The 72,089-nt window shown below is 41.4% G+C and overlaps 1 protein-coding gene and 1 pseudogene across 2 annotated transcripts; one reads left to right on the top strand and one right to left on the bottom strand.

Moving 5' to 3' along the window:
* Nucleotides 1-28,296: 28,296 nt before the first annotated feature.
* PPM1A (protein phosphatase, Mg2+/Mn2+ dependent 1A) lies at nucleotides 28,297-65,895 on the bottom strand. Its single transcript, XM_080926607.1, has 6 exons — nucleotides 65,518-65,895; nucleotides 38,667-39,520; nucleotides 36,484-36,601; nucleotides 32,482-32,590; nucleotides 30,220-30,277; nucleotides 28,297-29,369 (listed from the first exon to the last, which is right to left on the bottom strand). Exons 2-6 carry the CDS (start codon nucleotides 39,498-39,500, stop codon nucleotides 29,340-29,342), a joined length of 1,149 nt encoding a protein of 382 aa, XP_080782733.1. The 5' UTR covers nucleotides 39,501-39,520; nucleotides 65,518-65,895; the 3' UTR covers nucleotides 28,297-29,339.
* Nucleotides 48,961-50,238, top strand: LOC308415294 (pyruvate dehydrogenase E1 component subunit beta, mitochondrial-like; annotated as a pseudogene). Its single transcript has one exon. The product of its transcript is annotated as a pyruvate dehydrogenase E1 component subunit beta, mitochondrial-like (transcript).
* Nucleotides 65,896-72,089: the final 6,194 nt, after the last annotated feature.

Genomic DNA, 72,089 nt, shown 5'->3' with positions numbered 1-72,089 from the left:
TGGGTTGGGTCCCTGAGAAACACTGCAGGAGAAATACTCAGTGAAGTCTGAGCCTGCGGAGAACCTGACTGCTGTTCCCACAGCACCTAGGACCCTCCTCCAGCCTTCCTCTCATTGGCTGGGAGGACAATGCACCCAGTAGGGCCAACCCGGACCCTTTCCGGGAAATTTTAAAACTGGAAGAAAAAATGTGTGTGCCGGAGGCCCTGTGAAGGGGACAGAAGCTAGGATTGTCACCAGTCTTTTTAGTTCCATGTAGGGATGTAGGAAACAATTTGACTAACAGAGGGACCAGACCTGGGAAAGCCATGGGGGGGGGGGGGGCACTCCAGGGCCATCACGGTCGCTACTAAAGTCTAGTGGTTTCTTTCTGATTAGCTCAAAACTCGTCTACCTTTGAGTATTAAACGTCTGTCCCTTGTAACCAAGAATAAATACCCTTCTCGCGCAGAGGCGATGGATGGATTTGAGGTAGCCCTTCTCTCGTTTATTTTTCTCTCCTCTCCTCTAAGTGGATAGGCTGGGACAATCTTCTTCCGCTTTAAAGCCGGCAGAATGATGCCAGGCAGTGCAGTTGCATGCCTTGAATCCCAGCACTTGGGAGGCAGAGACAGGTGGCTCTCTGAGTTCGAGGCCAGCCAGAGTGAGTTCCAGGACTGCCAGGGCTAGAGGGAGAGATGGAAAAAGATGGGTTTGTACTGAACATTAAGCACAAGACTGACGATCAGTGAAGTGCTTTTTATTTATGGTCTCCGTCATTAATCCTGACTCGGATTAATAAAGCTGTTCGGGAAGAACCGTCAGTCCATTTTGTCAATGCAGTTCAGATATGTGGTCTTAATGATTTTCTAATCTTTCTGTCCCATCTTACCTTTCTCTCGCTCTTTAACATCTGGGGAAATTTCTATGTGCCCTCTCTAAAGCTATAGCAGTCTGTAACTCCATTTCTGGGGATTGATGCTCTCTCTTCTACCTTCCACAAACACTCAGCATGAAAGTGGTGCATGTGTAGACATGCGGGCAAACACTCATATACGTAAAACAAAATAAATAAATCTTAAAAAAAAATAAAGAGCAAAAGAAAAGGAGAACCTTAGAGGACAAGCTGTTACAAGTCAGGGACCAACAAACTACAACCAGCAGGGTTAAAGTTTTGTAAAATAAAGTTTTATTGAAGTGCAGTCATGCCCAAGTGGTTCCGTGTCTGTGACTGCTTTGCACTTAGAGCAAGCAGAGTTGAGTTGGAAGAAACTGATCTGCAAAGCCTAAGACATTTGCTGTTGGCCTCTTTCAGTAGGTTTCTTAATTCTTGCCTAACAAAGTTCTGTAGAGGAAGAGGAGAATAAGGAAGAGGGGAAGGGAGGAAAAAAGGGAGGGAGAAATGCATAGATAGATGATAGATAAATAGATGATAGATAGATAATACATAGATAATATATAGATAATAGATACATAGATACAAAGATACACCAATATATAGATACACAGATGTTTTTTCTCAGCAAAAGTAGGTTGGCTTGATCTGCAGAGAAGAAAGGAGTGGTATTGGAATTTAAGGACTAGACCTCAGAGCTTCTTGGGTCCCGGAGAACAGGCAGAACCCATCCTGAGCTAAGACCAAGGAAGAAGTTGAAAAGAATCAGAGATTTCAAGGCATCCTCTGGCAGATCATTATCTTATTTCTGGTTCCTCAATCGAATGTGAAGATGTCCTTACTACTTGAGTGTGTGTGTGTGTGTGTGTGTGTGTGTGTGTGTGTGTGTGTGTGTTGATGTACTGCAGCTGGTCCTGGAGAGGAGGGGATGGGAAGAGAGGAAGGGATGGGGGGGAGCTTGGACAGTCATGTGTATATGAGTAGGGGTGTCCGTGTGAGTTGACATCTGGTGTTTTCCTTGATCAGGATGGCTCTCGACCTTATCTTTTCAAAGCTAGTGTTCACCGGTGGCTGGCCCTTCTTCAGCATGTTCTCCGCCTTCCCCAACTCCTGCATCCTCCGGGTTACAGATGCCTGCATGACCACCACTCTCAGCTTTTTTTGTTCTGTCTGTCTGTCTGTCTGTCTGTCTGTCTGTCTGTCTGTGTGTTTTGTTTTAGAGGCAGGATTTCTTTGTATAACAGCTCTGGCTATCCTGGAACTCACTTTGTAGACCAAGGTGGCCTCAAACTCAAAAATCTGCCTGCCTCTGCTTCCCAAGTGCTAGGATTAAAGGCGTGTGATAGCACATCAAGCTACTCTCAGCTCATTTATGTGTGTGCCAGGCATCTGAACCCAGGTCCTCGGGCTTGTACAATGGGCCCTTTACCAGTTGAGCCATCTCCCCAGTCCAGAGTCCTTGTGGATGAAGGGGAGCATCAGCTAACTGGTCCTGTTTGGGAATGAAGTTCAGCTGTTTCTGAGATGGTTTAGAACAGTGGATGGAGGTCTGTTGCCTTTTTAGAATCTGGTCATGAACTCTGTAGAAGACGCCAAGCAAACGCCTTGGTACTCTTTGGTACTCTTCTATCTTGAAGGGGATTGAGACTGTTTAGATATTGCCAATTGTTCCTTGAGCAACTGGTTATGTCTACATGGAATTAAGCAAGAGTGTGACTTCAAATAAAAGAGATAGACATCAAGTAAAGGCAGAGATGGCCTCCCCCCATCTTAGTTACCTGCAGAGAAAAGAGTCAGTGTTTTCCAGCCAAGGCAGTTCCTAAGTGCCTGTTATGCAACTGGTGGGAATAGAAACAGTTTCTAAATGTCAGCTAAGACAAAAGATGTCACATGTCCCAGATACCCCACTCTTAATGCCAGGATAATTTTTGGAGCCCCTATTTCAGAACGTAAAGAAGCAGAAGACAGATCTTTGGCTAAGTGGTTCCCAAAATGTGTTAAGTGGGCTGTTTGGAGGATGTCAGCTATCTGACAGCCAACCCAGCCTTTGAGCTTATTCTTCGGAAATTCTGCCTAGCAGAGTCCTCAGCCTGAGGACAATGATCCCAATGCCTGAGGTTTTGCTGCTGTGATATAAACGCAGCCTCTGTACTGTCCAGCCACCAGCTACACACAGACCATAACTACTTAGCCCTTAAATTGTTTATGCAACCCGGATTTTCGTTTTCTTCTTTAATATGTGCAAAGCTTGTTCAGAGATCTTGCAAGACTGTTTGCCTTTGGCTTGCTAGAACATTGTGGTTGAAATCGAATTGAACAGAGTGTGAGTCAATGTCACCTTGGACTATTTAAGCCTTTAACTAGTCCTTTACCTTAACTTTTGCATTTTGTATCTATGGAAATGAGGCACTTAGGAGACCTCTGGGTGTCAGCAACACAAGAGCTGTTGTGACAAATTGTTACATCTGAGGCCTAAGGCAGACTCTCAGCTTTTCTGGAATCCTAAAAAGCTCTGATCGAAGTAATTGGTTAATATCTTGATCTGACTTCTTGATGCTGTTCTATGGCTATCAAAAATCATGTAATCTTTTTCACTGGGGACCATGTCATTGCACGGTAACCTGGGTCTCTGTTTCTCAGTCCACGATCACTTGTGCTAAGCTGGAAATAAACTCCTTCTTTTCTTTTTGCCTTTCAAGTAGAAGTCTCATCTCATGTTGATACATCTGATGTCTTTTAATTTATATGTTAAATAGCCCGGGATTGGGATGCAGCTCAGTGGTAAACAGCTTGTATGAAGCCCAAGGTTCTGACCCTACGCAGAGGGGGAAGAGAGGAAGGAATGCAGGGGAGAAGAGAAAGCCAGCCAGCTATAGTTTCCGTGCAAGATACAAGATTATTTTCCAGGTACAAAATGTTCTCATGTCTCTTCAAAAATGACAAAGGGGTAGCTAAAGGCTTGGCTTAGGAACAGTGAATATCAATCACATCGTGGCTTGTTTTGTTTTGTTTTGTTTGAGTCCCCTCAGCATTGTCTCTGAAGTGAATTCTTGAGTGTTCTGGAAAGTTCTCAGACATAACATCAGAGAGGGCGCCTCAAGAGCACAACACAAGCCGTTTGCCACAAAGCCGTGGGTGCCTCAAGAGCTTTGATTTCATCCTTATGTCCCGCCTGACTCTGCTGTGGGAAGTCGGACAAAGAGTTCTGAGATGAGGGAAAACAGAAAGAAAAGGAAGCAGACGTGTCCCAAGTAAGGAGACGAGGGCGCGCAGGGTTGGGGCGGAGCAATCCTTGGTTGCTGCCTTTTCCTGCCCGGCCCTGAGCTGCCCCGCCCTGTCTCTGCTCTCAGCTTTATTTGTCAGCTTCATCCCTTCTTTCCTCCGGTGAAAGCCTGTCATTACAGACACCAGGTGCGGCGGCTCTCTCGCCACTCTGGTGACTCCGCCAGTCCGAGCTGTGAATAGTAATTTGCCAACCACCACTGAAGTTTCTTTCAAAAGCAGGATATGCTGGGTGTCATGTTACAGCACTCAGAAGCCTGAGACAGTAGAAGAGGAAATAGAATTTACCCGGGGTAACAAAGGAGGCTGCAGCTCACTTTTCTTTAGCCTTGGATAGGGGAGGACTGAAGGCTGGTTTTAAGTGGACAGCCGCAGTCCAGAACCAGGAAAGGAGGGGAGGGGCCTCAAGGCAGAAGCGAGGGCACTGGGTGCTGCTGTGCCCTGAGTGCCCATGTGTGCACAACAGGTTGGAAGTGGATATCCCAGGGTGATTTAGAGGCTGGTCTTAAAGGCAGCCCTCTTAGGTTCAAGTCCTAGCTTTACCAATTGGTGGTGCTGTGCCTGCCAGTTACACACCTTCTCAACCCCCTTTTCATTACACAATAATGCTGATTCTCTCTCCCTCTCCCTCCCTCCCCCTCTCCCTCTGCTTCTTCCTCCCCCCCTCAATTGTTCCCGCTCTCTCCTCCCTCTTCCCCTCTATTTTCTTTCCACCTTCTGTCTCTCCTGGCTTTTCCTGCTGTTTCTTTGCAGTGGTGGAGATAGTCCCTAGGGCCTCAGGCATGCTAGATAAACACTCTGACACTTAGCCATATGCCCTGCCTGTTCATGACAATTCTCACCTTTGTGTCCTGGAGTTATTTTGCAGATTTAAATGTCTGGACTCTTAAGTACCTAGCTATATAGAGGGCTATATATATTAGCCTTGTGCAGGGTCTCTGGTCGGCTGCTTAACCTGGGCCTGTATGACCAGGCTGAGGCCAGGGAGCAAGGCCCCTGTGTATGGTACCCAGTACCTTGACAATAAAACCCTGAGCATTTTCTGTGACCCCGTACTTCTGGGGGTTTTAGCCTGTGTCTCTCTCTCTCTTCTCTGTCATTGTCTGGAGACCTAAGGCCTGTTTGGATGCTCAGGATAGAAAGTCTGTGCCTACAACTGAAACAGATACAGAAATAATTAGTAAATAGCTTTCATTCCAGGTGACAAGGGATGGACAAACAGCATTATGACTCAAACACTGGGGACTCTACACTGTAGGCCCTCAGTGTGTCTCCTCTGAGTTTCTCAGGAGTGGGCTAACATATGCTGAACCCCACTGGGGATGCAACAGATCCCAAGGAGTCTGGCAAAGGTGAGTCAGGTCCCCTCCAGACCAATACATTTTCTAAGGAGCCACTTCTGTTGGATTTAGCGAACTTTCCTAAAGTCTTTGAGGAATTGGTAAATGCTAGCTCCCTGGCTGGGCTCTTTTTTCTGAGAAAAAGTCAAAGATTAGGAATATAAAACAGAGCAGTGACACGTGGCACCTGGGAGGGGGAGGGCCCATAAGGGGCAGTGATAAGGATTATTGAGGAACCTTTGAGAATGTTTTACTTAAGCAGCTGGGGTTCTGTGGAGGTTTAAATAAAAATGGCTCTCATAAACCAATAGGGAGTGGCACTTCTCTGCCTTGTTGGAATGGACAAGCCTTCTTGGAGTGGGTGTGGCCTTCTTGGAGTGGGTGTGGCCTTCTTGGAGTGGGTGTGGCCTTCTTGGAGTGGGTGTGGCCTTATCAGAAAAGTTCTATCACTAGGAAGGACCTACCTAGTCAGTCCACTTCAAGATCTTATAAGCTCAAACCAGATCTAGTGGAACAGTTCACTTCCTGTTGCCTGCGGAATCAGATGTAAAATTCAGTTCCCTCTCCAGCACCAAATCTGCCTGCACCATGCTTCCTGCCATGATAAGAATGAACTAAATCTCTGAACTGTAAGCCAGCCCCAATGAAATGCTTTTCTTTATAAGAGTTGCTGTGATCATGGTGTCTCTTCACAGTACTAAAATCCTAATGAAGATATTTAGCGGCCACCACACCTGCCAGAGCCAGTGGTCTTCAGGATCACATCTTACAAATTCCAAGAATGTGATTCATGGACACAGAAGGTGATGTTTAGAGATGACAGAAGCCACCTAAGAAAGGCTGTGGGCAAGCAGGCAAGTTTCTTGGAGGTGGCCTACCCTTTTACATGGCTGCAATTGGTGCACTCCAGAGAGACATGGCCCCAGAAACTTTGTCCTAGAACTGCTTCTTGCTGCTGACAAGCCTTTCCTGCCACTATTCCACAGCCTGATGATTCCTGGGCACCAATACACCCTACTGGGCAAATTTCCTTCAAATTTACAAGTAGATGTTCTTTCATGAATTAATGCTGTTAAGATGAATTAATAACTGTATAAGATTCTTGATTGATTTGTATAATTTTAGGAAGAGAGTTTAAGGAGATGGCTTTATTTATTTTGCCAGAAAGATGTAATAAAGTTAGAATCAAGACTACAATGTGTCCCCTCCTCATAGAGTAGTAAGTAAAGCTGCACAATAAGAAACACAATGAGCTTTCATAAGTTGCACTAAGAAGAGAAATGAGCTTGGCACAAACTTGTGATCAAGGAAAAACATTCACCCTAGGTCAGGTCCAAGGATGGAGCCACAGAGCTGCACTATGATAAAGCAAGTCCGTGTGAAACTGTTGCTTTGAACTTATAATGCGCTTATAGAATGAAACTCTACTTTGAACTTATTATTAATATCCTTCTGTAACTCCTCCTTTGTGTAACATTTTATCAATGAGATAATTTTATAGAGAACATTTTATACGAAGTTATAAATAGGCTGAGAGAAAAAAATAAAGTGTGGCTGTTGGGGCTCTGCTCCATCTACCCATTGCATGTCTGTCTATATGTATGTACACTTAAGAGTTAAAAGATTTCAGGATTTCTAGCTGGGCGTCCTTGCCAGCCCCAGGTAACTGAGTGTTTCATAAGTAGTGCTAATCCCATAAATTTCCTGCTGTTGAGAGTAGAGGACATTGGCTGCTGTCAGCACAACTCTAATCACCAACACTAACACCATACCCCTTTGCTGTCTGCCTCAGTTTACCCTGTGCTGACAAAGCTGGTGTTTGACATAGATTGGGGACGCGTGAGTTTTGAGTCCATTTGGCCCAGCCAGGTATCCAGGTGCCATTCAGGTGCCACCTCTGTTTTAAGAATGCAGTCACATACAACTCAGGCAGAGGGTCTCTTTAAGAAACGAGGAAGACATGGGAACCACAGATCTCTTTTGTCTCAGGCCTCAGGCAAGGACATCTCAGAACTGTTGCTTTGGGTCCCTTCCATATTTAGCCAATTTCTATGTCCTGTTCACATCAAGACCAGATACTTTAGCTGGAATGAAGAGTGTGCCACTGAGCCACAAGACCTCCTTGTGGTCTCTGTGACAGCTGCATACCTTTTCCATTTACTGTTTAAAATGACTAATCACAACTGAGTGGTTAGGATTTAGGTCAGAGTCAATCTAAGTGATAGAATTCATATCTACATTCTGAGTAGTCAGCTGTCCCAGCCTGTAGGGAGAGGTTCTGACCCTCACCCCTCAGGGGTAGCTTAGGTATCAGTGCTGGATTCTGCACCTCTAAAGGTGGAGAACCTCCCTCCCCTGAAAGTTAGCTCACAGGTAACTAACTCTTCCAGCCTTGTGTCCATGCTCTGCTCTTTTTGGGGCTAAAAGATAACATAGTGGATTCAAGCTGAAGAATCAAATGAACCTGGGAACAGCTTCTGCTATTGCCTGAGGTATCTCTGTTTACTCTGACCCCCTTGAATCCAAACAGTTACATCAAAGAATAGGGTAACCCATGGGTCCCCATGTGAGCCTTCCACAGGTAGAGCATGATTACTGTGCAGGCTCTGTATGAGCTAGGGTCAACCAAACACCCAGCTAGATTGTCACAGATTTCAAGGGATCAGGAAGGATGAAGAGCAAGAACTCCGAGGCCACAAAAATTTTCCTAATGTGCTGGTTCCCACGGAAGTCTCTAGTGTGAATCTCACATTAGTTTAAGCAAAATGTTCCACTGGCTCAGGTGACTTTGGGGAAAGCACTATGACTCTTTGGGATGACTAGCAAAACCCTGTGGGCTTTACCCCCGCCCAGTTCTCTTGTGTTTTACAAAGACAATTGAACATAATAGTCTGCCTTAATGGGGCCCTTCTTGGTCCAGCATGCCTTGGATGGGACTGTGTCTATCGTCTCCACAGCGATGCCGAACACTGAGACTGGATCCTAAGGAAAGAACCAACCTATGTTTACCCTGGGGTGGAACTAACATTTCAACCAGGGGCCTGTCCTTTAACCAACCCATGTTCACTGGCCCATCTTCTGTGTACAACATCCATTACTCTTCCTCAACAGCAGCAGCAAGTCTTTTCTGAAACTATTCTGTACAGTTAGCTCAGGGGCCTGCAGGAACTGGTTGTTGAAACAGCCTCCTAATTAAATGCTGGCTATGAGATACTGGCTATGAGCCATACTCACAGCTTCTGTTGATGGCCTGGGTTTATCTTGCATGTCCTTTTGCTCTAAGTCAGTTGGCACGTATTTGAGTGAAAGGCAGCTGTCTCAAAGTCTGCTGTATATGAGGTGACCCAAAAAAGGAGCCCAGCCCAGCAAAGATTCTTGATAATGGCCATTGAGTGGCCAGCCAATCAGATCTCCTCTTTCTGGGAATTGGGACCAACACAGGTTTCACATTTGTTGGTGGCAGATACTGGTTTTGTTTTGACAAAACAAAACGTTTGTTTCCCCTCTCACTGGCTTTATTAGCATAAGCTTATTTTTCAAGCACACACGTTCACACACACACATTAGATATAGTTATAGATAGATACAGAGATCAGATAGATAGGAAAATATAGATATAATAAACCACCAACTGTGTCTGTGTCCATGTGTGGTTCACATGTTTTCCTAGGTTCTGGGAGCTAGGAAATGGAGTGTCTCCTCCACGGAGATGTGCCGGGTCTGTGGCCAGGAAGCAGGTACTGGTTCCTTTTCCATCTATTTGCCCATAAGTCACAGCCAGTTGTTGGCTAAGTTTCCCACTTGATATATAAGTTACTGAATGGCAGATGGGACTCTGGTGAGAGACATCACAGAAGATGACGTGGTAGCCTAATTGTGATCTCAGCACACAGCACACGGAGAGTAGGGTGTTGGCTTTGAGTCAGACTTTGGCCACCTAGTGAAACCTATTTCAAAAATAAAACATCCCACAAAACTACTACCACCATCAAACAATAAGAAAGAATCAATAGCCATAGCAGGCAGCCTGCACTTCAAAATATAGTTGACAGTAACGTATAGTCTCTGCTAAGGAGGTGCTCACCCATTTTTGACAAATACACCATGTGAGGCAGGACACGCTGGGATACACACGAATCTGGAAGTAGATTCTAGGAGACCACTGAGGTCTATGACTGCAGTAAATTGCCACAGATTGCTGCTTGGCCTATTATTAACAAGTTCTCTGTTGCTGTGATAAAGCATATAACCAGGGCTGGAGAGATGGCTCAGTGGTTAAGAGCACTGATTGCTCTTCCAGAGGTCCTGAGTTCAATTCCCAGCAACCACATGGTGGCTCACAGCCATCTGTAACAGGATATGATGCCCTCTTCTGGTGTGTCTGAAGACAGCGACAGTGTATACATAAAATAAATAAATAATTAAAAAAAAAAAAGCATATAACCAAGGCAACTTACTGGAGAGTTTATTTGGACTTATGATTCCATAGGGATAAGAAGACATCATGGCAGGAAAGCATAGCAGGAAGCTGAGAGAGCTCACATCCTCAGCTGCAAACAGAAGTAGAGAGAGCGATCTGGAAGTAGGGCAAGGTTATAGAATCTCAAATCTTACCCCGAGGTGGTGGAGCTTTTCCAGGAAGACCGCACCACCCAAACCTCCCAAACATTACAACCCACTGTTACAGGAAGCCCTCATGAAATGACTACTCAGACACAGACTACAGCCAATTGAAAGTCTATTCTAGGTTGGGATTACACTCTGGTATCTAGGGACCCAAATGTAGCTCCTCTCATATAAAGGAGGTCTGAACCCCTTCAGTTCTGAAGTAGTTCCTCTGTGAGGTCAACTTGGTGGTCTAGCCTGAAAATAAAACAAATGACCTAGCTCTGTCTATCTAGACCGAGTTCCCTAAAATTTCAGGTCCCAACCATGAAGGCTGAGGTGTCTATGGTAGTTATACTGGGTCTTTTTATCCCTACCAGGATCGAGACCAGAATCTAGACCCATTTGACCTTCGTTCACATTGAGTTGAGTCCAATACCAGCTCTCTCCCCTTCTTGATTATAGGCACATACCTGGCAGATAACAGACCAGGACACATAGAGTAGGGGTGTGACTTTTCAGTGAGTTGGGAGAGGCACATTTAGTCAAACCTTTTATACAAGCAAGCCGGGTAATTCAGGACATGATGCAGGTACAGACTGAGCATCCTCAGGCAGCTAGGAGTGTCTCCAAGCCCATCCCTAGAGTGACACACTTCCTTCAACAAGGCCACACCTTCTTTGTCCTTTCCAGAGAATGGATAAAATTTTAATTCCTGAAGACCTTTTTCTGTTCAGTCATCTCTACTGCCTAACTTACTGACCCCTGTATCTCCCCTAGATCCATATTGTTCCACTCCTGAAAAGGGAGCAAGGTCAGAGGTCACCTGAAGGAGAGGACAGTCTATTCCCAGTTTTGCTGAATTCCCATGTCCAGGTTTGAAACTGATAGGGATTGTGTTTCCAGGATTAGTAATATGATTAGACTTAGCTTTAAGGGGTCTTCGGTCCAAATGACAGTCTATCTGTCATTGTCCTCAGTGGCCTTTTTTTTCAAGGGATGAGACAAGCTACTTTGCCAGCAGCTGGGGTGGTGAATGGTGGTGGGTGGGTTGGTGGAGATCTATAAGCAGTAACCTTCTCAGCCTCCAGCATCTGCCATCCTTGTTTATCTGGCTTGACCACTTCCTGTTTTGCCCAGTCGGTCTTGCTTCAAGGTATATCCCCACGTATTAAAGAGGCCCCACTGGTTCAAGGGACATACACACCTGGTGGCCAAGCCAGCTGCTCTGTTGCCTTTGGTTTCTGGGGAATCCCCTTTTCCGTGTTCTTTGCAATGGACTTTGGCCACCATCTTGATTAACCACATAGCTTCCAATAGGGATAAGATTTGTTCTCCATTTTGATATCTTTTTCCTGCTATAGTTAGCAATCCTCTTTCCCTGTTGGAGCCTCAAGGACATGGGTCATGGCAAAAGCACATATCAGTGTATATGCTGACAGCCTTGTCTCTACCAGCAGACTACTTGAGTCAATGCTAAAAAGTTCCACGCATCCAGATGAGGTTTCTGTGCTTAAACACTGTGCCCAGAAAGTCTTATTTTGTGTCATCACCACTGCCCCTGTGTACATGATCCCATCTTGGATGAAACTGCTTCTGTCTGTGAATAATATCTCATTGGATATGGCCAATGGGACTGGAATGGGTCAGGTCAGTCAACTCAATAGAATCATGAGGGGACCCATGGTGTCCTTGTCTGGCAAGAGACTGGCAAGGTTTGAGGGCTGACATCTTATGGAATGGAGTGTGAGGTTATCCAGTAACAAGGCTTAGTATTGGGTCACCTGGGCATTAGACATCCATCTCTCCCCTCAAGAGGGCCCCAACAGAGTATGGGTACATTTTCAAATTTGTTTTGTGGTCTTCTGTGGCAGCTTAAGTAGGAATGGGCCCATAGACTCATGCTTGAATACTCAGCAGTAGGGAGTGGCACTAGTAGGAGGGGCAGTCTTGTTGGAGAAGGTGAGTCCCTAAGAGGTGAACTTTGATGTCTCAGAAGCTCAAGCCAGGCCCAGTGTGGCATTCACTTCCTGCTGCCTGTGGATAAGATGTAGAACTCTCAGCTCTTTTTCTAGCAGTGTCTGCTGTATATGAAAATGTTGCTTTTATTTCCATAGATGAAGTAATGAGAGCCATGCCTGAGCTTAAGAGCTACATGTGTTTCTATCTATCCCTAGGCCCAGGCCTGGAAGCTTCTAGCTTCCATACAATCCAATCTTCTCCAAGCCCAAACCTTGAAGCTGTCAGCTTCTGGTCTCTGCCTGCTAACCTAGGCCTACAATGTTTCAGCCTCCAGGACTTACTGCTGAATAAATTCACCCTTTCTAGCATTTTCTGAACTCTGACTGGCTGGTTCAATGTAGCTGTTCTGGGTTGAACACCTTTCCAAGCTAACTGATTCAAATTAGTTTCTCTCTGCTTCTGACTGAATTGCTGTGCTTGGAAGGACTGCTTCTGACCTCTGTGAATGGAAATGCTTCAAACCCACTTAAAACTACTCTGCTCTGAACTAAACTGCTCTCAACTAAACCACACCGAACTGAACTGCTCTGAACTGAATTCTACTCTATCCTTCACTGTTCTTCAGTAGCCTCTTTCCCGTGATTTGGGCATACCCTATCTGACTCATTCTGTCAAATCTTTCTCCAACTTATTTTGCCTGCCCCTCAATTACATTGTTTGCAATTAAAAGTGTGTACTAAAGGCATGTCTGTATTCCAGCCAGAGGGATTAAAGGTGTGTTGTGTCTGCGTTCCAGCTGGGTCATATCTTTGAATATGATCCCTGGCCAGAGCAGCCATATTGATGAATTACTACAGCATGCCATCATTGTTTCCACTATGACAATGAACTAAACCTCTGAATTGTAAACCATACCCAATTAAATGTTTTCTTTGACAAGTTGCCATGGTCATAATGTTTCTTCACAGCAATAGGAAGCCTGACACCTTCATAGATATGCATATATATATATATATATATATATATATATATATATATATATATATATATATATATATATTACACACATATGCATATATATACATATATATATGGATTTAGAAAATATATGTATGTGTGTTGTCCATGAATGCATGTACATTCATATGCTTGTGAGCTCATAATCTCCAGTTCATTGTGACAGGGTCTCTTGCTAAATACAGACCCACCAATTCTGGTTAGTCTAGATAACCAGCTTTCCCTTGGACTAGAATTACAAGTGGCCACCATGCCTACTCAGCATTTACATAGGTTCTGAGGACCCAAACTTCAAACCTGAGTCTTGTGGACAAGCAGGTGTCTTATCCACCAAGCTATATCCTCAGACCTCTAACAGACTTTTTATATCTTAAATTAACTAGTCAATAAGAAGGCCCACACTGTTGTGTCTATGTGGCAGGCACAGTGTTAGGTGTCTTATATATATTTATTTTTATAGCATCTATCACTTTCTTGGGGAAGACAAGCATAGAAAAGCAAACTGCACCCACAGACCTCATTTCCTGGGCTAATTAGAAAATTAAAATGGGAAATCAGGAGCCATTATCATCACAGGAATTGGCCATTGATCTTCACCAGTTAACTAAAAACCGGACCAAAAACCTTTTTGACTTCCCTGGCTCCATCTTTGGCCAAGGCTGATGATGCAGGAAAAGAAGCCATTCAACTGGTTGTAAATAAAGCTGGTAATCTTTGGTGTCGGGGAAATGGCTCGGTGATAAGAATACCATACATGGAGGAGAAGCTGAGTTCAAATCCCCAGCACCTGTGCAAAAGCCAGTACCTGAGGATAAGAGGTTTGGCTCTCAAAGGATGAACTGTGCTGTGGCTCCAGCACAGAACCTGCAAGGGCAGCCTGCTAGACTGAGCGATGGGGTGGAGTTGGCCACCCTGAAGACACACAGAAGATGAACATTTTCTCAGAGCTGTGGTGGGACTGAAAAGTCCCAAACTTCTGAACTGGTAAGGTATTAAGTTTGAAAACAATAAAAGAGAAAGGAAACTGGGAATTAAAAATATCATGGGAAACAATATTTAGTTTGAAAATAAGAAATTGAAGTCCTTAAGGAGAGAGTCAGAAAGAAAGAAAATTTAGAAAGAAAATTATTTTGTGTTAAAATGAAAAATGCAATGACACAATGCATCTGGACCCCACTTGGTTTTGTTTCACTTCTCAGCAAACAAATAATTACTCTTTCAGTAATCATTACAATTTTATATATCTCTTTAAGAGAGGTCAAAATAAAACAGACTGGAGGCTGGAGCGATGGGTCAGTGGTTAGAGCACCAACCGCTCTTCCAGAGGTCCTGAGTTCAAATCCCACCAACCACATCGTGGCTCACAACCATCTGTAATGAGATCTGATGCCCTCTTCTGGTGTGTGAGAAGACATCTACAGTGTACCCGTATATAATAAATAAATAAATAAATCCTAAAAAAAAAAAAAAAAAAAAAAAAAGTAGACTTAGAGAAAGAAAAGACTAAAGAGTTCTAGATTAGAGGCCAAAGAACAGAGGTTAGAGCATTCTTTAAATCAGAATAAAGAACCTTCACAAGAATCTAATATAGAACCTATAATGATAGCAAACAGGGTAGTTCCAGATGAGAAAAACTCATAAAGGATTGATGAATTAGAATGGTAACACATAGATACAGTATACTGAACAAAAAGTACAAATTATGTTTGCTTAGAACAATGTCATACAATAGGTTATATGTTCCATTTTGTACAGTTTGGAGAATTAAGATATGTTCACATGCTGATGCACCACACTCCTGGCACATTCAGAATGGGCTTCAATCCTGGGAAGGCTGATTCTGAGATTGCACATCTCAGGAAGTAATCTGCAATAGTGGCTGCCTTGGAAATACCTTTGCAGATGGAACCTGATGGTGCTTCGAAAGATGTATTCACTAGAATGCAAGTTTTTAGACATTATGGGAGAAAACATGTTACAGACATATCTTACAATCCTACAGGACAAGCAGTTGTACAGAGAGCTAATCTTACTTTAAATGATATGCCTAACATACAGAAAGGGGTAACAAAGGCTCCCAGAGATAGATTACACAGTGCTTTATTAAGTTTAAATTGTTTGAATGCTAATGAACAAAAAAAACAACAGCTACTGAGAGACACTGGATTATGGAAAAAACTACTGACCTAAATCATCCTATTTATATTAAGGATGTCCTAACCTCAGAGTGGAAGGCAGGTAATATGTTGCACTAAGAAGAGAAAATGCTCTTGTTTCAATAGAAGAAAAACCTGTGGATTCCTTCCAAATTGATTAAAAATCAGATCTGACAGAGGGTAACCAGGTGAAGATCTTGGCTGCAAACAGAAAGAAATCATGAAGACCAACAAAACAGGTAACTTGTATCAAGACTGGCTGAGACATGAAAATGTGTCTAACCAGAACTTCAGCTGTACATAGCCAATAAATCTTGTTGGCTACAAAATCCTCTGAACTTGGGCTGGAGAGATGGCTCAGAGGTTAAGAGCACTGCTCTTTCAGAGGTTCTGAGTTCAATTCCAAGCAACCACATGGTGGCTCACAACCATCTATAATGAGATCTGGTGCCCTTTTCTGGCCTGCAAGCATACATGGAGGTAGAAACCTGTACGATGTATACATAACAAATATAAAAATCCTGTAAGCCTATCATGCTGTCTGGGTTAGGGTTTTATTGCTGTGAACAGACACCATGACCAAGGCGAGTCTTATAAATAAAAACATTTAACTGAGGCTGGCTTACAGGTTCAGAGGTTCAGTCCAGTATCAAGGCATCCAGGCAGGCATGGTGCAAGAGGAACTGAGAGTTATACACTTTCATCCAAAGGAAGCCAGGAACAGACTGAGCATCCTCAGGCAGCTAGGAGGAGTGTCTTCCAAGCCCATCCCCAGAGTAACACACTTCCTTCAACAAGGCCACACCTTCTACTAGTGCCACTCTCTGGGCCAAGTGTATGCAAACCATCACATATGCCATCCTTTCAAATAGTATAGATAGAAATTTATATTACAGTTTGGCTATACAACCCAAACTAATTTAAAAAGGCATTGCCACACCTGCTTGAACTGGAAGCAAATAGTTATTATCTTTAATTGAATTGTGCATACCGCAATTCCATACATACTGCAGAAAAGCATATTACTTGTTTAAGTTTATGTTTACAGATACCAATGGAGTTAAATGCTCTGACAAGATTAACCTTCAAGGATGCTGAGACACTGTGACATATTTATTCCAGAGTCTTGCTTGATCCTATCCCAGACTGCCTCAATGATGTCTCCTTAAAAATCTGCATCCAAGACAATTTCTAAATGGTCGGCTAGATCATTCAGGACTTTAGTTAAGCCCTGAACTTTCTCAGCATCCAGAGACTGGACAGAAATTGTTAAAGATTGCTTTCTTTCTTTTTATTTTCTTTCCTTCCTTCCTTCATTCCTTTCTTTCTCTGTTTTCCTTCCTTTCTTCCTTCCTTAGATTTATTATGTATGCAGCATTCTGCCTACATGTACACCCTGCAGGCCAGAAGAGGGCATCAGATCCCATTACAGATGGTTGTGAGCCACCATGTGGTTGCTGGGAATTGAACTCAGGCCTCTGGAAGAGCCGTCAGTGCTCTTAACCTGAGACATCTTTTTAGTCCTAAAGCTAGTTTTCTTAAGACTAACCAATAACCCAATGTTTTTAAGATCACCCCTGCCCCAAAAAGGAAGAAGATGCACCCAGGCAGATGGATGATGGGTGTTGCCATCTTTTAAGAGGTATGGTTACAAGTTGTTATGGTTTGGGAAGGGAGGACACAAAATAAGGGAGGTTAGATTCAGAAATACCATTTTCATTTTTTCTTTTCTCTATCCTTATTTGTCTCTTATCTGATGTTAGGGAAAAAAGTGGGGAGAAGAGATGAAAAAAAAAAGGGGGTGGGGATATAGGAATAGGAAAAAAGAATAGGTCATAGAATCTACTTTTATACCAAAGAACATAAGATATTTTTTTACATTTACTTTGTATATTGATACAGATTTAGGATTACATTTTGCTACAATACTATGTACATGTTTGAAATCTTGTGTAAGGTATTGTGCCTATGTAATGTGAAGTTCTAGTCCTTGAAAGCTGCTACTGCAAACTCTTTAGGATTACTGAAAAAAAAAAATCTAAAAAAGAATCGGACAATCATACTTATGGTCATGTTAGATATTAGTCTAGTTAATTATACTAAGATGCTTTCAAAGTTGAACAGATAGTAAATATCTAGAAACAAGCAATGCTTGTTTATTTAGATCTCCTATAGATACATGGTCTTAAAAACCTCAGGAGCCACAGAAGATGGCATTTGAGGATGTCTGATTAACACATGGCTTTTATGACAATGAGACAGAAGTGTTCCTAGCAGCACACCCATTCTACTTCAAAGAATATGATACTCATTGGAGAACTTCCATATCAAGTTTTCTTCAAAAGCAGCAAACTAGCCAGTGGGCAAGAAACTGCTCTTGTTTCAACTGCTGACAGTATGGGGTCCAAACTGAACAAATGACACACACACAGTGAAGTCGAGCTTTGCCAAGACAGGCAGCAGTCTTCCTGCTTCACAGAAGTCTGTCATAACCCGGACCTGACCGCTGGAGATGTTCCAATGAGAGAAAATCTTTGGGGGACTCCCCAGAAAACAACCATCTCTGGCTTGGAAGCCTCAGTGCCTGCATCTGCAGGTAAACTTTACTCTTTTCCATCCTCTCATCTCTGATGGAACCGAAGACTAGACAGTTATAGTCTCACATTAAGCTTAAGTTGTTTAAGATTTAGGAAAATGTTTTAAGGTCTAGGAAGATGGTTTTAGGTTGGTAATGCAAGCTGATTTAAGTGCAGAGCTCTGAACTCACCGAGATCAGATAGATAGTAGAATATTTTCTCCAAGGTCGCCAAACACATATTGTGAATGTGATCTTACCTGGTAGTTTTGTAGTTGTTATTACCGCTAAGTTTATTATTGAAAGAAAAATATTTATTGGACTAAAAGGGGAAATACAGAATCTCTTTTGTTCTGTATGGAAGCATCACCTGTCAATAAAATGCTGAATATCCAATGAGATGAGGCAGAGAACAGGAGGTTGAGAGTCCCAATATGGAAGAGCAACTCTGGGATAGGATCAGGTTTGGGAAGAGATTTGCCCCAAACTCTGAGGAGAAAGACACAGGAAACTAAGAACAAGTAGCCATGTGGCCTCATAGAACAGAACAGACAGGCTAAGAGCTAGTCAGAGAACAAGCCCAAGCTTATGGCCGAGGCAATTATTCATATTTAAGTCTGAGTCATTATCTCAGACAATCAAACGTATGGCCATGTTAGATGCTAGTCTAGTTAAATACACTAAGACGTTTTCAAAGTTGAACAGATATCAAGTAGCTAGAAACAAGCAATTGGGTGTGGGTGGAAAACTGTGGTTACAATTTTTCCCCCCTAGATGCTAAACACTGGGCCCCTCCATCATGAGCATTTTCAGCATATGGCCATTCCACACAGTTGTAGCATCATGGTTATGGTGGTGCACACCATTAATTCTAACACTTGGGGAGGCAGAGGTAGGCAGATCTCTGTGAGTTCAAGGCTAGCCTGATTTATATAGTTCTGGGCCAGACAGGGTTATATAGTGAGAAACCTTGTCTAAAACAAACAACAAAAACACCATAAATTAAATAGCACAGTAGGGGGCAGAGAGCATCCTTGGCACACAGATCAATCTCTTGTTCTGCATACATAAAAACATAAGCCCGTTCGATCAAATGCAAACTAGATCCATCAGAAAATACCAGGATCTGTTCTTTTAGCATTCCTTGAACTCTCATGTGATCTGCTTTGACCAATGAAATGATCCAGAGAGATTAAGAGCAAATATCAGTAAGATTCTAGAGTTTGAGTAAGACAAGTACATTCTGGGAATAGATAGATTCGTGGACAAGGCAGAAGAGAAAGGAAGGTGAGTTTAGTCAGCCATAGGAACCAGACATTAGAGGTTTCATAGAGGAACAAAGGGATGACTTTGGGGCAGGGTCCCCAAAACCCTATATGTATTAAAGGACTAAGACTAGGAGTGCGCCCTCATCCAGGCCAAGAAGAGGTGAGGGAGGGCGCAGGGTTCCCTGGGTAGGGGTTTAACTTTCAATGGGAACTTCCCAACCTAACATTCATTTCAAACTGTTCTTTAACCTTCATGTCATTTCGTCTTGTTGGTCAGGTGCAATTACTGCTTTAGGGAGTGTAGTGACAAAGGGATATCTACACTCTTCTTAAAAGCTTCAACTGTGTCCATAATGGAACCAAGCAATGGACAAGTGGCTCAACCCTTCCTTCCCTCAGTCCCTGGAGGAGCCAAATCCGCAGGAGGCTGAAGAGGCTGACAGTGTGGTAGCAATCAGCAGTCACTATTCTGTAAAGCGGATGCATGATTTATGGTGCCTAATTATCTTAAACTGCAGAAAAGTAGCACTTTTTCAACCTAAAAACAAAATAAAACCCTGTCACCTTTTAAACTGTAAACTGTCCCTAGCCTTTGGCATTGTATCTTTCTAACCCTTCTAGCCTCTTTTACTCCACCCCCTCTGTCTCCCAGGAGGAAAATGTCAACTTTATTCAGTAACTTAGTAACTTCGAGTTGCAGAGCACAATCATTTCCCCCACAAACAAACAAACAAATTAACAATTCTTATGCCTGAACAAATGTTCTTAAAACTGCTTAACGTTCAGTCAGGAAGTCAGAAGATAAGCAGTTCCAAGTGAACCGACTGTGTAATCTTTAAAACCCAACACTCCATCCTCAGCTCAGTCCCTTTGTGAAACCCTGATTGTCCCAGACTGAAGCTTTTTACCAATACCATGATTCAGTTAGGTGCCAGATCCAGCTGGTGTCCAAGCAAGCGTCTCTGAAGGTCAAGGTGACCGTGAAACTGACTTTGAACAAGAATATTAGCACATGTAATGTACTTCAAACTGTCCAGCTCTAGCGCCTACATCGAACAGGTCAGGAGGGAACAGGGCAAAAGCCCCCAGGTGTGTGTAAGGATGAAGGTTTGATTTCTCTGTGGTTCTCATGGACATCCTAGAGCAGAGGAATGTAAACTGAACACAGGGTGATGGAGGGAGGGAGAGGATTCTAATTCTAGATTGCAAGTAAACATTTAAAAAGAAGGTCAAGTCCATTTCCTTTCTGTGAGGCACGGAAAAGCCGTTCTAGTGCATTCAGGAAATGCTGAGGCTTTTATCCTAAGGCTCCCTGCAAACAGGTCCCGAAGAAAGGCCGAGATGGGATGGGATTTATGCCAGTTCCATGGCTATTTACTTACTTTGCCTAATGACGAGTTTTGAAAACTCACTTCCTATAAGCCTGGAGAATACTGTATCTACTATAATCACCCCAAATGCCAAATAAAGTGTGTAGTTACTTTTTTAGAAATGTTCTTGAAACTGTTAGTTTAAAAAGGTTTCCACAGCCAGGTGGTGGTGGTACTCGGGAGGCAGAGGGAGGCAGATCTCTGTGAGTTTGAGGCCAGCCTGGTCTACAGTGCAAGTTCCAGGACAGCCAGGACTACACAAAGAAACCCTGTTTTGAAAAACCAAAATAAATAGTTTCTACAGTTCTTGGCAGTTAAGAGTTAAAAAATTAAAAAGAACTATGTCCTTAGAATAATAATCAATGAATATTTTCAAAAATCTTGTGTTACATGGAATCAAAAGTACATTCAAGACTGTTTGATACACAGAGCAGATAACCTAGAATGGTTGATGCACACACAAGGCACATGAAGAAGCTCTCTGAACGAAAGCCACAAACTGGCTTTGGTTTTTTTAAGTTCTACACACTTCTGCCAGTTATTACCAAAACAAACATACGTAAAATATAAGGTAAAAAGATTTTTAGAAGGCAATCAGATAGCCACAGTCTAAATTTAGTTTCACATCCAGAATAAAAGATGAATTTAAAGAACAATTATCCTCACAGAATTTTTCAAAGGCTTAATGGGACTCCCAACACTTGTACAATACTAAAAAGAATGTTCTCCTTGTCTGGGTTATGCATTTCAAAACAAATCCTATAAAAATATATACTGTTGTATGAATAAAAAAATAAAAATAAAAAAAAGAAAGAAAAAGACCTGGCTTTTAGTGTAGAAAGTTTCCTGAGAACACGGGAGGCCTGGACAGAAACATCTGGAAAACACAGTGGACATGACCAGGCTGAGCTGAGCCAAGGGTGGGTTCAGGGATAAGGAGAGATGGGAACCAGGTGTAGCAACTAAGATGGCAAAGGTATTAAAGGGACAGGTAACCAAAATGTCTGGCTTACACAGAGCAGGGCTTCTGTGGAAGAACAGCCCAGCCTCCAGAGTTCTGGGCAGAGGGCAGGGTATGCCAACATCTGTAAGAGGCAGGGACTGGCGGATGCTAGGAGAACTTGGAGGACAAGTCCACTTCGATGTTAAATAGGCACAGCAGGCATTTGTCCCGGGTATGAAACTCAACAGTTTGTGTGCATGATGTGTGTATGGGGGGGGGGGGGCTGGCTGTTACAAGGTGTGTGGAGGTCAGAGAAAACTCTGAAATCAGTCTTTTTCTATAGGTCAAGGATTGAACCCAGGTTACTAGACTTGCATAAGTGCCTTTACCTGATGTTTGATCCTAAAATTAGTTATCTTCCTATCTTCCGTTTACTGTCCACGTAGAACAGTGCTCTGAACATTTCAGCATGTCACCTTCTCCTTTACATCAACACTGATTGACAGCTAAGCAGTATGTTGACTTGATACTACCACACCATGTAAACTTAGTACTGCCTTTTATGAATGCTGTCCTTGCAGACTTGATCATATATGTATCTGTACATGGATATGTATTTGCATTTTTCTCTTTAAACCTTTCACCTATTCTAAAAACATACATATAAGATATGGTGAGAAATACCAACTACTGACACTCTGGTTGTTTTAAAACAACTGATCTCAAAGGGAATCAAGAATTAAAAAGATCACTGTAGATGAATGGTCAAATGTTGGAAATCCTGGTGAAAATTAACTTCTGGGAAATACTTTGTATGCGACTGCAGGGATAGCTGCAGATGGAGTACTTTGGTCTGGAAGAGGAAAGTCTGGTCCTAAAACTACAACCACAGCACTCAGGGAGTATCTAATTGTGTGTAGGCAACACCTCAACTAAGATCATGAATCTTAGAACAAAACCACGTATGAATCTCATGCTGACTCCAGGGAACCAGTGAAGCAAAATCTTGTATCTGGCCACATGGTGGGTTGTGGCAAACCCTCCATTCTGCAATGCAGCTCATGAAGGACACAATCTTGAACTAGAGGCACATTGGACAGCCAGCCCCGTCTGAGCTACAGAGAGCTAACAGCAAGAGAACAGTTTGTAATACTAGACTTCTGGTAAGCACCAAGGAAAAGTAGCTGGCAGCTTACAGAGCTTCCATTTAACCATTTGATCATTTCCAGATCTCTATTGGTGAAGAGCAGACCTGAACATCTATAGGTCATTCTGCGGCATGGGTGACACATGACAGAATGACAGATCCATTATGGCCAACTATCAGAACTAAGCAAGCACCTCCCTTCTGAATTCTTCCTTCCTACAGACACACACACACACAGACACACACACACACACACACACACACACACACACACACAGACACACACAACCACCCAACCACACTCAGCACCCAAATACACACACACCTGTCAGTCCTTCCTCAGACTACTTCGAATCCTCAGTTACCACTCTTGTCCAAGAGAAATAACTACTGGCCTTTTTATTTCTGGAGTCTTTTCATAACAATAACCATCAACCCAGACTTTGTGGCTACCAATTATCTCCCTAAAATTGTAAACAGTTCTAGTTCAAATTATGACTTGATTTATCTGATCAGCCAATTTAACAAGTTCTACTAAGGGGAAATCCCCTTAAGATTACTCAATAACTAATTCCCAGATTTCTAGGTTCCCCAGTACAACAAGCACACTCCTTGCAGCATCAAACAATCACAAGCACACACATGATGCAGTTGCCTGTTTTATTTCATGGCACTGATTTTGCAAACCAGAGACCTCTACTTTTCATCTCACATACAATCTGTAACCGTTCACAGGCTGAATGCAATTTTTCAAAGAACTAGAAAACAAAAAGTACATTTTAAAAATTAGAACTGAGTTCACATATTTTCTTTGGACCAGGAAACGGTACATAATACAAAATATACATTTATGGAATTTCTTTAAAACTGCAGGTCACATAAACTGTAAAGTGGAGAATTCTGTTACATATTATGTTTAAGAAAAATATTTCTGCAGTTCTTACATCAGTAAGAGTTTAAGAAACTGAATTTGTGTCTACTGCAACATGCTTTTAACGTGTACAGTGCTCCCCACTCAATACACTCATAAATGAAGTGAGCTGATTACACATGAAAAACTAATCAGCGCTGAGCATCTCTGCTCCACAGCATCTTCCTGAACATGTGCTACAGAGTTAGTTTCGGGCTAGCCAGGTAAAACAATGAATTCTCTTTCCACTCACATAAACATAAATCAAGCAAGAACTGAACATGAAATCTTGGCAACAAACTTAACAATTATTTTTCAATGTAATTATGGTATCTTCTGTAGCAATTGTTAACCTTCTACACTGATATGTAAAACCTTGTTTTAAACATTATTAAGCACTTAATTCCTTAGATCTGAAATTAAGTTAGTATTTAAAGAAAGTCTTAGACCTGAGCGAGACAGCTCATGTATAATATACCGGACGGACACCACGGAGGGTCGGCAGCCACATGGTCCATTCCTGTCTCACTTTCCATTGCTGAGTTTCAGGAGTGGCAAACCTCAATGCCAACCTCCAAAATGAGCCTAATCACCATGCTTCCATCTTTGTAAACAGGACCTCAGAAAAAAACCAAAATAAAAACAAGACAAAACAAAAAAACAAGTTTAATACCAGATTCCAGCCAGGTGCCCACCTGCCTCCCTTGTTTTCAAAGTAAAACAAACAATTCCTTCTGAGATTTTGTTTTTTTAATGCTCTTGGGATGTCTGAAGCTTTGCTGGAGAAGGAAGGGTTTTCTGCTTGATTAGGCCAAAGAGGAATTCTTGGAGTTTTATACACCATATGCTTTTTCCTAGGTGCAGCCCCTTAGATTCACATCTCAAAAGTTTAAGCCACTCAAGATTTTATAGCCACCTGATCTTGTACACAAACTAGCTTATGCACGACAGAACTATGCTGACACCAGTAATACTCAGGAGCCTTTCGTCAGTCAGGACTACATTATATGAACAATTTTCCTAACCATTTAGCTTAATGGGAAAGCAGCCAGTGGGAACTGGAATTTGAAACAATGTAGAGGCAAATAATTGGTTTGGAAGAATAAGTACCGAATTTCTCAGTCTCGTGCTGACTCATCACCAAAGTAGAAAACAAACCGAGATGTCTGTGGTTGACTTCTGTGATGCTCAGCTCTCAAACTCTGAAACAGCCAGGTCCAAAGATGACCATTCTACTACAGATTTTACAGCTATCAGTGACCCTCCCCATCCCCCACTACTCCGCATCCCAAGTTTTCTTGCTTTAAGCTCTGTGTAGAAAAGTATACATCGGCCTTGATGAGGTAATACATGGCCTTTCTTGTTCAAAAGAATATTCTTTCCACTTAAGAAGGGGCACCAAGAGAGGAGAGGAAATGGAGGTAGGGGGAATATATTTCATGAAGGATAGGGAAGAAAAATGGTCATATATTATTTCAACTTTAAGCTACATTTCCTCATCTCATAAAAGCAACTGTAACTGGATACTATCTGAGTTTTTCTCTTTTGGTGGGGAGGAAGATTGAGATGGTTTTTTTCTGCATAGCCCTCGCTGCCCTTGAGGTCAGAGATGGGATTGCTTCTGCCTCCCAAATGTTAGTCTTAACGGTGTGCACACCATTGCCCAGCTTAGGTGATTTCTAGGATCACTTGTTAAGAGACACAGACAATTTTAATGGTAAATTAACAAAAGCCTGCTATGCAGAACTGAAAATCTGAGTTTTTCTGACACTACACCCTACTGCTTAATTGGATAGGAAGAGAGCAGCCGTCAGTGAGAGAACACAGAGCAGACAAGAGGAAACTGCTGAGCTGACCCTAAATGGAAGATGCTCATTGGACAATATAGCAGAGCCAATGCCCATCGCAGTGCAGAGCATTCTAATAACAGTACCATTTAGCTAAGCTACTCATCAACACAACAAAGAAGTACTATGCATTCAGAAAACAGGTTAATTATTTCAAGCATATTCTGAAATACAAATCATTTAAAAGAACTGCAAACCAAAACACGCAGTACATTATTGTAGGATATAAAGTAAAACCAGGTTTCTAAAATTAAAGACTTTCAAATGTCTGAAAAAACTAGTTAGAAGACTAGTAGATGTAAAATGGTCGTCTCATTGTCTCATTACCAGAATATGTGAGAATATATAACATTCTTGAAGGTCCCTCCAAAGAAAAACCTCAATGACAAACATTTATACACTAAAATATTTACAACTCTTCAAACACCAAATTCTATACTGTAAAATCAGTGAAGTGTGAATTAGAAATATACCATGAAATTAAAAGTTAAAGCAAAAGTCTGTTTTGGAATCTACTTGCTCAATCCCCCAGTTAATCTGTTCAGTAAAGGCGGCACAGCATGACCACTGTAGACAGGACACACCGGCGCTGCACGGTGAAGACCAGTTTACTTAAGTAAGGAAGGCAGAAGGCCCTGCACTAGATCCCACTGGGTGCTGAAGGTGGGAGAACCTTAGCACATCCATTACTTATGACACCGAGCTGTCAGGAGGAATAGCCACGGTCATTTATTATTTATTATCCTCTGAATAGATGCTAAGACACACCTAAGCAGCCGAGTGTAATTTTCTACTGGAAGGAATTCAACTTTTGGGGAGAAGAAATGAAACAATTCTGGGAAATAAAGAAAATAGCAGCTAACTCTTCTGGGTAATGACCTACTTCACTGAAGAAAGTACTGAGGATGGCAGTGGAGGTGGGCAACATGTTTTTCTTCATTTATACAAAGGATCCACTTACAATACATACAGTAGATTCTAAATTCTGCTCAAAGGTGAACTCCCTGAGAACAAGGACCTACTTTATCTCTTTACAGTCCCAAAGGACTTAACCTAGAACAGTGTTTTGGTAACACTTCACACTGGAAGCTGAGCCTGGCTGGTTCAACACGCTCAAACATAGTCATCGGAAGCAGGCCTGTAATTCAAACACGATTCTATCACATAACTCAGTGTTCCTTAATTTCTTAAATTTTCTTTCTCAAACAGGGTGTCACTTTGTAGCCCAGTTTAGTCTCAAACCCATGATCCTCCTGCTTTACCCTCTCAGATGCTAGGACCACAGGCACGGCACAGCCCCGACGCCGGGCATTCCCACCCCGATTTCTAGTACTACATAGCATAGAAAGTTAAGCAGCCAGGACAGCTACTTAACTGCCTAGAGTCAGATAAATGCAGTGACTAATGACGTCCGCGGTCTGAAGACAAGTGAAGATGAGATGAGACAGGGTCTCTGGAGCCCTGGCTGTCCTGGAGTCCACTACATAGACTATAAGACCACACTGGCCTCAAACTCAAGAGCTCCACCGGCCTCTGCCTTGGATGCCAGGATTAAAGGCCCATGCTCCCATTGCCCAGCTTATTTTAGGACTCCTTGTTCAAACAGTAAAAGACACAAAACTTTTAAGCAGTAAGTTAGCAAAAGCCTGTTATGCCGAATTGAATTTCTCACTGACATAAAAGTATACTCTGCATATTACATTACCATAATACAAGAACTTTTCTCCCCTCCACATTAAAAAAAAAAAAAAAAAAAAGGAAAAAAAAGAAGAAAAAAAGCAAAGCCCCCAAACCACTTCCAAAATATTTGAGGCATGTGTCCTGAGATGTTGGTTAACAGGAAAGAGGATGGGGTCAAGAATGAAGTGTACCAGGCAGCACAAGTGTCCCCTTCTCAAGTGTTACTTCCACCACGCCATCTCCCCAGGCAGTAGGCATACCCACTTCTGCGATGCACACCTCCTTCCTGTAGTTCTCTCTGCAAACTGTAGAGTGGAAAGATCTAGTCTTCTCCGGTCACAGCGGTTCTTCCTCCAACCTTCAGTGTCTACAGTGCCAGGACTATTCTAACTTCCTTTGTTCAAAGACTATGGTATCAGGGCTCTCTAACCAAGCTGCTCTAGTGTGACAGGCAGCTTTCCATCCTGTAAGCTTCAATTTCAAAAACTGAAAGTTTTCCAGTAGGGCCCAGGTTGCCTGTCAGGATCTCAGCCTAGCAGCCAGTCTGTGCTAGAAGCACGAATTTTCATAAAATGTACATTTACATCTCTGCAACGCCACAGCTTAGAACACTGCCTTACTCCCAGCTCTACCACAGGTTCAGACATTAAGCATTTATTGTAAGTTAAGTTTGGGATTGGTTCTATATTCTGGCTGTTATGAATTTCTAAATATAGAGTACTTCAGACTTTCTTCATTGATGCTGGACTAACATATCAATTAAATACATTTAAGTTACATTTATTCACCTCACAAGTAAGAGGGATACTGAACAGCCAGCTGGGATTGCAGCTACTGAAGTCTGCAACACTTCACAGTGCTTTCCTGTGTCCTCAAGGGTACATTGTCTTTAAAGCTGTATATTACAAACAAATAGAACAAAATGTATACTTTTATACACAAAGTTGCAGCTTTGTATTTGACGTTGTATTTTGATGTTTCCTATTGGGGACCTGACTATGACCGAATCAATGGCATGGTGATAATGTAACACACCACCTAAAGAGAGGAAGATACAGAACAGTAGTCTCTATAACGTGACAGACAGTAAAACTTACTCTTACATGCTTAATCAGAGGGGGTTAAGCCTAAATTAAATTAGGTTTTATATCTACAATTCCTTAAGCTTTGAAATTTATTTTTAAAGGCCAACAGCTAAATATTATCAACATGCTATACTTCAAATCACAAATATATCTTAACCTCTTAGATTCTAAAGACATGAATCAATTAAAAGTTACAGGCAAACACACATTCAACACACACACATCTACCACAGTGTTAGGATTGTCAAACTTTGACAATTATTTTAATTAATAGCAGGTAAATTCAAGCTGATGCACATCTTAATGGTAAGTAAGTAACCTGAAAGAAACCCATTTAAAACAGATTAGGAAACAGCAGACCAACCTTCCAATCCACCTGCACCTGGTTGGTAACACCTTTCCCTAGAGAAACATCCCATTTACCCCACATGGGGTTTGAAAGCCGGGATAAAAGAGGAATTACACATACATGATTAAATTTCTTGTTTGTTAAACCAAGCTTTATTGATAAAATGGAATTGGGAATATCTTACTAGGAACAGCAGCAGGCCCAGCCAATCATGACAGGAAAAAAATGTGGCAGTCCCTACTGTGGAGGAAGCTGCTGCTTACCAATCAGTAATTAAATTTAAAAACTCATAAAGAGGTGCAGAGAATCAAGGCATGTTAGCCCAAAATTGATAGATACTCTCATGAATAGACAGGATCAGCTGCAGTCCTCTTGGCTAGGAGGAGAGGACACCCTAGAGACAGGTGAGAAGGGGTGGCTGTGTCACAAGACAGTTTTCCATATACCCTGGATGCTTGGCTTTGGAAGCTTTCGGAACTCTCCGTAATCATGTGCACACGAGCATCTAGCTATGTGGCTGCTGCTGTCCCCGTCCCAGCCACGTCCGAATACAGCATGAGCATGTCTGTTGTGTCACACAAGCCACATTTCCTTTATCAGTGACAGTGATTTTAAAGCAGTTCATAATTAAATATGAGCACTTTGTACAAGGACAATTACACTTTACAAAAACCAAAATCATACAACAAAAATTGCTGGAGTCTGATTTACAACATGAATTACGGTTTGAAATCACGCTTACATAAGTCTCAAATTTACAATTAAAAAAAAATCCATTCTGGGCTAGCTGTTCCATCGCTGAAGCTGGCGTCCCTCACCCATGTCGGACCCTTCCTTAAAGTTGGTGACGGATGGATGTTAAAGGCTCGGCAAGGGTGAGCTGATTCTCCTTTGGAGGCGAAGGCGAATCCATGGCTAGAGGAGCAGCTTTACCACATATCATCAGTTGATGCAGAATCCTTCACATAGGAGAACAAACAGAACAAGGCATTAAAGGAAATCTTCAGTACTGGATGTATCACTTTCTGAATAATGCAGAAAGACAAGGCTTTGTAACACTGGTCTCTAGAGCTTACGTGGTTTATAAGTATGTATGTGCACGTGTGAAATACTAATATTTAATCTGTTTTGTTAAAGAAATAAAATCCCGTTTGGCTTGGCCCCACCCACCTACATTTTCCATAAACCAACAAATAAATAAACCCTTTGATTTTGATGGACAAATATATCATTAAACCAAAAAAAAAATTCTAAGTGTCACCTATGATATTTAAGAGTTCATTTTCATTTCATTAAATGGATTGCATTACAGGAGGAAAAGGCTGCAGTGAGCTTCACATACTGCAGAGCACGTGAGCAGATCTCAGTGAGTCCCAGTGAATGGTTAAGACCCCACACTCCATGCAAGGGGCATAGGCAGGGACTTCTCCAGTACTTTAGTGAGGGCTCTGCCCTGCCTCAGGACTTGTGGCAACAATATTTGTAAGTATAAGAACACATCATAGAGATTAACATTCAAATTTCTGCTGCTACTCCTCAAAACTCAGAATAAGCCAAGATTCTGAGCAAGAGATTCCTAACTTAAAAATGGTAAAGCAGGTCTCCTGGAGTTGATGGACTTAGAAATTGTCTTTGTCTGAGTGAGAGATGGCCACTCACCATGCTTATGACCCCAGCCACTGGGACTCTGCTATAAGCAGAGACCAGAGCCAGCACAGTTCACAGTACCCACTCGGGTGCTAGGACAGCTTCACAGGGAAGGGTGTGCACTGAGTAGGGGGAGGGGAGCAGAGCAAGAACGCTACTCACAGTGTCGTCGTTTTTGTAAGGGTTCAGTCTATTGTAAACGGCTTCAATTACATTCCGCCTAAATGTTAAAAACACCAAGTTAATCCTTCAGAAAGCAACCCCAACCTGGTGTTCATTAAAACTCCAAAAAAGAAAAAAAAAAGAAATCTTGCAGTTTGAGCACACTTAGTTTAGCCTCTGCTGTGAGCACCAAGCCTAAGATACCTGTGTCCTTGCGTCAGAGCAGAGGCGTGACTCTACAACAGAACAAATGTAACAGCCCACTGCTCTAGAGAACACTAGAGCAAAAAGCAGTTTAAAATACAAGTATTTATTTTAACAAACCACCAGCTGTACCCGTGTGTATGGAGGTCGGGTCAGTTTGCAGGAATCTGTTCCTCTATTTCTACTATCTAGGTTCCATGGGAAACGGCAGGCCACCAGGATTGGTGCAGGTGCCTTTACACAATTAAAAAAATAAAATAAAACAAAACAAAACAAAATACCCTGTCCCCCGATCTAGCCTAGGAAGTCAGCAGTTCAGCTGGCAAAATAGGTTTATCTCACAAGCAAAGAAGGCCTGCCCTGGGATCCCAGCATCACATGGCAGCCTGTACCTGTAACTTCAGCACTAGAGGAAAGGCAGAAACAAGTAGAGCCCTTACTGGTCAGTTAGCTGTTGAGTTCTGGTGTCAGTCAGTCCCAATGTCAAATATAAGCACAACAGCAAAAGAAGAGGTTGTCTGCCTTAAGTAACATCTGGCTTGCACGTACATGTACTCAAATACACACACACATATATATATGCACACGCACTAAAAAGTCTAGATGGTCCTACTTCAGTTTGAGCTACAAGTGTGCAACATCAATACCAGTCTAAAGACATGAGACCATAGTTTCAAAGTAGAAGCAACTTTAACATGTTATAGTAAAAGAATTCACCATGCATATTTTTTCTTTTTTTTAAAGATTTATTTATTTCATGTATGTGAGTACGCTGTAACTGTCTTTAGACACACCAGAAGAGGTCATTGGATCCCATTAGAGGTGGTTGTGAGCCACCATGTGGTTGCTGGGAATTGAACTCAGGACCTCTGGAAGAACAACAGTCAGTGCTCTTAATCACTGAGCCAGCTCTCCGGCCCTGGTCTTTGCTTTTTTAAAAAATCCCTTAGAAAAGAAAAGAAAGAAAGAAACAAGAAAGGAAGGAAGGAAGGAAGGAAGTACAAAAAACTAAAATGTTGAACACTTCCATGACAAATATAGGAATTAGTTTTTATTTTTATTTTATTTTAAAATCTGGCTATGTGTGGTAGGTAGTACAGGCCTATAATCTCAGCATGTTCAGCTGAAGCAAGATTACTTGAGTTAGGAGCAAGCCTGGACTATACATGGAGATCATATCTCAAAAAGAAAAAACAAAACCAAAAATAAGGACATCCCTTTAAACCTTAAATGACAAAGCACTTGCCTAGCATGAGACTTTAGGTTTATTCTTCAGTACCACAAAACAAACAGACAGACAGACAGACAGACAGACAGACACACACACACACACACACACACGCTATAGCCTCCACACTATATTTGACTGGAACCAATATAGACAGTCATAAAAGATGATCATAGAATAAAAAGTTATCAAAAAAAAAAAAAAAATCCAAGTTTGAATAAGGGCTTTTCCAATCCCTGGTGAAATGATCACAAGAACTATAGCTAAACCTGCAAACTACAGTAAATGAAAGAAACAACCAAAATACACCTTTGTGCCAAGCACTAAGTTAAGGGGGAAAAAAACCACCTTAAATTCCATAAAGTACATTGTTAACTTCAGATATAAAAGCTTAGTAGCGACTAATAATTAGTATAGATCTATGACGTGATAAGAAGGGAAAAAAGTGTCTACCCTTTCTGACAGTAAACACTAATCAACAATAAAATAACTGGAAAATACAGATACCTAGAAAACACTGCCCAAACTGAAGACAATTTTTAAAGTGTTAAGTTATACAAGAGTGACCACAAAACAAAGAAACAAAAAAAAGAAAGAAACCCACCACTGTTGCTACAGCTACTTACACTTCTATTTAAAATATTTTTCTCTATATCATCTCATTTATTTTTTGTCCACTAACGATGACCTCAGTACAATCATAAACAGTGCCATTTAAGCACTGATCTCAAACAAGCATGTTTCCTGACAGTGAAAATGCTTCACAGACATTAGGAGTAAACAGTTAGTTATCCATACAGAACAGCCAAGAGCGTGCACAACATACTCACTTGCTTGCCAATTCACCCCCTGGTGGGAGGCTGGGGATGTTCTCACTGGCTAACGTGCGCATCACATGGACTAAGTCAGGGACGCCTTCACCCTGCTTCTTTATGATTTCTGGGAATCAGAAGTACTTTTTTTGTAAGTGTTATCAAAACTCAATGTTTAAAATACTGAAACAAAAGCATCTTAGGTTATCACAGACAGTATTTACTTTTACTACACCTGAGATTTTCTAAACTAGTATAAAATTAATCACTTATCCTCAAAAATTAAAGAACAAAAATTTACTTCAGTGACAAAATGTGAAAAGAAAAAGTACTCCTAGCTACCTTGATCTGTTACAAATCAAGGACTTGTGTGTACAAATGGAGATTTTCTTTTTTGAGATGCTGACTAGTTACTGTTGAAGAGATCGACTCCTGTCCTTACACTGGATACAAGTTTTCTGTATGTTACCCAGGAAAATACATTGCACATATGAACATAAATAAACTCAAGACTTAAAAAAATTCCTTTAAATACAGGGCAATTTATATATTTGTCTCTACCATTTTAACCTGTTTTTATAGCTGCAACATGACTTAAACAGCATGCAAATTATATACTTGAGCATCACTGCAGATCAGTTCCCTCTAACATATCTTCAAATGATAGATATAAATACCATTCCTTTCACTTGTTATTTAAGCAAGGCTTTAAATGAAAAAGGTCTAAATTTTATGACAAAAATATTAAGAACAGAGAAGACTTAAAAAGCTGTACAGCTGCATTTAAAATTAGTTTCAAAGCATCCAGTTACTAGATGTGCACCGTAAGGAGACCTACAGATGCAGAGTCATTCCATCACAAAACATCCCACGTCGTAAACAGAGTCTTACCCCCGACTCCAAGCCAAGAACAAGGCATCATTGGAAACTTATCATATTTATACTCAGTGCATATTTCACCTACAGGTATTTGCAACTTATTTGTTTCTCCATATTTACATTAAATGGTATTTTCTTTGCTACTCAGACAAGAAATTTTAATTTTAGTTCTCCAAGTATAAACACTTCTGAAATTAACAATGCATATAAAATATTTTCATTCTCTGACCAAGCTTCTAAATTTTACTTCACACCATTAAAGGCATAAGTTAAGCAGACATCGCTACCCATAAAAATCTCTTTAAATGGTTTAAAATTTTCCTTCTAAAATAAAGGTCAAATTTTACCATCTATTATATTATTGTATGCCTTCTTTTCCTTAAAACAAAAGAAAACAAAACAAAGCAGACTTAAATCTGAACAAAAAGCAAAGATCTCAGATTTGGTTTGCCAAGTTCCTTTATTGTGTAATCTTTAACAGTTTGGCATATTGATTTTCTACATGGTTCTAGTGCTGAAAAGCTACTATACAAAAATAAAGGGATTTGATGCTTACCTAACCTACACAAGTTCACAATCTAAACTGTAACACACAACATGGTGTCTACTAAGCCAATACAATCATTTGGTTAGAGCTCTGGATACAAGAGAAGTGAACACTGATGGTAAATTCAACCATTGGTGGTTTCGGTTCTAAACAAAAACCCCCACTGTATTTGATGTAGCTTACATCTTCACTAAAATGTTAAGATGTTTTAACTAAAGAATACAGGAAAGTAAGTTACTCTAAGAATAATAAAACGTTAGAAACAATTAGAATCTCTGATGTGGGACAATCATTTAAACTTAACAAATTACACTATCCCTCTTCCTTTGGCCTCTAGAAAAGTACTGAATGAGAAGAAACTTATTCTAATTACTCTTGAACTATCCATTTTAACAGATGGTAAAAGACTGGGTACTTGTATTCATAAAGAATGTGTATGTCATGAATTTTCTTATGTTCCATGAACACAGACACAAACATAAGTGTTCCCTCCACATTAGCCATTTCCAGGGAGCCAGGTTAGCAGCAGTGGTGGGAAGGTCACACAGGTGACTGTGATCTTAGTGCCCAGGGACCACAAGCTCAGCAGCGCTTTGCTCACTAAGGAAGGGATCTTTACACGCGCTCCCTGCTCCCTACACTGAAGGCTGGACACAGGACAGAGGGAGCTTTATCCTTCCCAGTGCTGTAGACACAGAACCAAACAAAAATGTTGACAGCATATCAATGAGGCTTAGTAGACCTCTCCAGCTTAGTCAAGGGTGCATTTAAAAAAGGAAAGGGTATTTGGTGCCTGTTTTAGAAGCTGTGTATCTTCATTTAAGATAGACATCATTTACAGTGCCAAGTTACATTCTACGCCTTTAAATAGCAGCAGCTTTAACTAACATTATCTCCTCTCTAGTTGCATCTCATTGGAGTTAAAAATACCATACTTAATTTATGAAATATTACCTCCAATCAAATGGTAAAACATGAACGTAGCAAAAATATTGACTATTAATGTAAACTCTGCCCAGGTGGCAACTCTTACTTGATAGTATGAAATATAAATCTTAAAATAATAGTTATATGTAGTGAATGTTTGATAATTCCCCCCAAAAAACTGAACTTTAAAATAAAGCACGCTTAAAGAGAAAAATAGCAATTCATTCCTAAAACTGGATCTCACTTCATAGTAAAAATACTAACGTACTTATTATATCTTTATACCAGTAAAAACATATGCCTGGCTTAAAGTGCAAAACATCAACATGAACTTACCCTATACACATTTTTTGGCTTCATATTTTTCTAATGATCAGCAATTTAGATCTATCACTCTATAACATTCTAAGTATTTTTAACTTTACTGTTTTATCTACAAATAACATATTGAAATTATTTAAGATAGGAAAAATTACACGACCCTTAAAAATGGTGAGAAAAAAATGGATTGACTAGTTCACTCAACGAATGAAATGCTAAACAACACAAACACAGACAATACCATAAAAGGAGGGAGGGTAATCAGAACAAAACCTTCTCAGGTCTCTAGGAACACTACACCCTAAACCAAGCATGATTCCAACAGATTACAAATGAAATCAAGCAATTGAAAGGGAGAAAATAAAATTAAGAGGTACACTAATTTTAATAATGAAGACACAGTGAGATGCAATAACATGGTAGATCAATGCTTGCATGCCAATTATGGTATCAGAAGAGTCAAACACACTTTTTACAAGGAAGTGTTTCTGCTTATAGGGCCTGCATGATCTATGTGCTTATTGTATACGTCCATACAGTGAACCTAGTGTCTAAGGAGACAATGATTACGCTTATACTTAGTGATCAGCTTCAACGATTATGTAAGGGCTGAGGTGTGCCTCATAGGAGAATACTTCCCTTTTGTGCAAGACACCTTAGATTTGATCCCCAGTTCCACAACCAACAAACCCCACCAACAAAAGATTAATTTTTCCAAATATTCAGAAGCATTGTTTTTTGTTTTGTTTTGTTTTTTTTTTTTGAGACACAAACACTTTCCAGTTGTTCTAAAGTTATCTGCAGAGACATCAAAATCCCACTCCTGGGGTTGCAGGCTACTTTCTTGATTTCATCTGAGAATTCCTGCCAGGTCTGTGTTGTAAGCTCCAACAGCTCATGACTTAAGTAAGAGTAAAGCTGTGAACCAACAAAGTTTAAAAGCTGTGGAATCTGACAGTTCTTACTAACCATTTGACCTTCAAGTTCTCAAAACCAAAATCCAACCAACCAAACACAGGTAATTAATAATATTCCAGAGACTTGAAGTAAATGCACACATCTTTTCAGGAGAGGACACTCAAACAGGACAAATCAGGCTTTCCTGGCATGAAATTACTCATGCCAGTGAGATCAGCAATCTTGGAGCCATGCTTCAGTCACTTGGAAGGTTCCTAAGGATAGTGCACAGGGCCTGGGGCACACATCTAAATAAATGGTTACTACAGAACGTCCTTTCCACGTTTACACACTAAAAGCATGTAATGAACTAAAACCTTTCTAATCGTGAGACTCGTGTCGAAGGGTTTGTTTTAAAGAAAGCTACTTATTGTTTGTTAGTGATCCACCTTCCACTCTGCACTCCAGGTACTTGTCCAGCTCGGCCTCCTTCTTCACCGCTTCTGCCGAGACTTTAGGTGCATTTGGGAAACAGATCAAAATCACACTCATGTTGTCTCGACTTCCCTGGAAAAAAAGGTCAAAAAAATATTTGATTTTCCTTCTAGTTTTTTAAAACCTGACTATCTTTGTAACTTGTCAATTGTAACCACATTGTTTATTTGTAAGGAGAGAAACAGGCATACAAATGGGAGGTCAGGTGCCTCCCCAGAGGAACTGCTCAGTTACCTCCAATGTGGGAATATTCTTTGGTGGCCATTCTGCTTCAGGCAACCTACCACATGGGTATCATACAGCCATGCAAGCCAAGAAACGTGGCAGAGATTGTCAGTGCTGGTCTTTACAAATTTACACTTGTGTGTGGGTTAATGCATGCTTCTAAAGTACAAATACCCACTCAAAGGGAAAACTAGATCAAGTTTATTTTTCTTGAGTTTATTTCCCTCTCCCTTTCTTTTTTTCTTTCTCTCTTTCCCAAATCAGGGTTTCAACAGAGGCTTGGCTGTCTTGGAACTCACTCTGTAGACTAATGTAGCCTCAAACTCAGCAATCTGTCTACCTCTGCCTCGTGTTAAGATTAAAAGGTGTGCACCACCATGCCCAGCCCAATCGTTATAAATTTATAATCTATATTATATATAATTTATATAATATACTGACTTAATTTAGAAAGTGCCTCCGAATTATTCAAGTTGCTGAATGAGAATTTATAGCCTTCTTACACTGTCCTTGCTTTTAGTATTTAATTTAGCACTATGAAAAAATTGATTTTATGCATATTAAACAACAGATAATTCAAACAGTTTAATATAAAAAAGGCAGTCTCTTATGAGGGAAATTACGGACCTAGCGAAAGGCCGAGTCCTGCGCCGACGGGGCAGAGAGCAGGCGCAGCTTGCTGTTCTCAGTCTCGAGACTCAGCCGACAGCACAGACTCTACTGCCCTTCGAAAACTCACAGGCCGATGTTACGGAAACTTTACTTCTGGCAGAAGTGAGATTTTACACCGACTGATTGTGTGGATATATAAAGGTCTGTTTTTCAATAGTAAGTCATGGGACATCACTGACAAACCAGAACAATGTGGCGGAAACAGCAGGACGCTAAGTCAAGGATTTAAGTTGTGTAACATTGTAGAAGTGAATGTTGAGTTCTCCAGAAAAGTCAGAAGCATGTTTTGACTACAGATCTATTATCTACCAATCTAGAGTACACACACATACACACAAATCCTTGATAGTCCTGTAAGATAGATATTATCTATATCTTTATAGGTGGAGAGGTTGAGCAACTTGTTTAAGACTGAAAAGTACAAAAGTAACAACAGAGGTATGCCTTGATCCTAGGTCTACCTGACTCTTAAGTCCACAGAACCTTCTCTGGCTTCAGCTTATCTGTATAATAAAGGGAAGCAACCAGCTTATCTATGTCCCTGATTCTCTACTGGAGCTGCCTAACAGCCAGCAGCCCCCAGACAGGGTAATCCCTGTTCTGTTATATAACAATAAATGCTTACTCAAGTCATGGATTCTCGTAGTAAGTCCTTCTGACTCTACACCCAAGACTATGTATACTGCACCATACCCAATGTTTCTTGCAATCCTTTGTATGGACACCATACTTACTGAAACAGACTTCCAAAGCACTTCTAGAACTCACAGTACCGAGCTACAAATTTTCCTATCCTCTTTCTCATGCACATGTATAGAAACTTCTATCTCTAATATTCTTCTGGAGTACTAAAAAGCCTAAGTACTTGGGGGCTGGAGACATAGCTCAGCTAGAAGAGCACTGTTCTTCTAGGTCCTGAGTTCAAATTCCAGCAACCACATGGTGGTTCATAACTGTAATTCCTGTAATCTGATTCTCTGTGCGCATGAGAAGAGAATGAAACACACACACACACACACACACACACAAAATGTAACCATAATTAAGATCTAAGCATTTAGATACAACTCTTGCACACACGGTGCTAACTACCTAATTTCTAAAGCGTCCCTTTGCTTGTACAGTTGGTAAAGAATATCCTATATTTGTGTTAAAAAATTATTTTTGATAATCTCTAAGATGATTGAAGTAGAACAGTAACTAGTGGCATAAAGTTGGCTGAAGAAAAACGTCTGGCTACCTTATACAAACAGGTGTCGACGACTTCATTGCAAACTTTCTCAAGGTCATCAGTGACTTCAAGTCTGGATCTCACAAAGTCACAGAGCTCTTCGTTTCCCATGACGTCCCAGATGCCATCACATGCAAGAATGATGAACTGATCATCTTCTTCAGACCTTTCAATATCATGGACTTCGGGCTCTGGTGAGACAAGCTGCTCTGTGGGACCTTTTCCAAGGACACATTTGTAATCAAAATCCCCAAGGGCTCTTGATACAGCCAGAGAGCCATTGACACGCTGAATCATCACAGAGCCCCCTGCATTCTGAATTCGTTCTTTTTCCAGCGGATTACTTGGTTTATGGTCTTGTGTGAAGAAGTGAACTTTTCTATTCCTACAAAGTAAACCTCTCGAGTCTCCACAGTTAATGAAATAAGTATGTTGGGGAGAAATTAAGACACCCACAGCTGTTGACCCACTTCTATCTGCACCGTGTTTCTTCTCTGACATAACTCTCATGTGTTCATCAATCTCCAGAAAACCTGTTCTGATCCCATTCTTTACGTTTTCCACAGAAGGTGCTCCTGCAGACCCTTTGAAATCCTGGTTATTGGTGATGTGATCTAACAAGTGCTCACAGCAGTATTTGGCAACCTGAGAACCAGCATGCCCATCATATACAGCAAAGAATGACCACGTCTCAAGTCCACTTGGCAAACCGATCACAGCCGTATGCGCGTCCTCCATTTCAACTCGCCAACCTTGCATGCTGCTGAGGCCGTATCGCAGCCCATTCCCCTGCCCCTGGGCATTATGCTTTTCCATCTTTGGCTTGTCTAAAAATGCTCCCATTATGACTTGATCCTCTAGATCTGTAAAGGAAGAGAAGTAAGAAAGTCAGTAACTGTCTTTGAAACAAAACACATGTCCAACAGTCTTTATGCAGAGTCTATAAGATACAAGGAAGCTGAAAAAACACAGGCTATACCTGTGAGCATTGTGTTGCTGACTTGGAATGTGGAGACTAACAAGAAAGGGAAAGGCTTATACTTATAGCTCAACTAGATGAGCAGAGGGAACTAATCACCATAAAAGGAGAGCTTGTATGCCTATTGTGATACCAAGTAGACCCAGCAGTGATCATTAACTTACAGGAACCAGCAAGATTTCAGCATGCACTCAAGATGTGCACTCTTTTTTTTTTTCAGATTTATTTATTTATTATATATAAACACACTGTAGATGTCTTCAGACACACCAGAAAAGGGCATCAGATCTCATTACAGATGGTTGTGTATGAGCCACCATGTGGTTGCTGGGATTTGAACTCAGGACCTTTGGAAGAACCGTTGGAGCTCTTAACCACTGAGCCATCTCTCCAGCCCAAGATGTGCAGTCTTGCAATTACTTTTTGTCAATCAAGAAAATGACAAATTAATTCATAGAACATACAAGAATCTACTACCTCAGGTACCTTGGCTGAATACTCAGGAATTTTGAGAGTTTGGTTCCAAGCTATTTAGTTTTATTTCTACAATTAGAAACCTCTGTAAAAGCAAATAAAGCAATTGCTCACACTGGTCTAAATTTTCAGTATCTTTCTGTAAACCCTTGCAAATGTGTTCTCCTTAGCTGGAATGCCTGGTAAGCCTCTTTACTACCAGAAAAGCTATACCCGCATCTGTCCTTTGAAGTCTAGTTCAGATTCTACTTTCTTCATCAGACCTGTCAGGCTTTGAGTAGCCAGTCAGTTATTTTCAATTTTCAAGTTGCAATACATTAAATGACAAATTTTACTATACAGAATGTAACAAAGTTAATCTGATAATTAAACTAATAGTAATAACAAGTGTCATTATTAGCCAGACCTGGAATGGACTCACACAGGCAGACACAGAAGATTAAGATTTAGACTGGCCCTTACTCAAGCAACATTTTAGTAATGCAGACTTCAGTCCAAGTAATCAAATGAGTCACACACCAAAGGAAATCTTAAAATAGAATATAGTACTGAAGAGAGAAAGGAGGTTGAAGAACTGTATATAATAAAGGCAAAAGACAGTATCCAAGTTAATAAGCATGAAGTTCTGAAACTAGGGATTAAAGCAAAAGGAAATGATAAGCTCAGAGAGAATGGTATGGAAAACCCTTAGAAAAAATAAGGAATTTTGATTTGCAGCAATTAGCCCTCCCACCCTTTCCTTTTGCTGACCAACTCATGTACTGGGAGAGAAAACTAATCCCTCTGGACTTCAACTTGTATGTACACATAGACATGTACTGTAAAACCCAAAAGATTACATTTTAAAAATTTCCATGTGATTTATAAGGCACATCAAAGTTGCAAATCACTGGGGGTGGGGGAAGTCAGACAGATTGGTTACAAGTGAGGTCTGTGGTTCATGCCTATAATCCTCACCCCCTGCAAAAAAACACAGATGGGAAAAGAAGAGCCAAAGAGAAAAATACACTCTCAAATCTACTACTAGAAATAATAAGGAGGAAGTGCGTCTATCACTAGACGTGGGGGGGGGGGGGGATAAAACTCAAATTGAAGTTCATTTAAGAGACAAACCAACAAGGAAACTCAGGAACCACATACTGCTGCCTAAGATTTTCCCAACATCGAGCCCTGAAGAACACCAGCTCTGACATTAGACTGATAGCTTAAACTCCCAGCTTTAATAACAGTGTGACCACAGTAAGTATAAGGTCACTTGCTTTTCTGAATCATTCTCTTCATCTGTGCAATACGATAAGGTGTGTACCATCATGCTTGGTAAAAGTACTGCTCTTCCAGGATCCTTACAAGGAATAAATGCACACTGCAGTTAGCACCATGTACAGCACACTATATAAACACTTACTATAGTAGAGCTATTTATTATTATACAGTGTTTAGAGTAGTATTTTTCCACAAGAGGAAGAAATCAGCTGTAATGATGTTTCTCATGGACAACAGCTTTGTCTGCCACTTAGTAAAAAGCCTGAACATAATATACTTTTGGGGTGATGGTGGAAACTGAACTCAGAGACTCATGCTAGGTTAAGTATTCTACCAATAAGCTACACATTTATCCCTTATGTAATACACTTTAAAGCATACTTTAAACACATTAATAGTTAACAGGGGGGAAGGGGTCAATTTAAAAAAATGTCATTTCTTGCCTAGCTGACAATATCAAAGTTGGAAAGAATGTGAGGAAACAGAAACTTTACTGATTTCACTAACAGCAAAAGTGTGTGTGTGTGTGTGTGTGTGTGTGTGTGTATGTGTGTGTATACACATATATATGTATGTTAGCTCAATGATCCCAGTGACCTATTCCAGGGCAATGTGCTATTAATGACGAACAATGCGGAGGTTAGAGTCTGTCATGTATCTTACAAGCTGGAGTAAGGCAACAAAGGGTAGCAAATACTATTACTCCAAGTGAAGGTTCCACATGTACAATGTCATTAACATCAGGATTCTTATTCTAGTCAGTTAAAGAACTGGGAATACATCATCTTTAAAAAACTGTCTTGTCTGACAAGGATAATGTGTACAGTAACCATGACTAAGAGCTTTAATAGCAAACCTTGGAAATAACCTGCTCTGAAAAGGCAGAATTGATAGTAGGGGGACAGAGCACTTAACAACAGACATTTGATCCTATCAGACATATCCAACAAAAGGCAGTATCTTGTTGAGTAAAGCAGCAGAGCAATTCTATGTACACGTATTATAGCACATCAGTAAGGACAGTGGCTGCAAACTCCATGAGCACGGGGACTTTGTTCATTGTGTGCTCACTCCAGCACTCGGAGCCTAACAGCAGAAACTCAACAGCATATCACAGTATTAGTTTCTCTCTGGGAAGAAAAGAGACAGCATGGATTTGGGAAGCAAGTCTGGCTGTACTAGGGACAAGGGGGACTTGAATTGCTTCCTTTAAAGTATACTCAATTCTTCCAACAGTTGCCTCTACCAACAAGTCCAAAGAGAACTAAACCAAGTCATGTTTTAAAAGCACATGGGATTCTTTTAAAAAGTAACCTATAGTCCACACACTCACCTCTCAGCAACTAGACAAGATATTAGTGAGTTATTACAGGATTAGAAGTAACATGGTGCCAAGCAGTGGTTGCACATGCCTTTAATCCCAGCACATGGGAGGCAGAGTTTGAGGTCAGCCCAGTCTACAGTTGGTTCCAGGACAGCAAGTGCTACACAGAAAACCTAGTCATAAAAAAGCAAGACGCCCACTCCCCAAAGTAACATCTCATATCTATTGGGTGCGTGGGGGGGGGGTGCCAACTAAGTACTATTATTAAGTTTTATGAATGTATTAACATCTTTAAATCTTTATGCCAGTATTAGCATATTATATTCCTATCTTACTGAGCCACTAAATTATCTACTAAAGGCCAACAGCAACTTTCCTCATCTGGATGTTAATTCCCTTAGCTACTCTGCCTAGCTAGATGGATGTGTGACTCATGATTAAGATACTTGGATGACTAGACCAGCACCCTTCAAATTCCCTATCTGTACAATGGATATATCAATATTGACCTTCTGGATGATGTTGCAAATCAGTCAGAGACTCTGGCAAAATGACAGCTATTATATTCCTACTAAGAGGACACATCTAGATGTTGATGTTGCCTAACGGAGACCTTGTTCTACCCTTTCAAAACAAATGTAGGACTTATTTACCAGATACACATATGAAACTACCAAATAAATTAATTCCTCAAAACAAAAGTAGGCAACTCAAACATCTTACATCCTTTGAAAATTTACAGAAGCCTAGTAGAGTAGGCAACTATAAGCGACACAAAACTGTGAAGCTCATCATGTACCTGCCATGTCAGAAGGTCTTCCTGTTATACATACTGAAGGCTGAACAGTATTTTGCTTACTCCCAACTAGTAAATGAACAGGGGTGGGGATGGGAGGGTAAGCTGCAAGGAGTTCCATTAGGCCATGGACATTCGCTCAGACTTTGAGTTTCACAACTACTTGAGTACACACTGGGTATCATCACAAGTATTAGCAGCTGGTCTGAATTTCAAAACATAAAGTGCTATAATGAACATTGAGTCTTTTAAAACAAAACCAACCTCTAAACTGAAAACTTTTCACTCATTAAAGGTCAACCACTGCCTGATTTTTTTTTCCTGTGGTGCTAGGAACAAGACCAGGACCTGGAATATGACACGGTCTAACATCCTTACTTAATCCCTCTTCACTAAGCAAAGCTAATGTAATAATCCACTAGTCATGAGGCTTAGTCCACTAAGAACCAAACTGAATGGGAATTTTAACAACTTCCATATACTTTGCTGTTGACCTTATAAGAAGTGTAATAGCAAACATAGAAACAACTTGACTGCTCACTGAAAGGTAGAACAGACACTATTAATGCTATGCTATGCTGTGCTGTGCTGTGCTATACTGAAAATCCCTATGCAACCCCATATTAGCTCCTAAATAACAAAGTAGCACCCATTTTGGGTAATCTTAATGCTTATGTCAAGCCCTACTGGCTCCGAGCAGCAGTATTTAGGGTGGTATTTATGGTGGGGGTTGGTAAGATTCAAAGACATATTCAAATAACAAAAGATCACTGCTTAACTGACATTGTAACAGGAAAGATGTTGGGAACCAGAGGGCCTCTGGTAAGCATTAAAATAGACACAGTTATAAAAACGGGTATATCTGGAATAGATCTGCCTGAGAGATAGCAACCTAAAGGTGGAAAGAAAATTCAGAAGTGGACATAGTAAGAAGCATCTCAGGGGAGGGGGTGGGGGAAGGACACTAGCTAAAGGCAGACATAGGAAGCAATGCACAACATGGCAAATGTGAGTTATACAAAGGGAGATGCAAAACAGAAATGTACTAGTGCCATCAGATTTTCACATCTTACACAGCTCATCAGTGTTATGTGAACTTTGTCCTCAGAGGGTCAGCTGGCTTCTGGAGTGTATGCTGAATAGAATTAGGCAACACATGAACAGCTGCAGTTCAGTGAAGCAACACACACTGCTTACAGTTACAGCTCTGAAAAGGATAATTTAAACCACACAAAGCACCTTTAATTTCCCAAGCCATGATTAATTAAGGCAGCTACCTCACAGTTATCCATAGAAATAAAGAGAAAAGTACATAAAAACTGAAGCAAATTGCAAGTAAAGAGCATACGAGAAGAGAAATATAAGACAGAAACACATCTATATTTAAAATTGTAATTTTGATAAAAATACAGAAGCAAGCTGTCAAGGACTATGTCAGAAAGGAGAAGGCACAGGAAATAGAGGTAAGGCTGAGATAAGGATCCAGATGTCTAGACAGACAGACACTCCAGCTCTATACAGGCCATCGCATAGACATGGAGATGAAGGACCAGAGGCCTGTTAAAGACAATACGAAGTGCTCAAAGTTCTGAGAGAACAAATACAAAACCCAACTTCCTTCAGAGTCAACATTGTTCCCTGCCTACAAAGCCTGTATCATTTCCTAAATACCTATATTTCCAAGAGGGAAAAAAAATCTAAAATTATCAAGGAAAGGCCACCCCCCCACACACAAATGTGTAGCACCTTATACACAAAAGGCTGTTATCAAAAGTCAAAAAAGTAGACCTTATTAGCTACAAATCAGAACCTACCCATCAGACAGGATGACACTGAACAATGCTGTCATTTCTAAAAAGGCATACTGAAAATAGTTTTCTGGAAATGAGATGAAAACTAGTTGCAATGAGAATGACATAGGAGCAGTGGTCAGCAGATGGTCCTTTCTGAATTCATCCCGCCTCGCATACATCTTTTCTAATAGACTGTTTCTTGTCTATGGTAAACCCTCCTGTGAGAGCACTGGAGTTAAGTGTGTGTGCTATACCTTGAATGTGTGTGTCCAAGCCTTGAATGTGACATAAGTGCTACTCAAGTAACCACCAAAACCTCCTACTCTTCTGGCTGTCGGCCACCTTCCCGCTCTTCTGGCTGCCCTCCTGCTTCTCTTTTAATTGGTCTGAATTGGCCATGGTGCTCCAAGACACTTTACCTAATTAATTTGTGTTGTGGGTTTTGTTGTTGGGATGAGGTGGATAGGAATAAAGGTTTTATTTGTCTTTATTTTGTGTATGGGTGCTCTGCCTGACATATGTTTGTGCAACACAAGCCTGTCCAATGCTCACAGAAGCTAGAAGAGGGCATCAGAACCCCTGGCACTGGAGCTACAGACAGCTGTGTGCCACCATGTAGGTCCTCAGGAAGAGCAGCCAGTGCTCTGACCTTCTCCACAGCTGCTATCTAACCAGCTGCTCAAAGCACTTTTCAGCATTATGATCCTTCAGAAACATTCTTCCCCTGACTGCTACATACCCACTTTCCACACTATTTCTGGTTCCCTATCCTTGTCTTCCTGGAAGGCTTACCGCTATCTTCCCAGCCATTTTAGGTGTGGCCTTCTTCAGCCTTCTTCCTACATCTTCTTCCATATGCTGCCTCCCTAAGCTCTTCCAACACCTCTCAAGGACTATGCTTCTTAAATATCATCAGTGCATAATTAACTTTTTAAAAAACATTTTTAAAAAATGATATTTTATGTGCATTGGTATTTTTGCCTACATGCATGTCTGTGTGAGGGTGTCAGATCTCAGAGCTACAGACCCTTGTGAGCTGCTATGTTTTTATTGGAATCAAATGTGGGTCTTAACCATTGAGCCATCTCGCCAAACCCTGAACTCTTGACATATCCAGAAATACAAAATCATAATTTATAAAGAACTAAGAAAATTGCCCAATCATTTAAAAATACCAGGGAAACAATCCATAACTTTAGGACTTAGCAAATCAACAGCAAAACACTATAAAACATCAGAAGATTAGTCATATATGATGGTGCAAGACTTTAATAACAGTATTTGGAAGGCAGAGGCAGGTGAATCTCTGTGAATTTTAGCCAGACTGGTCCACATAGCAACCAATACATAGCAAACTTTTCTCAAAACAAACAAACAAATAAAAATTCGGAAGAACAGAAATCCACATTCATATTAAGATGACAAGTTATGTCTGGGGTTGAAAGACTGCTAGCTCACTTGGTAAAGACGCTTGCTTCTGAGCATGATAACTAACTAGAATTCAAACCTTAGGAACCAACAAACAGAAGGACAAAGAGTAGTCCTCAGATCTCCATATGCATGCCATGACATACACCCCCATATAAAAATGTAGCAAAACCTCCCCCTCAAACAAAAGAAAAAAACACCACCCTAAAAGTATATGACTGTCTAATATGTTCCTTTACCTTAAAATCGAATTTCCCTTGCTGGCAAATTAAGCATCTTTATTTGCTTTCCAATTATCATGTTCTAGAAAATGTGTAAGAAGGTTTAAAAAAAAACCCTAAAGTAAGGGGGCTGGAGAGATGGCTCAGTGGTTAAGAGCACTGGTATTCTTCCAAAGGTTCTGAGTTCAAATCCCAGCAACCACACAGTGGCTCACAACCATCTGTAATGGGATCTGATGCCCTCTTCTGGAGTGCATGAAAAGCGCTCATATACATTAAATAAATAAATAAGTCTTTTAAAAAAAACTAAAGTAAGGTTTGAAAAACAGAAACAGCACAGAACAGTAAGTAGTATACAAATATTGTCGATGACACCCATTTAAGAGCCGTTATTCTTCAAGGAGCAGTGGTAGCTCACACTTGGTAGGCAGAGGAGGACAGATCTCAGGGTTCAAGGCCAGCCTTGTCTACAAAGCTTCCAGGATAGACAGGGCTACACAGAGAAACTTTGTCTGGAAAAACATAAACCTGTTTTTATTAAAATTGTGATATTATTTTACTACAGAAAGATGAATTTACAGTAATTTTTGCAGTGGCTAAAGACTGTCAACAGTAGTAGCAATCCAGCCTTTATAAGCTGTTGCCCTCTCCCCAGTGACACACATGCCTGGATTCTCTGCTGCTCCCGGGAACGAGGCTGAGCTCATCTCACCTGCCTCCCAGCACAGCATCACTGCACTGCTACTCACACGGAGAACAGCACAGCTACATCCTGATTAGCAGCACAAAGTCCAAGGCTTTACTAATGAGTCCACATGGCTGCTTCATTTCAAAACAGCAAAACAAAATCAAACCTGTTGTGGGCTGAATAATGGCTCTGGAAATTACCAGGCCTTAATCCTGTGCTACCTAATTTTGGAAGTTAGAGAAAGATGGTCTTAGCAGCAGTTGGGAATTTGGGATGAAAAGTAATCCTGGGTGATCCATGTCTACAGGTCCTTAGCGGAGTTAGGAAATAACTGGCACAGAAACGTCACCTAACAGAACAGCAACATTTGAGGATGGTCAGTCACCGTGCTGCTTGGAGCCATGTGCCACAAGGCACAGACTAGAGCTCCAACAGCCACAAACAGTGAGGAACGCTGGGCTGAGCACATTCCTTCAACTCCTTGACTATGACCTAGACCTAGTGACACCCACTTCACTAGAACTAAGCTGACACACTGCCCAGTATTCAAGATCCCTTCCTGGGGTCACCACAACATGAGGAACTGTATTAAAGGCTGGCAGCAGAGGGAAGATTACTACTGTAGTTCTAAATTCTCTTGTCAAACTGCCTTTAAATATGTTTATAGCCACAGGCTAATGCTGCTCTTGGTCTGGGTCTGGTCAGAGAAGCTTGTCTGTAGTGAGCATCAGAAAAGCAGATGGAACCAGTCAGAGTTCTGAGAAGAGCAGGCGTGACAGCTGAGTGTCAGTCCTCACTGGGATGTTTCTACAGTCTTCCCCTTCCTGCCCTCAGCCACTGCCAAGGCTCAGGGAACACTAAGGAGGAGGAGAGGAAAGGATGCAAGAGTCAGAGGATGGGGAGAGTGCTGTGAACTCAACAGCAGCTATGGCTACCAGCACAAGACAGCGCTAGTCAGCTAACGTAGATGGGCGTGGCTCCTGAGCCTCCTACTGAGGTTATATAAATATTCGTTCAGAAAGCACTAACTGGACCCAATAGGTTATCAGAAAACCTAAAAAAAAAAAAGACAAGGCTTTTAAGATGGGAGGGGGATCTGGAAGGAGAGGGTTTTGGATTGAATATGATCAAGATACATTGTATGCATATATGAAATTATCAAAATAAAAATATTCCAAAAAAATATGGACCATAAATACTTAAATTCTGGAAAAGAAATTAAGAATGTGTTGATTTGGATTTACTTGAGAAAACTTTACACATAAAAAAATTTAAAAACCTGGTTTGTGAAACATGAAAAATAAGAAAAAGAATCATTAACAAAGCTAAGAACACGGGCAAGATGGCGGCGGTGGCTGGTCTGGTGCGGGGACCCTTGCGGCAGGCTTCCGGGCTGCTGAAGAGGCGTTTTCACCGCTCGGCACCCACGGCGGTGCAGTTGACAGTTAGTGAAGCTATTAATCAAGGTATGGATGAAGAACTAGAAAGAGATGAAAAAGTTTTTCTGCTTGGGGAAGAAGTTGTCCAATATGATGGTGCATACAAGGTTAGCAGAGGCCTGTGGAAGAAATATGGTGACAAGAGGATCATAGATACTCCCATATCAGAGATGGGCTTTGCTGGAATTGCTGTTGGTGCAGCTATGGCTGGGTTGCGGCCCATCTGTGAATTTATGACCTTCAATTTCTCTATGCAAGCTATTGACCAGGTTATAAACTCAGCCGCCAAGACTTACTACATGTCTGCTGGCCTTCAGCCTGTGCCCATAGTATTCAGGGGGCCCGATGGCGCCTCGGCAGGTGTAGCTGCTCAGCACTCAGTGTTTTGCTGCATGGTCTGGGCACTGCCCAGGCTTAAAAGTGGTCAGCCCCTGGAATTCCGAGGATGCAAAAGGACTTATTAAATCAGCCATTCGTGATAATAACCCAATGGTGATGCTAGAGAATAAACTGATGTATGGAGTTGCATTTGAACTTCCTGCAGAAGCTCAGTCAAAAGATTTCCTGATTCCTATTGGAAAAGCCAAAATTGAAAGGCAAGGGACCCACATCACTGTAGTTGCCCATTCAAGACCAGCGGGCCACTGCCTAGAAGCTGCAACTGTGTATTGTCTAAGGAGGGAATTGAATGTGAGGTAATAAATCTGCGTACCATCAGACCAATGAACATTGAAGCTATAGAAGCCAGTGTCATGAAGACAAACCATCTCGTAACTGTAGAAGGAGGCTGGCCACAATTTGGAGTAGGAGCTGAGATTTGTGCCAGAATTATGAAATGCCCTGCATTCAACTTCCTTGATGCCCCTGCTGTTTGTGTCACTGGTGCTGATGTCCCTATGCCTTATGCAAAGATCCAAGAAGACAACTCCATACCTCAAGTCAAAGACATCATATTTGCAATAAAGAAGACTTTGAATGTCTAGTTGGACTTTGAATGTCAAGTTATTGAAATTTATTTAAAATACTTGTTGGAACTTCATCTGATGTGTACTTCGAAACTTACTCGTTACAAAGTTAATGCTGAAGCCAGCAGGTGTCTCTGTACTGGTAAGAAGTTTGATTGTGCTTGTAAGTGGAATGTTTTCCACTCCCTACCCTAGATGCTCTGCTTTCTTTGTTACTGTTAGTCTAGTCTTTGAATAAGATTAATATAAAAATCTGCCCTCTTTCACTAGAAAGGGCAAGATAAGAATGCCCTCACAGAAAGTAACTTATATGTCTAAAAAGTGTATTATCTACATTTGCTGTTAAATTGTTTTGATAAGGAATAAAGGGGATTCCTACCTATGAAAAAAAATAAAATAAAATAAAATAAAAAAGCTAAGAAAATAAATTTAGGAAGTAAAAAAAATTAGGAGATCAAAAAATGTATCAACATTTTAGCCGGCATAAGAGGACCTGGAAGAAGGTAGCAATGTGCCTAGGGAAGGAGACCTGAGGAAAGCCTCCTGCCAGTGTCAGACAAGTGAGTACACCGAGAGGTTGCAGACTAAGCAGCCACAGCGAACGAAAAGCAAACACGGGGAAAACTAAACTAGGTATGAACCAATCTAAGTACAAGAAAAACATAAACGACAGCGCCTTGATCGGTGTATTCACCTTAGAAATATAGCTATGGGTCAATCAGAGATTATATTCATATATTATTATTGATTTAAAAGTCCAAAGGACCCAGGTATGGAGGCATGCGCCTTTAATCCCAGGAAGCAGAAGCAGGCAGATCAGTCTGAGGCTAGTCTGGTTTACACAGCAAGTTCCAGGCCAGGAGAGGCTATAGTGAGACCATCTCAAAGGACTCTAAAGGAGGTCAAAGGGGAAAGTACAACTATAACATACCCTAAAAACATCTAACAAAAGCCATTCTCTGGGAATTCATATTTAAAATCAAAGATGAAACAAAGAGAACAGGATACTCTTCCTGTTGCTTAGCAATGCCTGGGAAGACTTGTTAATAAAGTGAGATAGAAACGTGAAACTAACAGAGAAAACTGTTCCCAACAACATGAGAAGACACTGTCAGGTTACAGGGATACAGAGAAATCTTATGAAGACTGTTAACAGTTTGTCATTTAGGAGATTAAGAGAAAGCAGCAATAAAATAAGGAATGTGAAACTGGGTGTGGCAGGCAGCACATGTCCACCATCCCAGGGTCTGGGAGGCCGAGGCAGAGCATCAAGTCCAAGAGCCTGCCTGGGCCACACAAGACGGCCTGTGAGGAGGCTTTGGAATAAGAGACTTTCACTTAGACAGATTCATTATGAAGATGGCTATCATCTCATTATAGTGGACTATAAACCCAATAAAATCACAAGTAGGCCTTTGGTTCACAGACCTTGATGAAATTTCAAAATACATTTGGAAAAACAAACGTGAATGGCCCCCCACACTCTATAAATTGCACCATCAGAGTGTTTTAAGAGGCAGTCCTGAAACAGACAAATGTGAGGAGGGAAACAGGGTGAAATTGAGCTGAGGCTTCAGGGAGGAACTCAGACAGAACCGGTTCAGCAATGGTGACACAGATGGCTTTCTCCACCCCCGCAGTGGGAAGCTACCTCCCACCTTATAAAGAAACACAAGAGTAAAAACTTCAATCACAAATTTAATAATAAAACCATACCAGAACCAGGGAGATCGCTCTGACCTGAGGGTAGGAAAGAGTTTTCTAAGCATTGCAGTAATGGAGCAAAAGGAACTAACGATTAAAACTCCAGAAGAAAGCTCCACAGTCGAATAAACTTTCATACTTAGAAAAAGTTGGTAAACCTGTGGGGGGGTGTTCAGTGGCATGTACTTCTCAGACAGGAGGGTCACACATTGAGGACAGCAAGACCCTATCTCAAAACAAAATAACACATCAGCAACACCAACAAAAAATTCCATAAGGCAAGCAATTTTAAGTACCTGCAATATTTAAAACAAAACTTAACGTCCCTAAAATATGTAAAAGGCTCTTTTAAGACAAGAACTATTGATTTATCATTTTCAGTCTACCACAGTCAGGGGCTTGGAGCTGGCTGAGGCCTGAGACAGCTTCAAGTCCTAATCCTCCAAATCCCAGCCTGGGAAGAACAAACATTTTAAAGGAAATGAAATAAAAAAGTATGTGAACAGGCAATGAATTGGGTAAATAAAACAAACAGATAATAAATACACGGAACAATGACCAACCTCACTAGACATTATACAAACTTATTTTTTCACATATTACCTTCTTTTTAAAAAAGTTTTTTAAGATCTATTTATGTGTGTGAGTTTTGTCTGAATGCATATACATGCACCACTGTGTGCTCTTGGAGATCAGAAGAGGATGTCAGATCCCTTGTGTGAGTTCTTGGGTTGAGCCAGACCCAAGTACATTACCTGAGCCATCTAGTCTTCAGCTTTCTTGAAGGTTAATCATAATTCCCATTATGGGCAAAGGAGCTTTTTTTTTTTTTTTAAGTATTTCATACAGATAGACTGGGATCAATCATTTGAAAGGATAAGCAAGCTGTATTAATGAATAACAAACAATCTGTAGATACAGGCTCTCAGGAATATAAGATGCAGGTACTGCAGAGCCTCAAGTCCGTATTAACTCCTGCTCCCATGGTCCCTGGCTTAAGGCAATAGCAGAGGTCTCTAACAGGACTGTCGCACAGATGTTCAAAGTCAGCAGAGTGTGGTGCCCCATCTATAGTGAGCCAAATCTCATTCACCAAATGTTCTATCAAAGAATCTGTGCCAACAGATGCCCTGGAACTGGAGTTACAGATGACTGTGAGCCACCGTGTGGATGCTAGGCACACCTGTGTCAGTGACACAGATTTTCCTGCATGGTCTATTAGTTGGCAGTTTACAAAGCCAATGTTTTAGGATGTCACATTAATTTCCTTCCTAGATTTATATTTTCATACATTTCTCTTGACTCAATTACTATTTTAAAACAAAAAAAATACAAAATAAAAAACAAAACAAAACAATGTAAACTGCAGGTTAACCAGTTTTAAAAAAATTAATATTGTTTCTCCTTCTATAATATAGGTCATTTATAAAAGTTAATCAACATTTATACACACACATTATAAACCTGTTTCCATTACAAGCTCAATTTAAATCAGGTAACTTTAACAACTGAGATAATAAGCCTCAAAAAAAAAAAAAAAAAACAAAACAAAAAACAAAACAAAAAAACCCGCTTGCTCTAAGAAAATAATTTCTATCACTGTCCTTAAAAAAATTACATACAAAATATTCTAGGGAATATTTCTGACACAAAACTAACATTTCTGATACAACTAAATATTTGAAGGAAAATAGAAGAGATGATATTAAGTAAAATAATAACATGTACAAAGATATCAACGAAACCCATTATTTTGCACAATAACAATTATTTTGTAAACTGACGGGAGAGTAAAAGCCTACTTTCATCATTTCCTTAAAAAACTGTGCATGAATGTAGATTTATATGGAAGACTTTTACCAAGTGTCCTAAAATTTAAAACAAATAGTATACACATTATAAATCTGTTCTATTACAAGCTCAATTTAAATCAGGTAACTTTAACTGTTAAAATAATGAACCTCAAAACAAACCAACCAACCAATCCCACTTGCTCTAAGAAACAGAGAAATCTTGGCATTTAAGAACCCTAGTTAGGTGACATAGTTTAGTAGTCAAGAGAATTGACTACTCTTGCAGAGAACCCAAGGTCAATTCACAACACCCACACGGCAGCCCACAACTGTCTAACTCCAAGATCTGATACCCCCCACATACAGACATACAAGTGGACTAAACACTCATACACATAAAATACACAAACTATTCTTAACAGCATCTCTAACCTATTACTCTACAGTATCCAAGAGGTCAAACATACACTAAGACTTCATAGCTCATAGCTTCCTGCCCTTGAATTCCCAGTTTATTTACTATATAGCACTTTACTGATTTTAAAATTCTCTGTGGGTTTCTGATTTTGAGGGCACTTCCACTGACTGATCTTAAAAATCTCACTAATTAATAACTCTGACCAAACCAGACAGTCCTTATTCCTCACACTGAGCCATATTCTAATTAGCTCTATTTTCTGGCTAATGGCAGATTCCCAACACTATACATTTATTTGTGTGCTGTCTTCAGACAAATGCCACAAGAGGGCATAAGATCCCAGAACCATGTGGTTGCTGGGAACTGAACTCAAGACCTATGGAAGAGCTCTTAACCACTGAGCCATCTCTCCAGTCCTGTATTTGTTTTTCTAGAGGAAGAAATTACTGGAAATTTTCTCAGTTGCCCAATATTTCATTGTATAGCTCCAACTCAATTATTTATTTATACCTTCCTTCAACAAGAAAAGCTTCAAATAGGTCCCGAGTTCAAATCCCAGCAACCAAATGGTGGCTCACAGCCATCTGTAATGGGATCAAATGCCGTCTTATGGTATGTCTGAAGACAGCTACAATGTACTCATATACGTAAATAAATAAATCTTAAAAAAAAAAAAAGAAAAAGAAAAGCTTCAAATAAATCCCTGTATTAAATATGCCCCCAAATAAAAGCTGTTAAAAAATTTCAAAATGCAACTAGAATCAACTAATTGAACCAACCAAAATAAGTCAATGGTCCACTATGCTAAAGGTCATTTTTCTAAACCCTAAATTATTAAGAAATAATTAGTTCTTGCCAAACTAGACAAAAATTTACAAGTATCAGTGCAGGTATCGGCCCGTTTCAGAGTGCAAATTACAGAGCTTTGTTGCACGTTTTCTAACCCTTTAGAAGTTATCAACATCTCCTAGACCTGTTGAGATTTGTACTGCAGTGGGTTTGCACTTCCACACACTGCTACCTGTGTCACACAATTTCCTAAAGTAAATTTTACAAGTACACCGAATAACTGAGCTAAATTTAGTTGAAGGGCTCTAGTGACTATAAAAATTAGAGACTGACCCATTTTCTCTAAGATTATAGTCTGAATTTAAATGGCATAGAGCTACTTCCTCTGTTAAGTTCTCTACACATGTGATAAATACAATTTCAATTGGCCTCATCTGCTATCTGATCCGAATTCATCACTTTTGAATACAGATTTAAAATATAGCTAATTCCTAGGTTTTCTAATTTTTAATCCTTGCTAATGATTCAGACTTGGACTCCAACAGCGGAGGAGCTCCTGAGCTCATCCACCCTTTCCTTTGCTGAAAACAAGCCTCTCAACTGAATACCTTAAACATTTGCTAAAAACCTTGTATACATGAGTTGAAAGAAGGGAGAAACAGAACTTATTTAACATCTAAGGTGAGACATTCTTCATCAGCACAAGAAATACATGGGGCTTCTAAATATTTTACATATATTTGTGCCTTCTAGGAAAGACAGTCAATAGCAGCTGCTCTAAGACTTGAGAGATGTGTGTTTCAAAACAAACATTCACGGAGTCTATACACTGACAAAGACACTTCCAATGGAGGACAAGGATGCTGGGAAAGGAATACAAAAATCAAGATGAAAAAACTACATCCAACTGCTGCCTGTATTTGAACTGCCTCACTTCAATGACATGGCCCAGAGGAGCACCAAGTCCCAATCGCTCTCCCTGTCTCACGACACAGATCTGCCATTAGCCACATGCTCAGAGACGCTGTCAAAGGCATCTCTATATTTAAGATTCATGAGAAGACGCCTCTGTGGCCAGCATTTAGCACAGGATAACACCCAATAGGATACATGTGGAGGAAATGAATGGCAGCTGCCATCTTGACTTTTCCATTGTGAGCAGTGAATCTGTTCTACGAAGGAAGAGATTCTCATGGAAGCTGACCTGCCAGCAAACCATGCCTTACCATTTTCATCTTGTTTACCCTGTAGAATGCACAGTTCATTCTGTTTTACTGCCACACAAACCATCATAATAGGTCTTATGTAGGCAAACACTGAGCTGGGCAGAGCAGTGCACATGTGAAGTGGGGACAAAGAATAAGGTGGCAGTACCTTCTGAGTTGAGTTGTTCAGAGCAGCCTGGGCAACCTAATGAGATCCCCATTCTAGGAAAACATCAAACTAGAGAGCTACAGATGAGTTCATTAAAAATTCTTCTTATAGGATAGAGATGGCTCACAGGTTAAGAGCACTGACTGCTCTTCCGGGAGGTCCTGAGTAAAATTCCCAGCAATCACGTGGCAGCTCACAACCACCTGTAATGAGATCTGGTGCCCTCTTCTGGTATGCAAGCATATGTGCAGGCAGAATGCTGCATACATAATAAATCTTTGAAAAACAATTCTTTTAACATGAAAAGCCAGAAATAAGGCAATTCAGATGTGACAAGGCTAACTTATGGGAGCAGGAGGCACTTCTCTGACATAGTCTTAGAGCTATAGTAGAGGAGCTACTTTCCCACTACCCACAGCCAGTGCAGGGCCGTCCTATGACTGACTACATGCTGAAGGACACACAGCAGCAGGAAGCACGTTTGCAGACACACAGGACAGATCTGGGTGACATGGGCTAAGCTGTGGACTGACCACAGCAAAGCAGCTAGCACTTGGAGACCTACCCCTGGACATCTACACCTTCTGTATCTCAGTGGGAAGGCTCCAATGTACTCCAAGCCAGGGCAGGGCTCTCCCTCCCTCCCTCCCTCCCCACCATTCTGAAGCAGGAGAACAAACTGCAAAGATGCTTTTCTAAAGCCCGGCAAGTCTTGACATCTTTGCATAGGAAACAAGAACAAGACAAAATACATAATTATTTGTATTTTTTCTCCTTATTTTTCACTTCTGAGTTATTCAAAATGGGAGGCAAACCATAGCCTACAGATGTAATAACAAATTTGATTAAAGTTTCTACCAATCATACTAAAGGAAGCAGCACTAAGAATTTAGGCATTCAAAGCTGGTGATCAATTATGTTATTCTTTGAAACTGAACATATACTTCTTGAATAACACATTCACTAAAATAATTAAGACATACATCACAAGAATAAAAATGATTTTCCCCATCTCTGCTTGAGACAGTCATAACACAGATAAATGCAAAGTGCCAGTCTAAATTTAAACTGAATTGCATGTGACTTACACTTTCTCAGAGTGTGTGACATATTTCTAGCTCGCATTTAATTTGTTGTCATGTGATCAGAAAGCAAAAGAGAATGAAATGATTAAGCAGGGACATACTGAGGAACTATTTCTAGTAAGTAAAGCAAGGCCCCAATTTTCAAGGACTTTTTTTGTACTATAGCCCCAGAAGTAAGGATGTGTGTGTGTGTGTGTTTATATACGCATCTATATGTATAATGTATTTGATATTTTTTACATGGTTTATATACTGCCATATTAGATTCTAACAAGAGTCACACTCTGGATACAATGGAACTGAAGTCATACCCTTTGTATAAGACTAAACTGTCACACCATCAGACTCCAACAGCAGCACCAGAAATACAATCAGTAGAGCCAGCCCTGGTGGTGAACAGAAGATCAACCTGAAGGGCAACAGCATGAAAGAGCTGGCACCAGCACTCATCTGCATGGGTGTGGGGCTGATGTCTTCCCCCCAATTGCCCCATAGAATTGTGTATTTGGGAAGAGCTGGCCCACCCTCACAGGCTGCAACACTTGGGAGTGAGCCTCGTGGCTTGACGGGGCAGCACAGTGGAGCTGGTTCTGGAGCATGGGTGTGGGTGAACCGGTTGAGGGCATGAGAGCAGGAGTTGATCCTGCCTCCTGCTGACTGGAGAGCTCACCCTGTTGGTGCGGATAAGGGACAGCAAGTGTGCTGACCCGGCTCAACTGCCACCTAGGCCCAGAACCAGGGCTCTCAGTTGGCCCACCTCAATATCTACATCATTTGTCAACAGTTGGGGTTCGTGAAAGGGACAGTCTTGCTACCTAAAGCTGCAGGATCCCCATGACATAGGGCAGCAATGGATGACCAGGAGTTCAGGTGAGGATCCAATATCGATGCTGTCACAGAAGCCAGAGATCTCAAGTCAGACCTATGACTCACTGCAATGAACATACTGCACATTGTGAGATACACTATGACACACGACAGCTTCCACAATGAGATGTTCTCTGTTTTGTTTGTTTTATTTTGGGTAGAGACTGCAAAGTTGAAAGGTGGGGACAGGGAGATGAGCTCACTGGGGTGCATGATGTGTACTGTCAAAGAATCAATAAAAAGTTTTTTAAAAAAAGCATTGACTCACATTTAGAATTACCTTCAAAAGTCCCAGAACAAGATCAAGCTAGGCTTACCAGCTGCAAAACTGTCTCAATTGTCTCCTTTGTTAGGATATAACTAGTAATGTTATCTAGCTGATAGGAATGTTGCAAGTCTGAAGAGATCATTTAAAATATCTTCTAACAGTACCTGTTATATAAAATGCTTGTTTCTAATCAATGTCAAGGTCAGAAAAGAGACACTTAAAGATCAAATTCATGACTCTGACCTCATTAGCATTACAGTCCAATCAATGAATTGAAGTCACTAGTTACAAGAAATTACCCACTTAAAATCTAGTAACAGAATATATTAACATGTTTTCTAAATACTGGAACTAGCTTAAACACTTTGGGATTGGCTATAAAGCCTACCTTAGTGGTCTATATGAACAGACTATTAGCAATATGATTACAAGAACAATCATGCAGTTATATTTACAATGTCAGCTACTGTGAAAAGAAATGTGTGATTATAAATATCCTATTAACCCTCAAAACCTAAAGACAAGAAGTCAGAGTGGAGACAACCTTAAACTCCACACCAACAGAATCTAGTCCCATTTCAGATGTATATGACCTTCCCATTAGCATCAAATGTCTGCTATCAGAAAGCTCAAAAGTACTTCCACCTCTTCCTCCCACAGCAGTACTGCCCATTGCCAGGTAGAGTGCTCACCCTTACCAAATCTCTGAATGTCCACTATCTATAAGCACTGAGATAGGCCTCAGAAGTAATTGTACTTCCCATTCAGAGTTAAGCATAATTAACATAATAGCTAGAAGTAAAATACATGATTTAAACTATAAAATAGTGCAGGCATGCTACTGAAATTAAACTGCGATTTAAAGGGGGAGGGAGCTATGATAAATTCCAGAGTGTAAATTAGTATGAGGAATACCCTGGAGAGGAAGGATGCACTTTTGAGACAGATGATGCCTGATCTAAGCATAGAAGGATTAATGGTGGTGTAGGGTTAATAGGAGAGAGACCAGCTAGAGTGCTGCTGTTGCTCTCTGTTGAGGGAGTAAGTGTTCAGCCTTAAAACCCAGAACAAACGCAGCCTTGATATCCATTACAAAGACAAGTTTTGGACAGTGGTTTCCTTACTTCTTTACCAGCTCAACTCTTCCCTACTTACTGACTCTCTCACCTTTGCTCTATTACAGCTATTCTTTATCACCAAGTTTACCATCTACTATTGCCTAATCACCAATGCCAGAAAGCCAAGTAACATTTTCATACTTAATTTTTCTTCCTTGAATTTTATTCTGTGCATATGAAAACTCTATATACTAAGTCTTCACATGTTCTCGACTTTATGCTCACAGTTGGTCAGTATCCTCCCCAAGAATCTTAAGACCCCATAAACTTAGTAACAATAGTTACCATTTATTTGGTACTTCCTTTATGATAGAAAATATGGCAAGTGCCCCACCCCTTTTTGAGACAAAGTCTTGTTATGTATGTAGCCTTGGCAGCCTTTGAGCTCCCTATATAGACTAGGTTGGCACGAAACTTGCTAGTGTGAGCCACCATGCCCAAACAAGTCTTTATATAATTATTCCACCAAATCTTTAAGACAGTCTCATAAGAAACATTTCCATTTGACAGATAAAACCGATAATTAAATTAGCCAAGAACACCCACTGTACATAGGAAAGCAGAGTTCTAGCTTTGGGGGATAGCTGTATTATACGTCCTGATGTGAGGCTGCACTGGGCCCACCTACTCAGGTCCTCAGGTTCTACCCTAAGGCACTCAACCATCACAAATGTTAACTCTACTCCTCAATCTCAATAAACACAAATTTTTTGGCTTGGAAATGGGATAAAAAGTATCATCATACATCCTTTTGAAGGGATTCTTATATATCCTTATATATCCACAAGGACTATCTTGTGTATTGTATGGAAAAACCGCCTGTCAATTTAAAAGCCTATGGCCCATAGCTTAGGCCGTGGGATAGACCTGAGACACTGTAAGGGCAGGGAAGGCATGGTGCTGAGCACAGGGAATCAGCCACATGACAGAATGCAGGTTACAATAAATGGGGTATTTCTAGTTGTGATCTAGTCTGAGTAGAACCTAGCTATATGGCCAAGATATCTGTAAATATATTTTGAGTCTAGAGTTTTATTTCTAGGAGCATGGGGCTTGGGAGGCAGAACTTCAACAGATTCTTGCAGATGAAGACAAATATGTTTACTTACAGGTACTCATTTCAACTCCAGAAAGCCACATTCAGAAATGCTAACATTGAACTTTTAAAATTCTGGTTCCAGAACAGGCCCTTTTAATTGAGAGAATCCACTCAGGACCTTTTTAAGACTATTTTTAAATCTATTGACATGATTCTGCAATGTCATTTAGATTCACTAAGCCCTGTTCATTGACCCTTAACAAGGACTAGTTTCAGGATTCCATGTCTCTCATTTAAAATTGTGTAGTAGCTATATGTGACCTGTGCCCACCCACTGTACACTTCAAATCATCTTTAAATCACTTAATACCAACTATACTAGAAATGCTATGTAAATTAAACTATGTGGTTTAGAGAATAAACACACAAAAAAAAAACTGTAAATGTTTAGAAACATATGCAATCTAAAAAATTTAACTCAAGATTGATTATATCAAGAGGTGGAAAACTTAATTGTCCAGAGGAGAAATCATCACATATTTTAGAAGGCTGTTGTGAAAAAAAAAAATTAAACCTTTACACAATAAACAGTCAATAAAGTAGAGGGGTTTCTTTGTTTTTCATGACAGGGTTTCTGTGTAACCTTTTCTATCCTGGAACTCTGTAGCTGAGGCTGGCGTTGAAGTAACAGAGATCTGTAAAGGAACGCACCACTGCCGAGTAAGCATGATTCTTATTTACTTTTTTTAGTCTATCCTGACAAGCTTTTGTATCATGATTTTCAAATCATTATCTGCCACAAAAACTAATATTTAATTCAGATACTAAATATTAATAGTACATACACTTGAGTCAATGGGTTGCAAAACATTAAGAATTATGAAAACTCAAGTTCCCTCTTTACCTCTCTCAATGCTTAGAAAATCTCTATTAAGAACACAGTATTGGGCTGGAGAATTGGCTCAGCAATGAAAACCATTGATGCTCTTCCAGAGGTCCTGAGTTCAAATCCCAGCAACCATTTATAATAGAGTCTGATACCCACCTCTGGTATATTTCAAGACAGCTACAAGTGTACTACTCATATAAATAAAATAAATAAATCTTAAAAACAAAAACACAGTATCTACAGTCCAATTTATTTTTTATGTATGTTTAAAAAATTTTTTTAAATAAATAAGTACACTGTAGATGTCTTCAAACACATCAGAAGAAGGCAACAGATCTCATTACAGATGGTTTGTGAGCCACCATGTGGTTGCTGGGATTTGAACTCAGGACCTCTAGAAGAACAGTCAGTGCTCTTAACCACTGAGCCATTGCTCCAGCCCTTTTGTTTGTATGTATGTATGTATGTATGTATGTATGTATGTATATGCCTACATGTATGTCTACATACCACACCTTGTGGAGATAAGAAAGCATCCATTTTTCTGCAACTGGAATAATTGATGGTTACAAACCACCATGTGAGTGCTGGGAAACAAATCTCAGTTCTTTACTGAAACAAGCAAAAAACAGCAAATGTTCTTAACAGAGACAGCGCTCTAGCCTAATTTGCACTTTGTAGTTTCTTATAAAAATTGTCAAGTTTAGGGCTGTAGAGGTGGTTCAGTGGTTAAGAACATCGGCTGCTCTTCCAGATCCTGAGTTCGATTCCCAGCAACCACATGGTGGCTTCACAACCATCTCTAATGGGATCCGATGCCCTCTTCTGGTGTGTCTGAAAGCAGCTACAGTGTACTCATATACGTAAAATATGAGCACTTTTTAAAAAATTGTCAAGTCTTATTACATCTTATATAAAGGTGGATAAGCTCATCACACTCAACACTTTCTCCAGCTCTTCCAGTCTTGTGGGAAAAAGCTCAGTGTAGATAGTATTCAGACAGATAATATGAAGATTACAATCATTATATATATGTATTTTTTTCATTCACTCATTCTTTCTGGAAATACATAATGAAGCCTAGAAGTGTTACTTATAGCTGGGTATAGTGGCATGTGACTTTAGTCCCAGCACTGGGAGTCAGCATCAGATGGATTTCTGTGGGTTGGTCTAAATAGTGAGTTCTAGGCCAGCCAAGGCTATGTAGTAAGACCCTGTCTCAAAAAAACAAAACAAAACTAAACTAAATAAAAAAAAATTTAAGTGTTATATAATATAGGACCATTAAACATTAGAAAGCAAGAAATGTGTGTGTGTGTGTATAAAATCAGCCTTTCTTTAGCTATACATTAATCCAGTTTCTTACATGAGAATGGTTAATAGTATGTCAGAAAAAAAAAAAAACCCACAGGAGGCCAGTGAACTGTTAAGTGTATGTTATCTGAAGATAGGGCAAACATGACATTACAGGAAACCTAATGGCCGCACGTTATGTGCTCCTCTGCTGAGGTCTGTCCCTGTATGTCACAGGGCCAAGGCTTAGTTCATCTGTTGTGTCAACTCCGCGTGATCTGATTTTTGTTTAGGACTGTCTTCTGATTTGATTAAAGATGAAAAGTACTCAAGGGCATTACTCAGAACAGATGATCATGAAAAAAATGTCGAACATGAATATATATCAGGATTGGTCTTGCATCTGAATAGACCAGACTTAAGACAACCCAGTCTTTAGAGAAATAATGGCTAAACCAGGAACTCCAGTACATTCTATTGGCCATACAATAGTCAAGGTGTGGTCTGAAAAAATTAGAAAGATGCAGGCATTTAGTAGCCACTTAGCAATATTTACCAGGCCACAGAAGAGGCTGCTATACATTTTGGTAGGGGAGTGGGGAGGATGACACCTAGGTACGAGGTTAATTTCCAACAAAAGACAAGATCACCAACACTAGGCTTGAACCAATACACACACACACACACACACACACACACACACACACACACACACAGAATATTCTTATATCCAACCACTGAAGATCCCAGTTTCACGCGGTCTCAGGCACACGCTGTTTCCACAGACATCCATCCTCCTGTCTGTCTCAATTCTTGTAGGCTTCCCAAAGGTAAGAGCTCAGTGAAGGCCACTACAGGAGGCTTCCTTAAAGCACAGCCACGAACTTCAACAGAGCAGAGCCCAGAAAGAAAAGTCCATTTCAGAATGGTAAGACACCGATGACATTGGCGAACAGCAGGCACATATTTGTTAAAGGTATGTGTAGCAGTCACAGAATGGCAAAAGAACAAAAACCAGGAACAGATACATGTGATGATGTCATCTACCTCCTTGGCACTGGTGACTCCAAAGCTGAGACTCAAAAATGACTTGTGCGTGGACACAGGTATTTTCCAGCACGTTTCTGGCAGAGCAGGGCTCCTTACAACAGGTTATGCTCTAATTACAGTTCATCACTTCAGCCCTTCATACTGAAATCTAGTAATTCAACCCATGTGAAAATAGAGATACAAACCCTGCAAGAAGCAACTTGATGCCTGGCCAATTATACTATTTTTCAAATATATATTAAGGCAACTAATGTGGAATGTTATGCATCTTAATACTTTATACCACCATCATAATTACTTTCCAGATGTAAAATAAACGTGGTATTAAATACAAATGTTTGAAGAAACTTGCACATGTAGTTCATTATAACTTCAGTCTATTACTGCTGCAAACTTCCAGACTAAAAGCAGTCATCTCAACATGGTTGAATGTTTAATATATATACAAGATAGACAAATGAAGAGAATTTGGGCTGGGAGTGTAACTCTTGCACCATTCAAGAGGCCCTGAGCAAAATCTGTCCCCAGCAATGCAAAACAAACAAAAAATGCAGAACAGAACTGTACCACTGGGAAGATGATGTGCTGTTTGTGCTTGCAATTATTAAAGGTAAAGCAGACTAAGGCAATGAAAGACAGTACCTAAGGTGTAAGTGTGTGGGTGTGTGCTCACTATATTTCTAGTCCTAAGCTTCCTGGTCTGTAACTGCAGAAATAATCTTTGGAAAAGGTATAGAATACAAACAGGTAGAAGTGTGAAAGTGAAGTATTCTGTCTGGTCAAAGGGAGGTGAGCACCAAGCACTACTTGACTATGGAGTGAGCCTTCAGAAACCCTAAAATCCTAAGGCCCAGAAGACAACCATTTAAAGTTTTGTGATCCTTCAGAGGGCTTCTCCTCCATCCAAATAGTGGTCAGGTTTGAAATCTCAAAGCCCGGGTTTAAAAAGATTGCTTTATTTTCCCCTCAGAACTGTTAAAAACTACTAGTTTTCATAACGTCAAAATCACTTATTCTTCTCAAGCAATGTCAATCTCCTCATTCTAACCACGTTTAAAAATACATCAGGCACATTATTCCAACTAGCAGGAAACCTGGGGTGGGGGAAGCTACATAGATCGCTTAGACTCTGACCTTTGTGGATTCCTAACCATCATGTGGTGCTTGAGAAAAGAGAAAAATACTTCGGATGGTGAAATGTGCAAAACATTTAAAACTCCAGTTGGCAAAATGCTCGCTACAGCCAGCTGTCGTTCAAGAGGAGGAACCGAGTGTATTTACAACCTACAAGCAGAAGGGAGCTAAGGCTCAACTAAACTCTAACATAAAGAACTTTCCTCCAATATACAAGTCCAAAATGATGTAAAACCTGTAGTTTACTTCAATGGGTTTGCTCCGAGCCGGAATAATGAATGAACTGGACGCATCACTAAGGAGTTGGGGGCCTCACTTTCAACCCAGCGGGTGAGTCTCCAAATCCAGGGGACTCACGGGCTGATCTGCTTCAAGGAGAGACCCGGCAGGAGGCTCCCCGAAAGTTCCCCCGCCGCTGTTGCCCGCCCCGCCCGGCCGAGGGTCGCGCCCCCTCCCTGCCGCCGCACACACCCCGCCCCCGCCCCCGCCGCGTGTTAACCCCTCGCCGCCCGGCGCGGGCTCCGGGAGGAGGCCGCCCAGGGGGTGGAGTTGTCGCGTCTCCTCCCGGGATCGCCCGGGCAAACGCCCGGCTTGTTTACAGGCCCCAGGCCTGGCCGCCACCGCACAGGCCCGCCCGCTCGCCCGCCCTCGCCCTCACGCCGCGCTTACCCGGAGCAGCCGCGGGCGGGCGGGTCCCTCGATCGGCCCGGGCGGCGGTGGCGACGGCGGCCCGGTGCGGGGTCCCGCGACGGCGGCCGGGCCCAGGCGGAGGAGGGGAGGAGCCGGGCTGGGTCCGGGCCCCCGGCTCTCGGTGCCCTCTCGGCTCAGATCATCCGGGCGTCGGAGCGGGAGGCAGAGAGCGGGGCCCGCGGAAGGCGGAGGAGGCGCCGAGGACTCATCGCTTTCCGCCCCACCTGCCTGGGCCCCCCTCCCCCCGCCCCAGCCACCCGATCCCGAGCTGCGGACCCGGCCGGCGCGGAGACCACGGCGTTCTAGCTCCTGCGCGCGCTCCCGCCCCTAGCGCCGCCGCCGCCGCCTCTAGCGCGGCCCCGCGCACGCGCGTTCTCGACCGCGCTGCCCCTCTCCCTGCCCGGCCCCGCCCCGCGCCGCCGCTCCCCCCACCCCCGGCCCTGCAGCTGCGGCGCGGCCCATGAGCTGGAGAGACCCGGATGTGAGAGGGCCGGAACTGCGGCTAGGGCGGGGGAGGGGCGGCGGTGACGTCACTGCCCTGCGCTGCTCCTTAGCGGGCTGCTGTGGGGCCGCTGGCGCCGCGGGCTGATCCCTTGGGAGCATTGATGCCCTGGGTGGGAGCCAGGCGCGCGGCCTTCGTGCTAGGGCGTCGAGGGCCCCTCCAAACCCGACCGTCGTCGTCCACACCCGACTCTTACACCTGCTTACGGACGACAATGTCCAGGCGCAGTCTCGGTGAGGGCCCGTTGTAGGGGAGTCAGCCTGCCCCTCCGAGCCCGGGAGGCCCACACGGGTGCCACGGCCATACTGCAAACGTGCGTGTGCAACCAGTTCACGCCTTGAGACACGTGCCTAGAGCTTCTCGCGGGTTGTCCCCGAGTCGCTCCAGGGATTCCGAATTGTACCTAAGTGCACGTTACAGGGTCACGTGATTCAGTCTCAACGGGCCCTTCCAAAGACATCCAGTGGGATTAATGGAACCGAAGGTGTTTTAAAAGCTGGAGGATAATCAGAAACGAGACAGCTGCTTTCATGAAGAGCTAGAGATGAGCTAAAGGTAATTGAAACTGCACGTGCAGGCGGCCAAAATCCAGTTTAGCTAGCTAGACCAAAGAAAACCCGACCCACGCTGCTTGCAGACGCCGGAATAGAATGACAAACCCTAGGCAGCCAATGAATCAGAGCTGGAAAGCAGTACATCACCAGTATGAGTTCCCATTGGCTGGGGTGCCTTCTCAGCTTTTCAGTCACCGGCTTAACCCTTAACCAGATTTGCAGGAATAGAAGTTTAAGAGAGATTCTGGTATTATACAAAGAACAAGCATATATTCTGTTGAAAAAGGATAATACTTAAAAAAATATATACTAAAACTATTAGCCAAATTGAGTTCAGGCCAGCAAGAAGACCTTCCTTTTTTGCCTGATGCTTACTGCAATTTGCACCCTGCTACTTTGTGTCTCTTAGAAACCACCCCATTGTCTTGACTTTTAGAAATGCAACCTGCTTTTCGCAGTCATGCCTCAAACTGTTTCTCTACTTTGGATGTTGTGGAAATCATTTCCGATATTTTCATGACTTTTGGAAAATGATTCTTCACTTTCACACCTAATGGCAGAACCAGACCACACATGACGGCCAGTTCCCAGCAGACCTTATCTTCACTGACCCTCCAAATCACTCATTATCTTGGGAATAAGATGAATATGTAACATCTCCAGATATATAAAGTAAAAATAAAATTCACTACACAGTTCTTAGTTCTTTCCTACAAAATTGCAGAAAATAAATGAAATTAGGTGCAAAATATTTTAATGAAATGCTGTTTTATTGGATTATATATTATATATACAGTATGTTGTTTGTTTAGGTTTTATTGTTGATGCTAGGGATTAAAACCAGGTCAAGTCCTCAACCAGTAGTAAGCTTTGTCCTCAACCCTGGTTATGGTGTTTATTATGTGTGCTTGTTTTGTTCGAGACATGGTCTCTGTGTAGCTCTTACTGGCCTCAAACATACAGGTATCCTCCCAACTCTGCCTCTGGATTGCTGAGAGTACAGTGTATGCCACCATACCTGACTCAACCCCTAGTACTTTTAGTACTTAAACAAGTTCCCGCATGATGGGCATTCGAGTGGATTTGTCAGTGTTCCAAGATACAGAAGTCATGTGACAGCCACCATTTAGTGCTGTGTGTGTGTGTTTGTGTTTCAGAACGGAGTCTTAGACTTCCCCGGCTGACCTTAAACTCTTATGAAACTGAGAAGGTCTTTAACTGGTCCTCCTGCTTCCAGATCCTGGGGTGCACCACACCTGTCTACAGCGCTCTTAAGCAATAAATGTTCTTACTGAGAGAGGAGCTGAGTCACCTGTGGCAGTGTCCATTATAGAAATTGGGAGGGTTTTCTCTGGGCTCTTTTAGGTTTACATTCCTGCACTCTATCTTTGTAAGAAAACCTGGTAACAGAAGAGGCAGAATAAATATGATATAATATATAAAATAATGAGATTTTTTTTTCAGGAGTCTTCCTGGTGCATTACAGACAACCGGTCAGCTGTGTCTACCAAGTCTCTAGACACCATTTGTGGGGATATTGTAGTATGAATGAGGAAACTTGTGGGCCATAAGTTTAACATTTAAAAACTTGGAATTAGACATTAATATTGTCTAATGAAAAATGTTTGCTTATGATATTCCCTTTTATTATCAAATTTTTGGCATTGTTGTTGAGACAGGGTCTCAAAAAAATAAAATAAACCGCCATGTAAAAGTTGAAGAGTAACACACCGAGTTCCTATCCAATCTGTTGTGTTTGCTACTTCCAAGGTGTTACTTCTTCCTTTATAACCAATCTCAAGTCACCAAAATTAAGTCTCTGAATTTGCACCACTTAGACAGAATATGCACATACTACCTCAGAAACACACATAGCCATGGCTGTCCTCACACCTTCAGCCTCCTGAGTGCTGGGATTAAAGCTGGGACCACCAAGAGAAAAGGGACTTTGGAGATAAGAGGGATAACTGTTCTTCAGGTTTGAACTGTAAGATTTTAATTAATTCTCTAACCCGTGTTTGAAGTCTTCACAATAAAATTTGGTGAAATATCAGTTTGATCATTTTTATATATCTAAAACCATCATATTCTGCACCAGAATAACTTTTTAACACAGAGAAAGGAAATGAAAAGGTATAGTTTCAAAGTACTGAATTTACTGTGCTCCTGTAGCCTAGGAACTAAGAGACTTGAGGCAAAGACAAGGGTGGCTTCAGGAGGGAAGCTAAGCCCAATACATTTAATACAAAAGATGAACTATATTAGAGTAGGCCAGTGCTGGCACCTACCTTTAATCCCATCGCTCAGAAGGCTGAGGCAGGCGGATCTCTCTGAGAGGCCAGCCTGGTCTACAGAGTGAGCTTCAAAACAGCCAGTGCTGTACAGAGAAACCCTGTCTCAAAAAACAAACAAACCCAAAACTATTAATATACAAGATTAAAGCCTAGTTAAACTCAATACTCTCTCCCTTTCCTCTACAATCCTGATTTTAAAAGAAAAAAGTATGTGGGGGGTTACATTTCTTATTGCATAACTATTATGGGGTATCCAGAGGCTCAGTCCTGAGCTGGCCTAACCCAGGCTTCTCAAAGTGCTTCTCTGGCCTGTAAGTGATCCTCCAGGATGCCTGAGAAGCCCCCTCCCCCAGCCAGCCAGCCATCCTTCCACAACAAGCTGAGCACTGCCCAAGTAGGCCAGAGGTTCAGCTCTCCCTTCCTCTACTTCACTACCTGGTTTGGGCTTTTTTCTCTCCCATAGCCACTTCGTGGGTCCTCCTCTTGTCTGCTTTCTTCTTGTCTTTCTTCTCCCTTTCTTCTGTACTCCTTTTATCTCCTTTTCCTTTTTTGCCCTCATTTTTCTCTTCCTTGATTTGAATAGCTTAATCCAAAATGTAGTTTCTGTTAACAATTTTCTCCTGAACTTGAAAATACGAGATAGCCCTAAACTAATTTCATTCAGGGATGGGGTACCCCACCCCATCCCCTCCCTCCCTCTCCCCCCTCACCATATCATGGTAATGAACAACAGCTGTCCACAGGACTGTTAAAGAATGAGAAGGATTAGAAAATCAATGCCCTCTGTGACATCACCACTGAGGTAGGGTGTGGGGTAGCCCTTCAGGGCTGGGCAGAAGGGACCTAGCCATCTTTTGCGGCCTCTATGCCTCCTGGTCCCAGAGAAAAATGTGAATTGTGAGTACTACCAGCCAAGTTGTAGTGAAAGGCTTCCCCTCAAGACCCAGCATGTGGCCATGGCCTAACACTAACAGATAAGTACCTCAGTTTGACAGTCATTGTGTGCCAGGCACTGGGTTGGATCCTGTGTTAAATGACATCAAGGAGAAAGGTCCCTGCCCCCACAGAACTAGCTTTCTAATGAGAAACATTCACAAAGACTCATAAGGTGAGGTGCCATGACGGACATGACTTGAAAACAGATGTTCGGGTAAGAAGTTAGCTTAGTAAAGAATGGGGGGAACGTTAGGTAACTGTGCATATGGTGTATGTGCATGTACATGTATGTAGGTGTGTATCTACATGCATGTGTGGACGCTAGAGGATAACATCCAGTGTCTTCCTCTGTCCCCTGCCTCCTGTCTCTATCTCCCCTATACTCGGATTACAGACACACCTGGCTTTTTAGAAGCATATGGGGATCTGAAATCAGTGCCTCAATTGAACAGCAAGCACTTTAGAGATTGAGCCCTTTCCCCAACCTTGGGGAACTATTTTTAATCAGTTAATGCTAGCAAATTGTAAAGGGACTCCTTGAAAACAATTTCCCTTAGTGTTTCTCACTCTTCTGTTCCTGGCATTGTGTGGGATCCTGAACTAAACCACTCCTTGGAAGTGAAGTGGCAACAGTTTTCATCTTCAACGACAGCTTGGTTGGAAAAGAATGATGAAATAAATGGCCATCAGAGACCTGCCACCTTAATTCTGTCAGCAAACTCTGTGTGTGAGCACGCAAAGGGTTGTGGTACTCTTCCTTTACAGAAGAGAAAACCAAGCTCCAGAGAGATAGCAATTACTCAGGGCCACAGCAAGCAATGACTGGTACGCAGGACTTTGGGTGGTGATTACCACTCTTACATGACACTTACACACGTAGCAGAGAAGGGCTAAAGTACAGTGATCGTACTGTCAGGCAGTGTGTACAGATAACACAGTGATCTGTCAGGCGATGCTAACCTGCATTTTTAGTTAACTTACAGAAATTGAGAGCTGTTTGCTAAATGCAGCCATTATTAAAAATTAACTATTAGTATACAGTTAAGTCTATTTTAATAAGGATTACACATGATTAAAATGAATAACCTCCACATTACTTTAGTATTTTTAGTGTGATCTGTGTTTCTAAAGTAATTTGTGCATGATGTAAATTCAGAGACTTAATTTTGGTGACTTCAGGCTGGCCATAATACAATTCACGCCAAGGCTGGAGAGATGGCTCAATGGTTAGGAGTACTGACTGCTCTTCCAGAGGTCCTGAGTTCAAGTCCCAGCAACCACATGGTGGCTCACAGCCATCTATAATGAGATCTAATGCCCTCTTCTGGTGTGTTTGAGGACAGCGACAGTGCATTCCAGATCTCTATGTAGCCCTGATTGTCCTTGAACTCACTCTGTAGACCAAGGTAGTCTTGAACTCAGAGATCTGTCTGCCTCTGCCTCCCAAGTGCTGGAATTAGTTTGTACCACCACTACTCAGTGCCCCCTTAAAATCTTACGGAACTTACAGACCACACCAGATCAGTCTGTCACTGAAGTATTATTAGGTTATGAGTACTGTGCATCAATTTATAAATTGGAACATTAGAGCAAGACTAAGATGCTGAGGTCTAGAGTGGTTCCCAGTTTAACTGCCAGCTACCTCATCCAGGTACTCTTCTGTATCCTAAAGACATGGTCTAGTTGTATTATGACATGAAAAGGGTAGGAAATACCAACTGACTTATAGATGTGGCCCCTAGGATCGGAGAGGTCTTGAAGTGATAAATCTGGCAAGCTTTGTAAAAGAAAGTCACATGAAGGAAGTATGCTGTCTATAGCCGTGTTGTGTTGTCTGTATCTGAGTCTGGGTGTTCTAGGACAGTGAACCACAGTAGCACAGGGAAGGAATGATAGGCAATCTGTGACTGAGACTGCCAAACCATTCAGCCTCCCCTGCAATTGTCTAAGTTAGGGATTAATTATTTAGTTAATTAACTTTCAGATCACATCCCACTATGTAGCCCTGGCTGGGGCAGCGCTCTATGTAGATTAGGTAGGATGGCCTTGAACTTAGATGTGCCTGTCTCTGCCTCGAGCTGAGATTAAAGGTGTATGTGCGCCACCTTGCTTGTCTCAGGAGCGGCATGTTAAATGTTCATTGATAAAAACCACTTTTGGTTTTATATTTGGTTATCTGTAACTATGAGCACCCAAGTACACAGCAGGAGCACTGGCTCGTCTGTGGCATGTGGCAAGAGCTCATGAAGTTAGTCTGTGTACCAG

The sequence above is a fragment of the Micromys minutus genome, assembly GCF_963924665.1.
Source record: "Micromys minutus genome assembly, chromosome: 1".
NCBI classification, from domain to species: domain Eukaryota; kingdom Metazoa; phylum Chordata; class Mammalia; order Rodentia; family Muridae; genus Micromys; species Micromys minutus.
Note: the sequence above shows the minus strand (reverse complement) of the source record. Positions and strands in the feature narration are given on the sequence as shown.

Excerpts from the sequence above, each read along its gene's own strand:
- PPM1A (XM_080926607.1), bottom strand. The coding sequence starts at position 39,500 with ATGGGAGCATTTTTAGACAAGCCAAAGATGGAAAAGCATAATGCCCAG. Across the intron at positions 36,602-38,666 it reads TCGACACCTGTTTGTATAAG|GGAAGTCGAGACAACATGAG; the intron begins GTAGCCAGACGT and ends CTTTTTTTCCAG. Across the intron at positions 29,370-30,219 it reads CTTACAAAAACGACGACACT|GATTCTGCATCAACTGATGA; the intron begins GTGAGTAGCGTT and ends TCCTATGTGAAG.